The sequence below is a fragment of the Delphinus delphis genome, chromosome 8, assembly GCF_949987515.2.
Source record: "Delphinus delphis chromosome 8, mDelDel1.2, whole genome shotgun sequence".
Taxonomy (NCBI): Eukaryota; Metazoa; Chordata; class Mammalia; order Artiodactyla; family Delphinidae; genus Delphinus; species Delphinus delphis.
The window spans coordinates 63,740,033-63,809,149 of NC_082690.1; the positions used below are offsets into that span (position 1 = coordinate 63,740,033).

The 69,117-nt window shown below is 53.4% G+C and overlaps 1 protein-coding gene across 3 annotated transcripts; it reads right to left on the minus strand.

Moving 5' to 3' along the window:
* Positions 1 to 17,546: 17,546 nt before the first annotated feature.
* On the minus strand, positions 17,547 to 57,765 carry LMO1 (LIM domain only 1). Of its 3 annotated transcripts, none has more exons than XM_060017305.1 (5): positions 57,571 to 57,763; positions 52,868 to 53,122; positions 22,627 to 22,840; positions 19,712 to 19,837; positions 17,547 to 17,918 (listed from the first exon to the last, which is right to left on the minus strand). In XM_060017305.1, exons 2-5 carry the CDS (start codon positions 52,890 to 52,892, stop codon positions 17,813 to 17,815), a joined length of 471 nt encoding a protein of 156 aa, XP_059873288.1. In that variant the 5' UTR covers positions 52,893 to 53,122; positions 57,571 to 57,763; the 3' UTR covers positions 17,547 to 17,812. The 3 variants fall into 3 exon arrangements, with proteins under 3 accessions (XP_059873288.1, XP_059873289.1, XP_059873290.1); XM_060017306.1 differs by lacking the exon at positions 57,571 to 57,763 and adding an exon at positions 55,372 to 55,502; XM_060017307.1 differs by lacking the exon at positions 52,868 to 53,122 and having other exon boundaries at positions 57,571 to 57,765.
* Positions 57,766 to 69,117: the final 11,352 nt, after the last annotated feature.

The following is a 69,117-nucleotide window of genomic DNA, read 5'->3' on the forward strand; positions in this document are numbered from 1 at the left end:
GCTCTTGCACCAGCTTGTGCAGGGCAGCACCCCCCGACCTGGGATCACACGTTCACTCCCCAAAGGGGATGAGGCCAAGACTCCACACCACCTTTGGCCTCCAATCCCAAGATCCGACGACATGGGTGGAACCTGAGTTGCCCAAAAGAGCAGACTTGCTCTGTGAGGGATCAAGGGGCACCGTGAGGGCAAAGGTCATGTGTGTGCACGTATGTTCAGAGAAGGGAGGGACTGTTTTTGGTGTTTTGGGCAGCTTCAGAAGCTAACTGCTCACTTGGTAGGTTAGGGCCTGGGTTAATCCATGGGTTCTCAAGTTAGTGGTTTGCTTACTTAACAGAAAGTTATTTTTCTTATTAGGGTTTGTTCACACATCAAACTGGCAGCCATTTAACCTAGCAGAGTGATGGACGACGGGTACTTGCCTTTGATATTCTTCGACAGCCTTTCGATGCCACCAAGAGCCGCAGAGAAGTCGCCGACGAAGGGATCATTCGGTTGAAAACTTGAGTATCAGCTGCGCTCCTTCCCTTGCTGCGTGCCGGTGACTCCCACGCAGACGGAGCACGTCCGAGCCTCCCCAAGGCCCGGGGTGGCTCTAGAAATGCCTGTTGGCCCTCCCACACAGAGGTCAAGGCCCAGAAGGCCCCGGGTTCTCAAGGCGGAAATGACCTGGGAGGAGCAGCCCTTGAGCCCTCGCTGCTGAGCCTCATTTAAGGCAGAGAGACGGCTCGGATTGGCTGCTTGCTGCTTCCCTCCCTCTCTCATCAGCCATTCGACCCCACCTGTGGCCTCAGTGGGGCCCACACTCTGGTCTCACTTCGCATCGCACCTGGTCCCTGCCTCAGGCCCCAGGGCTGATCCCTTCACTCTAACTTGTTATGAGGCTCGAGGCCCCACCGGGTCACCTGCTCATTGCTTAGAGCAGCTTTGCCCACCAGCCCTGCCCATGGCCCCTGTGGCCTGCAGATGCTCAGCCCTCCTTGCACCTGGCCCTGGCTGTGAATACCTATCACCAGGCTCCGCGATCTGCAGCTCACTTCTGCTCTGTGTGGGATCAGGCATTGAGCCGGAGCTGGGTTATGCCTGGTGATTGGCTCTCCCTGTGGCCTCCTGGTTCCTATTGCTTGACTAATTCTCACTCAGCCCCAGAGAGAAGATGGGGTGTGATCAGGGTGAGGTCTCTCCCAAACTCCTCATCCTAGGAGGGCTGCAAGTCCAGGTCTCCCTAAAGCCCTTCTACCCCTGTGACTCAGACTCCTTCACACGTAGAGACGTGAGCAAGCTGTCCCTTGTGTATTGTAACTCTGGACACGTGGGTCTGGTCTGGGAGAAGGCAGGGCAGCCTACACGTGAGGGCAGGCTGGAGAGGGTGCAGTGATAGAGGATGGGGTGAAGAGAGAAGATGGGGCAGGATGGGAATGTAGGACACAGAGGCAACTGCCCACTCAGAGAGCGGCCAAGGCCCGACTCTGTGTTGTGAACCCTGGGAAGAGAATTGACAAGCTCCTTTTCCATCCTTTTCTTCTCTTTCTCTACTTCCTTCTCTTCCTTTCCCCATCCCACGGCCCCTCCCGTTAAGGAGATGTGCTGAGACAGCTTCGCTATGGGTCTCATGGTGTCTGGGGACTAGCCCGGGGACCCATTCTCCTATGTGGAACATCATTTCTGTAGAGAGTGCGTTCTGAATACCTAATGGCTCCCAAGTGGGTTCCTGGAGCCCAAATCCTGTATAGCCAGAGCTTGCCTACACTGTTGCAGCTTTGTTCCACACTAGACATACGCAGCCTTGTTCCACACTGGACAAGAACCCCACCCTGCCCCCTGGAGGGCCGTGACCATGGCAGCCTGTTTCCCTGCCTCTCTACTGGCCAGCCCTAGTGTTCCCAGAGTACCTTGTACCTACCAGTGCTCAAGGCACACACTTCAGTGGGAATTTGTGTATTTAATTCTCCCCCACTGCAGGTGATTCTAAGACAGCTAGCGGCGGGAACTCTGATCTTGTTAACTGCTTCTCAAACTTTAACAAGTATCAGAGACATCTAGAGAGCTGATTAAAGCCTAGATTCCCGGGCCCCATCCCCTGATATTCAGATTCAGGAGATCTGAGGCGGCACCAGGAATCTGTGTTTCTAACAAGCTCCTGGATGGTGGACGCTGCAGGTACATGGACCACACTTAAGAGTCGCAAGGGTCTCATCCAACCTCTGGCCAGCAAAACAGGGCAGGGGATGCTGGCCAGCCATTCAAATACCCGTCTGAGGGTTCGAGTTCCCATTTGAGGAGGGCAACAAAACTCAAGCCAGACCCAATTGGGCCACGTGTTAAGCCACTGGCCTGGCCCAGATGGCCGGGGCATCGAGTGTCAGCCGCTGCCATTGGCTGGTTCCTCATTGACGGGTTGTCATTGACGGCAGAAACTTGGCCAATGGCAATCAATCAGGGCTCCCCCCTTGCCCCCCGCACTGCCTTAAATACCAGCAGAGCAAACAGCCTCAGACAAAGCTGCGCCGTATATCAATTACCAAGAGGCTGCGCGCTCCTCTGGGCGGAGGGAGCCGGAGCAAGCGGCCAGGGCTGCTGCCCCAGCTGATAAGGGCCCGCATTGTTCAGGGACAGCTGGCGGCTCGATAAGGGCCTGCTCGTCGGAGATAATGGCAGTGGGCAGGCGCCTCGCGGCAGTTTAGAATTTCTTGGGTCTCCAAGAAAGGTTCTATTAAGCCCACTGACCCCAATTGAATATTAATTAGCTAATTAACGGATTTATTGTTCCACGCCATTTCTGGAGAGGCCATTTTTTTCGAGTGCCATTATTTTTGTAAATGATTTTTCACATTGTGCATAATTGAATCTTCGCAGCTGCCAGCATCTTCTGCATGATTTGGCAAAAAAAAGGAAGCAGAAGCACTTAGGGTCCCCCCCACCCACCTCCCGCCTCTCTCTCTCTCTGAACAAATGTTTTCAGCCCCTCCTGCTAATGCTGCAGAGAGGGGGAAGGGGAGGGGCTGCTGGTTCTGTTTCACAGGTTTGTTTTTTAAGCTGAACTGCAACGTCCGCACTCCTTTCCTCCCTTTTATAGGCAGCTGAGGGCCGAGGTACTCTGTGCGGTCCCGCACCAGGCCTTTGTCTAGCTGTCTTCAGACTGGCCAGACTTTGCTTTTTGCAGCCCAGACTCCTTAAAGCATTGCGCTTTGTATTAGGGGTAGGTAGAGGGGACAAGATCCAAGCTTGTCCCACCCAGAACTCCCAGCAGGGAGGCCAGCTCTGACGAGCAGAGCAGCATCCCTTGTGGGCTCTACCTCGGCTCCCACCTGCCCTTCCCTAGCTGGAGCCTACCTGGGTCTGGTTGCTCTGAGGGAACAGAACCCCATCCCAGCATCTCTCTGCTGTTCTTTAATAAGCCTTCTCCAAATTCCACGCCAGGGCTGTGTGACTCCCTGGAGCCGGCATCTGCCCATAAGTTGACTCAGGCGGTCCCACAGGCCAATGGCTGATTGAATCAAACCCATTCCTCAGCAGAGGGTCTGGAATGGGGGGCGGGGTATGTGTGCTGGAGTGGGGCTTACATGGAGGGCTCAGCAATATCGTCAGGCAGCACTGCGGAGCCCCGCTGGACATCTCAGCCCCCTTCAGAATCATTAATGAAGCCGGGGGCAGACAGAGGCTCCAGGAATATTAGTCAGGGTCCCCCCGTGGGTGGGTCTAAGGAAGGCTTATACCCAGGATCTGCCCCTGGCCACCAGGGGCTGCAGAGTTTTATTGGGATTTTTTATTAAGCCACCTCTTCCTGCCCTCGTCCCTGTCCCTATCCTGCTGCTTGTGTTCAGAAAGGGGGATTCTGAGGGCTTTCTGAGCAGAGAGATGAGTCAGGAAGAAGGTCTTGCATCCGCCTGTGCAGACACTGGCTGGGATCATGCCATCTGCCCATTTCCTTTCCTCTGGGCTGGAATAAAGTCACAGCAGACAGCCTGACAGATGTCATGGGCATCCCCACCAAGTGCAAAAGTTGTGGAAGGGACCCCAAAAGTCTGTCCAAGAACTGGAGGTGGCTCGTAGAGTTGGGGAGGGGGGTCATTCAGTCTCTGTTTGAAGACCTCCAGGGAAGGGAAGCTTTAATAATAAGAGTCATCCTTGGGCTTCCCTGGTGGCGCAGTGGTTGAGGGTCCACCTGCTGATGCCTGGGACACGGGTTCGTGCCCCGGTCCGGAAAGATCCCACATGCTGTGGAGCGTCTGGGCCCGTGAGCCATGGCTGCTGAGCCTGCGCGTCCAGAGCCTGTGCTCCGCAATGGGAGAGGCCACAGCAGTGAGAGGCCTGCGTACCGCAAAAAAAAAAAAGAAAAAAGAGTCATCCTTGTATGGAGTCTGCATGCTCCTCTAACACCCCACCCCGAATCTCCCTGTCCGCATGACAACCATTCAGCTAATAACAGCAATAATCATAATCATATCTAATGTTAATTGAGGAACTACTATGTGCCACACACAGTACTAGGGGCCTATTATGCACCACCTCATTTAGTCTTCCTAATATCCCTGTGAGGTAAGTGAGATTTTGAGGCACAGACATGTGACGTAACCTAGGCAAGGTCACTGATGAAAGTAACATCACCAGACACCAAACCCCACTTTGCCAGACACCACTTTTGACAACTCTACTCTCCAGACAGGAACACCATGGCCCGGAGGCTGTTCTTCTGTAGTTAACAAGCTCAGTTGCTGGGAATTCTCAGGCGGTCCAGTGGTTAGGACTCTGTGCTTCCACCGCAGGGGCTCAGGTTCGATACCTGGTCGTGGAACTGAGATCCTGCAAGCCGCTTGGTGCGGCAAACAAACAAACAAACAAACCCACAAAAACAAAACAAACAAACAAACAAACTCCTCATCTAGCAAGGTCTCCCTTCTCCCTGCCGTCCTGGACCTCCTTTCCGATGTCCAAAGCACACAGGTGGTCTGGCCAGGAGACGGCAGTGTGAACCCATCACCTTCCACATTTTAGACACTATATTGTGTTAATGCAGCCTAGCTGGCAATAGGTTCTTAGCAAGGGGTCCCACTTCTCCCAACACCTCCTATCCTCCAAGGTTCAGATTCATTGTTTTGAAAAGGAGCCACAAAGAATAAAGACACCAGAGATAGGGTGGGACCCAAGTATGTACTTCCAGCAGCTTAATGAAGCCGTCAGGGACAAAGGGGTTTCGATTCCTCCATTCTGCCTTCCTGCGTGTCAGCTTCATTCTAAGGCTGGTTTCCTTTGCGGTCATAAGATGCTTCCAGTGGCAAACAGAGCTTCCTCAAGACAACTTGTATACCTACTCACTCTGGGCCAATAATAGGGGCCAGGTGTACTCTTTTGATTAAGACTGATCATCTGTGGGATGGAGGTTGGGAGTCAACCAAATGTCCACCATATAGGGTGTCTCAGGGAGCTGCTCCCTAGTCCCTGTGGGAGAGAAAAAGATGTTCAAGCTTTGACTCTACTTCAGTCTCTCAACCAGACATACACTGCTTCTTCCTGGATTTACCTAAGAGAAACTCACCACTGCAACAAAGCTGATTCTCACCAGAGGAATGCATATTCCTCCTAATAACCTGATTTTTATTTCTCTCCAATAATTATGACCTGGAATTATTGTACTAAGGAAGTCTTTGACTCATTTCTGATCCTGCTTTCACAGGCTCCTCCATTCACAGAAAATGCTCTCCCCTGAGTCATTTGGGATATTGGCACCATTCTCAATTCCTTTCTCTGTAAGCCCCAAATGTCTTCCCTGGTAACAGGGGGTTGTACTGAGGAGGTGGCCACAGTCCATCTCAACTCATAAAAAATTGTTTACCCAATATGAACACCGTTCCTTTGGCTATTTTATTCTCTGTGCTTGCAGAAGCCCTAGGAGCAGAACATGGGTAAAAGTCTTTGGGAGGAGATATGGGAGGATGGGTTTTCTGAAAAGGGAAAAAAGCAGACCTGAGAGGCTATGGCAGGTAGAGCATTTCACCTCTGCATCCCCAGGAGGGTTCTAGTATATGGTTTTTGAATGGGTATAAAAATTAAAAATCCCAGCAGGGGCCCATGAGGAGCAAGTTATGCAAAACTCACTTCTCACCTGGGCAATTGGAAGTGCAGGTGTCCCCACCCCTGGTGTCTGCTCCCTCTGTTTCACCCTTTACATCACCCCAGAGTGATCTTTCAAAGAGTACAAATCTGATCATGTCCTTGTTCCATTTACAAAGCTGTGACATTTCCCTGTTGCTTCGAGGATAAAGGGCCATCTCTCCTGCCTGACACGAGGGCCCCTGCAAGCAGCCTGGCCACTCTCCCCTGGGGCCTCTGTGTTCTGTGTTGCAGGCACACCGAGCTCCTGGACACCCTCCACCCAAGCCCACTCTCTCCCACTTCTGGGCCTTTACCCACTGCCTGCTATGCTCATCCTCCCTTGTTTGATGGTTCAAGTGTCCTTTCCTCAGAAACTCTCCTGTTTGCCAGGCTGAGTTAGTCACCTTCTCTCCCTTCTTTCTGAAGCTCTATCATGACACCAACAACTCTGAGTTATGACTTTGTCACTGGCTGGCTCCCGACGCCCTTCCTTTCTGTGAGAGTTCCTGAGGGCAGGGACTTTGCTCCATTTCTTTTGTATCTCTCTTGCCTTAGCCTATATTAGATGCTCAACATGCCTTGGATAGATAGAAAAGTGGATGGAAGGAGGAATGGAAAGAGGGAGGGATGGATGGAGGAGTTAAACTAACCTCACTCTTTTCTGCCTATGTCACTAGACAGCTATCGGGGATGATTTGCGATGTCTGTACTTCAGATAAATTCTTTCACAACCTCATCCGTGCCTGTGATGGAAAATTGTGTGACATGGTACTACTCAGCTCTTTGAAGAACTGCCCCCAAAGAGGACCAAACAATGGGAGCCTGATAGGAGGTGCCTGGTGACCGGCCACAGAACTCTGTCCTAGGCCATGTCATGCCCAATTTTTAGCCAAGAGATAGATCATCTCTGCTTGCACTTAGCATTATTACCCCTCGGGAGAGGCAGTGTTTAAAAATATCACCCCACGGTGCTGAACTCTGCCACCTGTTGAACACTTCTGGTCTATCAGACCTCAGAGTCCTCCCCAGTCAAGGGCACCCCCTGCCCCGGATCATGTGCCTTGTTCCACAAGCCAGAGACCATCCAGTATCTCTGTGAACTGCTCTCTACTTCTAGCCTACTTCCCTATGCGCCATGTGTCCTGCCCAGGAACCTATCATGGCTCTCTATTGCCTTGTACATAAAGGCTTAAACTCTTCTTAATTTCTTGTCTCCCATGTCAACTCCAAACACATTCTACCTCCCCATGTCCCGTCTTCTGTCTCAACCAGTCAACTTCCCCCTGTACCTGTAAGGGCTTCCCTAATATTTCTAGCTATTCTTTCTGTAAGAAGCAACTCTGGATCCACCTCCTCTCAGATATTTTTTTACCACACCTCCTCTTCAGAGCTCTCACAACATGATACTCATTCATTCATCCTCACTGTGGATGGCTTATATTGATGACGCATGCCTGAGGAACCACAGAGCAGGCGTCCTGCCCCAAGATACAGAAGAGCTGACTTCTATTCCCTCCTCTGCACCACTTGGCCACATTACAATGTCTTTTATTTCCTCACCTGTAAAATGGGCATATGAACCTGTGCTCTCCCAGGGAGGTTGTGAGACAAATACAGCAATGGAGGGGACATGGCTTTAATAAGCAGAGACATTTCCATTATGGGGAGTTGTCATTTGCGCTGTTGGGTGGATAAGTTCCCAGAGGGTACAGGTCTGTGACCTCAGGAATGTAGACGGTCCACAGGGAACAAGGGGCTCTTGATATCCTGCCTCTAAAGTCTCTTCAGGCCTAAGGGCATTATTTTGCTGGACAAAGGGGATACGGATGAGCAGCGGGGGTAGGTAGAAATGTGAGCATTCCTTTAGGGAATAAAGGCAAGCAGAAGTGTAACGGGGATCCACTCATCACCCAGGCGGGGTCAGGAGCCCGGAATTTACATGTACTGCGGGACTCTGGGATCTGCGCCCCTTCCTCTGTGTGGAGCTTTTAGCCTTGCCTGTTTTCCTGCAAAAATCAGAAGGTGAAGCTTGAAGGTGTACAGGACTGGTAGAGCAGAGGATGGGGGGTTAGGAATACGATGCTTCACTCTTCAAAGTGCTGCTGGTGGTGAGGGTCACAAGAGAAAAGCCAGTCTGACCCCTGCTTGGCCTGAGGTAGGGCTTGCACTGTGGAGGCTTGGGGGTCCCCAGCAGGACAGGCCATGCCACTTTTCTTCTTATATTCCCACTCTAACAGGTTATGGGCTAAACACTGGTGGACATCTACTGCTGGTGGGGCTGGGAAGACAGCATGCAGTAACAGCCTACCACCACATGTCCTTTGACAGGGGACTCAAGGGCTCCCAGAATGTAGGAGGGGAGGGACCTCTAGGATTACGTAGCAAATCCCCCAGTGAACACAGGGGAGCAGAGCCAGATGGAGTTGGGAGCCCAAGTTAGAGGCCCTAAATTAAGGAAACATGTTAGGGCATCACCCTATATGCTTAAAATAAATACAATATCTAAAGTGCAAAAGAAAATTGTAGTTTTGAAATGAAACAAACTTACACATATGACAAAATGAAGACTGCCCCTTGGGAATTCTCTGGCGGTCCAGTGGTTAGGACTCTGTGCTTTGACTGCAGGGGGGCCGGGTTTAATCCCTGGTCGGGGAACTAATCCCGCAAGCCACGTAGTATGGCCAAAAAAAAAAAAAAAAAAAAAAAGATTGCCCTTTTTTAGTTTGGTTTTTCCACCTTGCATGTCCCAGACAGGAGGCAGAGGGGAAGAAGACAGGTCACAATGACGGGCGCTGTTGGCATCATTTCCTGGAGGTAGAGGCGCCTAAACAGGGGCCTCCCTTAGAATCCAGCTGCTTCTGGAGGCAGTGAGCTCCTGTCTTCCAGGCGAAGCCCACATCGTAATACTTGGAGGTGCTTTCCACCACGCTTTCCGCTCTGCGGCTGATTGAGGACCAAAGAGCTCGGCCTCAAAAAGTTCAGGACCATGGAGAGCTCCAGGGAGCTCCACAGCCCTAATCCCATTCTCCCTTCTACAGGGCCTGTTCAAGTCTCGCCTTTAAGCAGGGAAATTTTGAAGCTCCGGAGGGGACGATGCCCACAGTTCAGCACTGGTTTTCCCTTTACCCCTTCTCCTCAACACTCTCTCTTCATCCAACCCTACCAGTTCGGGCCCATCCTGCCCAGTCTCCTCCAAGCTCAGCCTTCCTGAACTCACCGGGGCATGTGCCTGGAGGGAGAGGATCCTCTGATGATGCTTCCTGATGCTTCCACTGCCCAACAGCCGGGAGGCTTCTGTAAAAAGCCACAGCCTGAGGCTGGGTGGGAGGACAAGGTACAGGATCCCTCTGCAGATGGGAAGTGGTAGTAATTAGCCTTAACAGGGAGGGAAGGGCAGCCCGCTTCATTACAGGGAAATGAGATTTTTAAATCCCATTTTAAGGGCCGGCCACATCAGCTCTAAAATGGCCTGTGGTGAGGTCTCAGAGCAGTTAGTAATTAGCTCTCTTGTTTCTAATGAAAGCAGAGGGGCGGGAGGAGGGGTCACTTAATGAACACAGGGATTAGCTTCCAAACAGGCCCTAAATAAGAAGACAGGTGCAGGGGAGGGCATGAAGGCCAGGCCAGGCCAGCTGGGCCCCAGGCTGAGGGGCAGCCAGCCTGTGGGAACTTGGAGAAGGGGGTCCAGGGTCTCCTGAGCCTCACGGAGCCAGTGTCAACTCCAGCCCTACTTCATGCCAAGTCCCCCTCAGTTCTTCACTGTGAGAGGGTAGGCGTGGATGGTCGCCTGGCGTCCCCAGCCTAGAAGCAAGTGGCTCTGGTGTTAGCTGGGTTCTGGAAATCCATGGCCCTGCATGAAAGGCCAGGATGAAGCAGGAGGGGGTGTCCACAGGAGCCAGACAAAACAACCCTTCCTCCGGGGGGCACCTGATGGGGTGCACTGTTGGCAGCCGCAGGAGTCCCCAGCCTCAGCTCTGTGATGCACAGCTAAGAGAAACCCACCTACCTTGGTCCCTCTCTGGGCCAGGACAGTCCATTAGAAACCCTGAGGCTGAGCCTCAACCTGGACCTCCGCCCCTCAGAAGAGACCAGCCAGGCTGAGGGCGGTGAGGTCTGGAGAAGAGAAAAAGGAGGATTGGTCACGCTAGTCCCATTGTCCCGTGGCCCTCTGTGCATTGCCAATTCTTGCTTTTACAGCAAATCTTCTTTTTCCCTGGAAAACTGGTCCTGCAGAGTCTGCAGAGAAACCTACTTTCTTGATGCCTCCTCTGTGGAGGGTAGTAATTCCAGGTGTTCAGAACAAGCAGGCTAGAATCCCCCAGAAGCCATGGGTCCAGTCGACACGTCCCAAGTTAGTGGTATTATGGGGCAGGGAGACCTGTGATGGCAGCCAAGATCCCAAGCCCAGTTTCTTGGTATTTTAAGGAAAACTATTTCTTGTTAACCTGGAAAACAAAGGAAGAGAAGCAGCGAGCAGGCGTCAGGGCTGAGTGATGCTTTCTCTCCTCCATGCACTGGGTGCCCAAGTAGGATCCTTGGCTGGAACGCAGGTCTCAGGATACAGGAGACAGAGCCCTGGGCCAGGCTGAGGGCCAGGAGGTCAGACTTCCAGACCAGGCTGCCTACAGTGTGCCCTAGCCGTTGCTTCCTCTCTGGTCCTCAATTCCCCCAAAGTGAGCCCTTTGATTAAGATGGTCCATAAGAATGGGCTAGAAAAGGTCATTCCTTCCCACTCTGTCTAAAGTAGGCCGCCCTCTAGCTCTTCAGAACTATATTTAGCTTGTTATTGATCTATTTGTTTATCATCTGTCTCCCCCACTAGGCTGGCTGTAAACTACACACAGAGAAGGACCCTGTCTGCCTTCTCCACTGGCATTTCCATTCCTCTGCACCCAGCACCATGCCTGGCATGTAGCAGACACTTGATTCATGTCTGCTCACTGGCTGGCAGGCTGGTTCCCTGACTGAATGAATGATGATGCACTGGGGACTGCCTCCCTGAGAAACCTCCAGCTCAGGGATTGGATGACTGAGAAACCTCCAGCTCAGGGATTGGATGACTGAGAAACCTCCAGCTCAGGGATTGGATGACTGAGAAAACTCCAGCCCAGCGATTGGATGACTGAGAAAACTCCAGCCCAGCGATTGGATGACTGAGAAACCTCCAGCCCAGCGATTGGATGACTGAGAAACCTCCAGCCCGGGGACTGGATGAGCTGCCTGGAGTCCCACCACCGCTCCAACCTTGCACTGCCTCTGACTCCATCATCTGGAATTGCTCATCCCACTCAGCACCCAGCTTAGGCCAGGGCCAGTGACAGGCTCAGTTAGGATGTGCAATAAGGGACAGAAGTGCCTAAGGGCCCTCCTTACCCAAGAAACAAGCTCTCAGTTGGGGGATGGTTTGTAGTGAGAAACAGTGGTGGGGCAGGGGGTCCAGGGGCTCTGTCATGGGTAAAAGCTACTGTGCACTCCTAGATCCTTCCACTGCACAGGGCTGCCTCTAGGTGTCCATTTCACATGAGAATTACCTGTATGGAATCTGGAGTTAGAACAGGTCTGAATTCAGATCGAGGTTCTATTACTAAGTAGAATGGCTCTTTGAGCCTCAGTTTCTTCAACGGTGAGATGGGGATGATGATAATAATAGCACCCATAGCAACGGGGGTGATAAAAATAGCACTTCCCTAATAGAGTTACAAGTGGCTCAAGTGGGTTAGGCATGTTTTTACTTATGAAAGCCCACGGAGTTTGTCCCACACTGGTCCCAGGGTGCAGTGCCCTTTCCAGAAAGCACACACCGATGCCCAGGAACAGCCTGTGGGGTGCAGTTAGAGGCTGCTGTGGGGAGCCCAGGCCTCCTGTGGGAGGGTCCCAGGCCTCAGAACAAGTGGACCTAGACCTGGCTGTATATAGTGAATGTTCCAGCAGTAACTACATGTTCTGTTGTTTACCATGAGCCAGTCGCAGTTGTGAGTATGTGCTGTCCATGTGACGACTCAGCTAATGTTCAAGGCAGCCCTGAGAAGCAGGTACCATCAACACGCCGCTTGTAAGGACAAGAAAACTCCTCATCTGTAAGATGGGAGTAGGTAAGCTGCCCAAGTCTGTACAGCTGCCACGCAGAGGAGCTATGATCAGAACCCACGTAATCTGGCCCCTGAGCCACATGCCACCACCATGCCACACTGCCCACCACCATGCCACACTGCCCACCACCATGCCACACTGCCCTTTGCCACCATGGTTGCCCTCACCCCACGCCTTCCCTGCAGTTAGAAGATTCTTCCCAGACTCTTTGCCCACTCTCTCTCCCTTCTCTCCTGCCCTCTGTCTCATCTCTCCCACGTCCCCTTTCTCCTCCCTTTCCTCCCTCTCTCCTTTCCTCCCTCCCTTCCCCGCCTCTCATTCCCTCCCTCACCTCTCCCTGCCTCTGTGTTCCTCTGTCTCAGGTAAGTGGTCCCTGATCTGTGCTGGCAGATGGGGAGGGAGGTGGGAGAAGGGGAACCTGGGTCATTTGGGGGAAGCCTTTGGCCCCCTGTGGGGAGAGCCCCCGTGGTCCCCAAGTGCAGCAGGAGACCAGGCAGAACGAGAGGTGTGGCCTGGGAACTGCCTCAGTCCCTTTAGTACCTCAGACTCGGGAAGACAACAGTGTACCTGCCGTCCAGAACTATAGGGAACTCTGGCCACCACAGGGCTTCCCACTGCTCACAGAGCAGACCCAGGAGGTGTGAGTCTGTAAGTCAAGCTGAGGGAAGAGCCCCTGGCCCAGCTCTCCTCTGGAATCTGGTTGTGCCTGCAAAGAAGGCAGGGGAATGGGGGGATGCAGACCTCCAACCTGGGTGCCACAGGCAGCCAAAGGGCACCTGAGCCCCCGAGGGACTCACGCTTTCCCTTCAAAGGCCATAATCTCTGCCAAACCCAGTGCCAGTGGGATAGACTTGGGACTGGGCTGCTTGTCTTGGGCTCCGAGCATGTGAGTTCAGAGAATCGGGGTCTAGGCAGCACCTACTGGAAGCCTTGGGTAGGTGTGCAGCCTGGGGTCTGGAGAGAGGGAGAAACCAGTGTTTTGGGGAACCCAGCAGCACAGAGGGTTTCCATCAATTCTCAGAAAGACGGATGCTGACCCAGAATAAAAACCATTTTGTAGAGTCCAGAATATTTGAATCCAGGTCTTTTTCCCCCCACTGGAAATAGGTTTTAAAAGCTAATTTCTCTCCCTCCTTTCTGAGGCCTGGCCCAGCTTCTCCCTCTTCCTGCTACAGCAGTTTCATAGTAAAGTGCCTCTCACCTCTGTCCTGCACCCCTGATGAATGCCTTGAGCAGCAATGGCGTTCCCCTTCCTAGGTGCGGCCCTGAGCCCCTAGCGAGGGTCATGAGGGTCTAACCCAGGTGGAAGGAGCCCCAGCAAGGGATGTCCCCTGATCCAAGAAGGGGGTGAAGGTGGTGAAAGGGAAAAACCACATGGTGGAAAGAAGTTTGATGTGAAACTTATCATGTGAGCATTGGACCCAGCCCCGAGGGGAGAGTGGGTGAGTGTGGCCTCACTGGAGCCTCAGGGCTCAACATGGCAGCAGAAACAGGGAGGTGTCGCTAGGTTGTGGGCAGACCCACTGGTTGAAGGGGCTATTGCTGGGTGACGGAAAATGGCCCCAACAGGAGGGAGCTCAGGAACAATCTACTCTGGAGGTACCAAGAGTCTGAAGAGATCTGGACACCCTTCAACCTCGTGTCTGGGGGTAGGAGGTTGCTACCTTTGCTGGGTTAAAGCAGTATGAGAGTCTTCCCCAGGGGCCAGGAGCAGAGATGAGGTTTGCTCATGAGGTGCTGATGAACCCGCACTCTTTTCTGGATTTTAGCTGTGTGTGTGCATGCGTGCACGCGCGCGCACACGTGTGTATGTGTGTGTGGGGGCGTGTGTGTGTGTGTGTGTGTTTGGGTCATCGGATCATTTTTTCATGATAAACCAATCTTGATCAAGTATTTTTCTGGACCAACTTACCTTCGTATCAGCTCATCTTTATTCATTCATTTTTAGCTAATTATAGTTTGGGAGGTAACATAGAGCTAAATATTGACTTGCAGACTGACAGAATTCTCTCGCTGGAACTTTCACCAAGAGTGATGCACAGTCACAGCTACAAAGCATCTTCCCTTCACCTACCCTCACCTGGTGGCAGCACCCGCAGATGGGTGGTGCTGGAGATCATTCAGTGCCAGGTTTAGTCTGGCCTTGACTATCTCTGACAGCTTTAAGGGCGAGAGCAGTTACCTCCATGTAGAGGTGAGATTTCCCAGGCAGGAATTTCACGTGGATTCCACCTGTGGCTCCTACATGTCTCATGATATGGGGCATGGTTTCTGGGACCAGGCCCAGGAGAAGAGGACCCATACGAGATTCCATGATGGGCCCTGCAGCAGTGTCAAGGTTAGAATCCCACTCCTTTCCAAACACAGACGATGTGGTCCAGCTTCAGACCAAGGAGCGGGGGCATAAGCAGGTGTCATGTTCCATGGGTCCCAGGCCCCTTGTTAGAGTATCTCTGACACCAGGGCACTAAGGAAAGCAGGTGGGGAGATGGGGTCCGGGGCCGGCTGGGGATGGAGGGGATTTGTGCATAGCTAGTGCAAGGCTTTCCACATCCCCACTACCCACAAGCCCCAGGCTGAGGCTCGAGCTGCTATAGCCTCTAATGGTTCACGTTCAATGCTCCCTGGCGTCCTCAACTTCAATCCTCTGTGGTGAGCTACGGTCTCAAGGAGAACCAGGTCAGGACCATTCATGCCCTACACTTAAACAAGTTTCTCATACACAGTGGCTGGGGAGGTCAGGCTTTTCCTGGGTTTCCTCTGGGGGTTGCAAATCCTCTCCTGGTGCATAATCCCCGGCCCCCAGTAGCCATTCCAGACCCAGCTTGGTTGCCCTGCTACAGAGAGAGATTGGTCTCCTCTCTGGCCTCTCCCCTCCCCGCTACCATTGGTTCTACACCTGCCGAGGCAACGCCTGTGTGGCCTCTTCCTGGGGGCAGCTGTGGACTGCTATGGGTCTTCCTGTGCAAAGGGTTTCCTACTCAGGACCTCACGATATCCAGGATGGTGACCCCAGCTCACGTAAGCACAGCACTTCACAGTGTAGATCTCAGCCTTGCGGCTGTCCCCAGCTCACGTAAGCACAGCACTTCACAGTGTAGATCTCAGCCTTGCGGCTGTCCCCAGCTCACGTAAGCACAGCATTTCACAGTGTAGATCTCAGCCTTGCGGCTGTCCCAGGACACAGATCATCCCCATTTCCTGGATAAGGATGGTGAGGCAGCAGTAAGTGGAGCCCTGATGCTGAACTTGGAACGTTCCATGTTAGGCTGAGGAAGCACCCTGTCCAGGTATGGGGCAAGCAGAGTGGGGCTGGGGTCATCTTAGAAGGCCAGCTCTGCTCCTGGGGGCTTTCAAAGCCCGGCTGCCTGACTTTGAGTCGATCTCATTGTGAGTGAATTAATTGTTGTGCAACCTACAGTGTGAGACAAGTTAATTACATAATTACTGCAAAATGACACGTTATTTCATGGCTGCAATATGGTAACACTGTTGGAAACAATTGTAATTGCCCAGAAACTGCATTCGAGTGGCTCCGTTATCTCTCGATAACCATGTAATTAACTTGTTACAACTTTATCTGCAGCAGACTCCGAAGTTAGGACTTGGGTCCTTGGGGTGTGCACAGCCAACCTAGACATAAGGGCCCAGGGAGGGTCTGGCATTGAGGGCTCTGCTACAGTCCAGGGAAATAATGTTCATGTTGAGCGAGAAAAAAAGCCCTCATTACAGCCTCCAGCCTCAAGCTCATGTGCTCAAACCCATTCACAATCTCACATGGTCACACACAGACGACAGCTCCCTGGTCTCACCTGACCCACTCAAATATACCCACCAGACTCACTCAAATATACCCACTTCAGCCTCTCTTTTCTCTCACGTACACGGATGCGGCTCCTTCATAGAAAGTGGAAGCCCCAAAGTAGAGAACTCCTACCCCAAGATCCTTGGCCCTAAAGATCCCTTCCCACGGACTGGGCCACTGGCCACAAAACCGTATCTTAGAGACGTAGCCTCCTCCAAGCGCCCATAAGAGCTCAGCCATCCTCCCGCTTCACTCAAGTGGAGGAGCAGGCCCGGGGGCAGGTGACGTGAGATGGCAGCGCATCCCCGCTTCGCCCAGGCAGCCAGTTCCCTGCCCAGGAGCAGGCAGAGGATGAGGCTGTAGGCTGACTCCATCTGGGCTCTGGTCTGTGGCCAGGATAAAAACCGTCCCTGGGGAAGGAGGAGTGAGTGGCCTGATGGTCAGGGGAGCCTGTCCATATAGCCTTCTCTGTTCAGGTTTTGGACCCAAGGAGCCTCTCTTTTTAATACTGTTCAGTGATACCTTTTCAGTTCCAGGCTACGTGCTCGGCACTACGGCTTCAGCCACGACCAAGACAGCATCCCTGCTGCCCGGGGTGAGCCTAGCTCAGCCGCTGGTTGTCTGGCTGCCTTCCAGCCTGAGTACCTGCCGGCGTTCTGTCTGTCCCTACCTATCTCTGCCTACACATCCATCTACTTGTGTGTCCATCTCTCCTGCTTGCCAGTACACGTATGTGTCTGACTGTGTGTCTGTTGACTTGTCTGACTCTGCAGTCGTCACAAATGGTCCCACGTCTGCTGGAGGGAACCAGCCTGTCCCAGGTCTCCCCATGGTGTGGTGTTCATCCTCACCTTGATGTGCTCTGTTTGTTTTCCTGGCTTTCCCCCTTCTCCTCAAGGGCACGGACTGTGTCCAGTCCATGATTCATCCTTGTGTCTGGTACTTGCAGCGCAGGGCTGAGACAGACAGATTTGCCGACGGAATGAACGAAAAACCTCCCGCCTGCGTGGGCTGAGTTAACAGGGAAACAGAACTGTCCTCACTCATCCAGGGGAGCAGGAAGGCAGGCCCCAGGTTGGGCCCAGGCTGTAAGGAAGAGACAGCAAATGCTGTCCGTCCCCATGAAGGTTAAGAGGGGTTTAAGAATGGTGCTCCCATAGCAGGGAGCTCAGGATTTGGGGTCCTACCATGGAGGCAGCCAGAGCTGGGTCCCTGTCTGGGCAGTCTGGGGGGTTTCAATGGTGGATGTAACACAGGAGCCCAGGGAAGGGAGGTTTTCATCTTGGGGGCCAGGATATATGCTCTGCCAGGGGAGGGGGAGGACACCCTAGCCCCACCTTCTGGCTCAGGGGGTGCTTGGGGTTGTCCCCTCCCCTCCAGCTTGTTCCCGCCAAAGCCCACCTGGAGCCACCCTGCCGGCGACGGCATACACGAGAGCCCCAGGCACCCCCCCCCCCCACCAAGGACCAAGGGGAGGGTCTTGTTTTACTCCCAAGCCAAGGGGAGGGGCCCCAGGTCTGTGTCAGTCACGTGATCAATGCAGAATAACCTCCCCGGAAACATTGATAAGTTTAATCCACGCCAGTAATAAAATCGCATTACATTTCTCATAAAATAAATGTTCCCATTTATATACAGAAGACAGACTGTACAGGCCCAGCCTGGCCCCAGGAGGGGTCACACACAGACGGGCGGCGCTGGAGGAAGGGCCCTTCCTCCCATCGAGGACAGAGGAGCTGTAATCGGCAGGAGAGCGGCTGGCCAGCCGGGCGGGTGGGCAGGCGGGCGGGCGGACGGACGGGCCGGGCGGCCAGGCGCCGGGCGTCACTGAACCTGGGGCTCAAAGGTGCCATTGAGCTGCCCCTCCTCATAGTCCATCTGACACAAGATCATGTTGTTCTTCAGGAAGAATTTGTCTCCCACACAAAATCTGGAAAATCCAAGCAGGAGAGAGAGGCCATGGAGGGGTCCCAGTGGACGGTGACGGCTCCAGACAGGACCCCGCCCGGCCCAGGAAGTGGACGTGTGGGAAGTGAGGTCCCGGGGAGCCTGCTCCTCGAGCTTTCCAGAGGGGATCCCTGAAAGTCTCTCGGCCAGGCCCTGCAGCCTGGGGCGTAAGACACACAGATAAGCCCGGGCCACAGCCCTTCCACATAGTCAGAGCTCCTGTGGAGGTGGGGGCGGGGCTGGGGTCGGAGGGCAGGTGTAGAAATAATGTACCTCAGTGCCAGAGAGGAAGAAAGGGCGGAGGAACAAAGAAATAGGAGACCAACGGAGGAGAGGGAAGGAGAGAGGCAGAGATGGAGCACGAGGAAGGGATAAAACGGCTGGCTTTTCCAACCCTCTGTTCCCCTCCCCAGCTTAAGGAAATGGCTCAGGGAAGGGCACTCTTCCTCTAAACAGGATCTGTGGGTTTCCGGGAACATCCTTCCAGGAGGAGGTGACACTGTCCCATCATCTTCCCTCGAACCCAAAGAAGGCCCTGCTTTGCCTCTCTGCCCCTCTCGGTCCTCCTCAAGCGCTGGAGGACTCAGCCCTTCCCACAAAGACGTGCCCAGGGTGTCTGAGGCCTGTAGTGGGACCCCAGGGTCACAGGCTCAGTCCCAGCAGATCCCACTTCAACCACCAGGTGGCGCTGCAACTTCACCGAGCCCTCCCGGCAGTAGGTCTGGGCAGAGTCCCAGCCAAACCAGCACTCCCTGCAGGTCCCTCTGGACCTCACTCTCTGGGAACACTTGTATGAACTCCTTCCTCACCTGGGGGCTCCTGAGAAAAGGGCCTGCCTTCTGGGGCCCGGCCCCCAGCCAGGGTTGAAGCGCTCTGGCTCCTTAGGGCCCTAGGGTCTCCCATGGGGCTCGGGGCACAAAGTAGGGGCCAAAAGACCAGAAACAAGGCTGGGCTGGAACCAGAATCACAGAAATGAGTGACCGTTCCCCAGGGGGATTTCACCCTCCAGGTCTGGGAACCCTTTTTCGCTGGAATGTCCATGCGTGCTCCTGCATGTAGCACACACACACGGCACAGGACATGCATACAGAACCCTTGTGCTCACACGTTTAAAACATGCATGCACAATACATGCATGGGACTCCTCTGGTGGCGCAGTGGTTAAGAATCCACCTGCCAATGCAGGGGACACGGGTTCGAGCCCTGGTCCGGGAAGATCCCATATGCCGCGGAGCAACTAAGCCTGTGTGCCACAACTACTGAGTCTGCACTCTAGAGCCCGCAAGCCACAACTACTGAGCCCACATGCCACAACCACTGAAGCCCATGTGCCTAGAGCCAGGGCTCTGCAACGAAAAGAAGCCACCACAATGAGAAGCCCGCGCACCGCAACGAAGAGCCCCCACTCGCCACAACTAGAGAAAGCCTGTGCGCAGCAATGAAGACCCAATGCAGCCAAAAATAAATAATAAATATATAAAAAAAATAAATGCATGGACACTACACACACTGCACACAGCTCATGCATGGCCCCGTCCATTACATTTGCACAGAGCTTGTACTCCACAAACATGTACATGCGGTATCGGAGGGCACACATTTGGCTACAGGGCTCAGGTGTACATAAAACACACGCATGAACATACATGCTCACAACAACATGCACACACAGAACCCGCATTTGCATGCATGCCTCCATGGCACTCCTGGTCTGTGGCAGCAGGTGTCGGCTGGGGTCTGCTGAGTGTGTTGGGTCTGTTACGGGCCAGCACTCACCTCTGGTTGCAGAGCTGGCAGGCGAAGCAGTCGAGGTGATATACATTGTCCCGGGCCCGCATCACCATCTCGAAGGCTGGAATCAGCTTGCTGCAGGCAGCGCAGTTTCCTGTGGTGCCGAAGAGCCTGCAGAGGGAAGGGTGCAAAGGGCTCAGGCACCTGTTGGGGTGGTGTGGGGGGCAGGGGAGTTGCCTCCATCCAGGGCCCCACCTGCCCTCCCCCTGGTTCAGCAGGTGGGCCTGGGCAAGAGGGAAGGAGCACAGGTGACAGTGTCTAGATTCTGCTAAGAGAGAAGGCTTCAGAGAAATTGGCGCATTCACCCAGGAAGGAGACTCTGGGGACCCAGGTGTTGGCTGACACTGCCCGTCCCCCGGCTTCACTGACAATGCCCCCTCCCAGGCTTCCACTGGGGTCCCTCAAGCACCTGAGGTCACTGGAAGAACACTGGGCTGGGCCCTGAGCAAGGACTCCAGACTCACACAAGCCTGAATTTAGAGACAGTCTGCTGATCATGGGCTGTGTGTCCTCAGGCAAGTTACCGAGTCTCTCTGAGCCTCATTTATTTCAACCGTAAAATGGGGACCATAATGCATTCTTCACAAGCTTGTTGTGAAAACCGTAACCTCTCAGTCACAGCCCCTTTAGTTAATGCCTATGTAGCGTTTGCTATGTGCCAGGCACTGTTCTAAGGACTCTCCAAAGATCAACTCATTTAATCTTGACAACAACCCTATGGGGTGGTCTTTCTGCTACCAACTCATGGTGTGACTTGCCTAACTCCCTTTTTTTTTTTTTTTTTTTTTTTTGCGGTACGCGGGCCTCTCACTGTCGTGGCCTCTCCCGTTGTGGAGCACAGGCTCCGGACGCGCAGGCTCAGCAGCCATGGCTCACGGGCCCAGCCGCTCCGCGGCATGTGGGATCCTCCCGGACTGGGGCACGAACCCGTGTCCCCTGCATCGGCAGGCGGACTCTCAACCACTGTGCCACCAGGGAAGCCCTAACTCCCTTTTCTTGAACCTCAGTTTATCCTTCTTTAAAATGGGAAGGCTGGACTAGATGATCCTGTTCAAAGGTGCTTCTAAAACAGGACTGATGCCAAAAGGAAGTCCCAAGGCCAACTGGCACGACGCCTCTTTGGGGCAGGCACCCCTCCTCTTAGCTGCTGGTTGCAAAGCTCTAAGGACGGGGAACTCACTCCTTCCCCATGTAGGCCAGTCCTTGGCTGAATGTTCCAGGGGTCTGAGCCAGCCAGGCCTCTGCTCTGCAGACTGGCAGCGCAAGCCCCAAGTGAGGCAAGGGGGCTGAGAGGCGGGCGGGAGGCCCTCTAATCCCTGATTTGTCCAGCTCAAGCGCGGGCGCCTGCAGATGAGCTTGGCTCCATTATTCATCAGCCTGAGCTGCCTGGTGGCTCAGATTAAGGCAGACAAAGGCCGGGCCAACAGCATCTGCTTGCCAAGAGGGGCCTTTCTGGCCACCAGTCCAATGAGAAGTGACTGCAGAGAGGCAGGCTCTGGACAGCCATTCTCAGGGGCTGAGCAGCTCAAGGAAGCCCCGCACCCACGTCCACCCCGGCCCACTGGCCCACCAGGCCCCGAAGTCATTCCTGAGCCTCTGCCAGCGTCCGGGAGAATACCTTCAGGCTCCGGTAGCTGGCAAGGCCCAGGATGCTTGGGGGCGCATCAGCTCTGTAGATGAGCCCATCCTGTACTGTGGTCGTCCCTCTCCAGGTCCTGTGGACTCGTCAGATGGTCTGTCACCTCCCCTCAACCTGGTAGGTTCAGCCCCCAGGTGATGTCCTAAACCTCCAGACCCGGAGACCCCTTCCAGGTTGCCGAGGGGTGAGTCCCCAGAAGCATCCTTAACCCCTCCTCCTGGCCTCAGCATCTCTCCTCCAGCCCCAGTCAGGAGCACTGAGTCACACATCCTGGTTTATAGTACCACTTAAAAAAAAAAAATACTCCTGCAAAGGCAGAAGTTAAAAGAGAAGGTGCAGGCAGGTAAATCTTAGGCTCTTCGGGGAAATAGGGGAGCCTCTGCTGATGACCCCGCCCTCCCCCCCTACCCCCCCGACATGCCCAGTCCTGAGCAGAGGGAGCCCCAAGAAGCCTGGCCGTGACCTACTAATTAATGCGATGGGCCTTCCTTCCCCGCAAGGCCCTGCCGCCACCCAGCAGCCTGCATGGGAGCCAAATGCAGATGTTGGGTCTCAGCCAGGCCCCTGCTTTGTGGCCTCCTTCCAGCCTTGCTGATGTCATAGATGGCCTGAGGGAGGGTTAACTGGGGAGGAGGAGCCCCGGGGAACAGGATCCAGGTTGTGGAGGAGGGTGGGTCAGAGCTCTGAGGAATGCCAGGAGGGGAAGCGGTAGTCTTTTCACCATTCACAGAGGGGTAACCTGAGGTGGGGGAAGAGGTTCAGGACTAGTTCAAACCCAGGTCTTTAAGTTCCAGCATCAGCAGCTCTTCTAGGGTCTGGCTACCTACCAGGCTCCCCAGGCGTGGGGGTGTTTAATCCCAGGGCCCACCTGGAAGATGGGGAGCTGGGCCCTGGGGAGATTGAGAAGGAGACCGTCAGGCCAGAGGGGCCCAGGGAAGTCAGAGCTTCCCCACCTGCTCCTGGAAGCCCCTCCAGGGCGTCCCTTCCCAGATTTCAGGGACGGGGTGGGTCAAAAGCACCTGGCAAAGGCAGGGCCAGAGTCACACCGGTGCCCTCGGGAAGCTTCTCTTGGGTGCCCAATGGTAACAGATGTGCCCGCCCAGGACCTGTGCTGGGCACTGAGTCCAAGGGGCAGGGCAGGGGCGGGGATGAGTGCAGGCAGGATGCTGGGGCTAGAGCAGGGCAGAGCGGTGCCAGCCTTGGAGGATGGGGCTTTCTGAGCAGAAGGGCTGGGGGACGGATGGGGTGGGAGGCCGCCCACCTCAGGTAGTCGCGCCGGCACAGGATGAGGTTGGCCTTGGTGTAGAGCGTGGAGCCCACCTCGCCCAGGCGGCAGTCACAGCAGGCGCACTTGAGGCAGTCCTCGTGCCAGTACTTGTCCAGCGCCTTCAGCAGGTAGCGGTCTTTGATCTTGCGGTTGCAGCCTGCGCAGCCCTTCTGCTTCCCTTTGGGCTGGACGGAGAGCATCGGCATACCTGCGGATGGACAGACAGATGGACATGGTGGGCCCTGCGCCTCCCACCTCAGGGTACATCCCTCTGCTTCTCTCTGCTGCCCCCTTCCAGGAGCCCTCCCTGTCTCCCCAGCAGCTGCCTCCCCTGGGCCTGGGTCCCGCCCTGGGTGGCCTGCATGGCACGGCCTCCTCCCCTGCCCCGTGAAGGTCCTCCAGAAGCGGCGGGAGCCCCGCATCTGCTCTGCTGCAGGGCACACAGCTAGTCCTCAGGTCCGCCTCCTGAGTTGTTCCTCTCCTTCCAGCCACTGCCCCCTGTGCCGTGGGATCCACGGTAGGTCTCCTCATGCAGCCACCATCCATTGGCTCTTTCGGCAGCCCTGAGAATGGAATCTCGGGCTTGGGGTCCACTAGAACCCCCAGATCTTTTTGCCACCTCAAGACTTCCTCACACTGCTGTGTGCTTGACCATTTTAACCTAACACGTCAGGCTACAGCCTCTTGATTACGGAGGCGTCAGGAAGAAAGTGAGGGCTTCCCCGGTGGCGCAGTGGTTAAGAATCCGCCTGCCAATGCAGGGGACACGGGTTCAATACCTGGTCCGGGAAGATCCCACATGCCGCGGAGCAACTGAGCCCGTGCGCCACAACTGCTGAGCCTGCACTCTAGAGCCTGCGAGCCACAACTACTGAGCCCCCACGCCGCAACTACTGAGCCCCCACGCCGCAACTACTGAAGCCCGCGTGCCTAGAGCCGGTGCTCTACAACAAGAGAAGCCACCGTAATGAGAAGCCTATGCAGCGCAACGAAGAGTAGCCCCTGCTCGCTGCGACTAGAGAAAGCCCGCACGCAGCAACGAAGACCCAATGCAGCCAAAAATAAATAAAATTTAAAAAATAAAAAAAAAGAAGAAAGTGAGATGCCCCTGTGATACTCCCAGGGGGCAGCAGGAGCTCTGGAACTCCTGGTCAATGCTTGGGGAGGTAGCTGGGCCTGGCCTAGTTGACACTTTGCTCAGGAATGTTTCTAGCTAGATTCAAACTTCCTACCTGCCCTAGCCTGAGGAAGGGGAGCACCGGTGACCCAGCATCCTTGCTCATCCTACCAGGATAAGAATCTTGGAGACACTGGCCCTCTCCCAGGGCCCATATGAACTTCCCGACATACAAGGAAGTGGTAAGTACAAAAGACAGGAATCTCAGCATAGCCTTGACCGGAGGGAGGGGCAGACCTCCCACCAGGCAAGCATGTACACTCACGCATACCCCGTGCACACAGGCAAGGTGTGCAGGCGTGGGCATGTGTGTGCACAGAGGCACAGGCTCCTAGCCCCCGGCCCTGAGGCCATAGGGAGGGGCAGTTGAGAAGGAGGTGGGGACAGATGTTGTCTGGGAACCTGGACATCCATGTGGAGTCCTGAGGCTCGAGCGTGGTGAAGACTAGGCTTGGAGGGAAGTGCGGAGAGTCTCAGAGCCCAGCTGGATGGTGGGGTTGCCTTGCACTTGTCTAAGTCTAATTGACCCTCACAAGGGCTCAGATGGGTTGAGGGGTCATCGCTGGGGGGAACAGCCCACGCCCTCCTGCCTCCTCGTTTTCCAGGAAGCCCCCGAAGACTCCCTCTCCCTGGGCCCAAGGTCTCCACAGGACTCCTGCACTCTTCAGGGCTCTGGGTTCAGCTCCTGTTCCCTGGCATTCCTCCTCTCCCTCCCTCCCCCTCACTGCCCCCAGCCCGGAGTCAGAGCTGCTTCCTTTCCCTTCCCTCTTCTGGGTTGTGACCCTTCCTCAGGCTCCAGGAGAGAACCAGCTTCCAAAGAACCTCAGTCTCAGAATCCACAGAGGTCAGGTGAGAGGGGCCCCCAGAGTTCATACAGGCAAATGCTCTCATTCTACACATGGGGGAACTGAGGCCCAGACAGTCCAAAGAGCTAGTGTAAGCCACTGATCAAGCTGGCCTCTGGGGTTCTTCCTCCCTCCTATGCTCTGTCTCAGCCTCGCTGCCTCCTCAGACTTCTCTTGGAGAGGGGGCGGCCCCCCAGCACCCGGGAGCAGCAGGACAGGTGAGGGCAGGAAGGAGGCAGCGCATCCTCCCTCCTCCAGTGCCCGCGGGGCCCATCTGCTAGCTGGGGAGTTTGCTGCCTAATTTCCTTAATGCAGCTCTACAGGTTAATTGGTCTGAGAGAGTGAGGGGGCTCAGGCCCGCCTGTGTCTCCTCTGACAGGGGCCAGCCTGATCACAGAGCTCAGGGGAGCCCGGAGAGGCCGCTGGGGAGCAGGCCCACCCGAGAGCTAAGGGGGCCCTGAGACGCTCCTTCCTAGGCCTGGCCTACAGGGATCAAATGGGGGAGGGGTTCAAAGAGCTGGATATGGAAAGGTCTGGGGGCTCCCAGGGTAAAACTACTGTCCCTGGGGCCTGTGGAAGGCGCGCCCAGCCAGCATAGCTATGCATATACATTCCAGCTTGGAAAACCCCAGACCAAGCCTCTCTCTAGTCCCCTCACGGCTGATTTTCCCCTTGCTCCCCAGGGCTAGCAGCAGGCCTGGCTCCCTTCCCAGCAGCCCTGAGCCCTCCCAGGGCTCTATACTTGTGCTATCACTGGGAGGGGGGTGAGTGGCTGGAACATCATTACTCAGGGGATACATCTGGCCCACTAAGTTATGCCCCCAAATGAAGGGGGATCCCAGCACTAGGAGCGTCTGTCCTGCTCCATCTTCCGCCTGGCCTGGCTCCTAGAGAGGCTGAGCCTGCAGGGCTGTGGACCACATGGTAGCCGGTAATTCCATCACCAGTGGGACCGAGCACCTAGAGGATGCAGGGAGGATGCGGGGAGCAAAGCCACACGCTGTCCCAGGTCCCCCGCCTGGCATACAGCAAGTGCTCTGTAAGGCCTGAATACACTGCTTTAGGGTGCTGGACTCTGCTTCCTGGGTCCTGGGTTCTTTAAGAAGCCACATGGCTTCTGCCAGTGTCTGATGTCCACTGAGACACGGAACACCAGGCCCAGCCTGGCTGAGGAGGTCCCAGAGCATCTGGGGACCATGAGCTTTCTTCGCCTGGGAAGGCTGAGGTCCTGGGAGAAGTCTGACTCACCCCTCCCTTTTTTACCAAGCACCCACGCTGTTTGCCCTCATTGGGCTAGTCCAGGAGACTTGAAAACACTCCTGGAAAGGTGAAGGGCCTTTAAGGGGGGCATCTATAATCTCCTTCTCCCAAATAGAGCAAGATGTTCCCCAGAGGGTCTGGGTTCTCCCTTCCTGTCCTGCCTCCCCAGCTCCCACCCAGCCTGCCTGTCGGCCCTGCAGACACCTCTTCCCTCCCTCCTTCCCCTGCCGGGCTCTGGGAGCTGAGCCTCGGGCCATGCACTTTCCATTAAGGAGATAGCATCCCTTTGCTGAAGTCCATTTGGGATCCATTTTAGTGTTATCTAAAAATCAAATCTACATGGTAATCCTTTTAACGTACTCCCGACTTTAGAAAAAAACAGCTTCGCGCTCCTTCAGGAAAGGTTTTAAAGCATTACCCAGTAATTACTACTCACTCATGAAAACACTGACATTTTACAGTGGACGATGCTTGCCCCTGCCTGCGCGTCTGGGCTCACGCTCAGACGCAACACACGGGACCCAGCAAAATAAACCAGTTCACTCAGCCCATGTGTTCCCCCAAATCTCGGGGTGTGAGGGGGACGACATTTGCGAGGAGATGGGCCAGACTCCTACCCCGCCTCTCCCCTGGGCGGGCTGATGGTGGAAGGAGGCAGCCTCCCAGTCTGACTCATCCGGCTGCCAGACACTTACCCTCAGCTCTTTAATCTGGGGAAAAGCCAGACAGTCCCGGTGACCGGGAGGCACTGCCAGAGGTCATTCAGCTCTTCCCGCATCCTCGAGAGTGGTCTGCCAGGCCAGACCCAAGTCCTCAGCAACTCCTGCCCACCTATCCCAGGACAGCGTGTCCCTCAGATGGGACTTCTCTAAGGTGCCAAGGCCACCGGCTCCCGGTCCCACCCGTGCCTCCAGTTTGGACAGCACACTGAGCCCGGCTGTGCAGCACTTCCTCTGCTCACAGTGAGCTCCTCTGAGGCAGGTCCTCCTCCACAGAATGCCCACCCCATCCAGCCCCATGTCAGGTCGTGCCCTGTGGCTCTCCTGCTGGAAGCCACCGTGGCCACCACTGGGAACTCTACCTGGCACTCGAGGCCCCCTCCCACGTGCCAGCACCCCCTGCATGGCACTGCTGGCTCTGCTCCCTGTAGAATCCCAGGAATAATATCCCTTTCCCCCCTGCAAATGGATCTCATTTGCTTCTGCCCTAGAGCCTTCCCTCCGCCATTGCTCCAGGAAGAAATGCCTTGTCCTGCCTGTCCCACTCTTCCCCAAAGGTCAGAGTCAGCAGTGGAGTTGAGGCTAAGAGCACAGACTTTGAACTCAGAGAACCTACTTTCCAATCTGGGAACTGTCCCAAGTAGCTGGAGGGCTTGGCACAAACCCCTTTACCTTTCCAACTGTCATCTGTGAAATGGGGCCATACTAGTCTCCCTCCACCAGACCATAGTGAGGGTAGAATAAGGTTCTGCAGAGGAAGCCACAGCACAGGGTCTGGCGGCCAGCTGGGACCAACAAACAGGAACTGGTGTATTGTTAACATGCACCCTGGGATGCCTTTCCTGTTCTGACACTTGTTTTTTTGCTCTTTTAACTTTTTATCTTGACATTTCAAACTTCCAGATTTTGCAAGAATAGAAAGAATTCCTGTATACCCTTTACCCTGATTCTCTAAATATGAACATGTTGCCATACTTGCTTTATCCTTCTCTGTTTATCTATCCATCTACCTCCCTCCCTCCCTCCCTTCCTATAATTCTTTTCCTGACTCATCTGAGAGTTGGTTTCAGACATGAAGCCCCTATACCCATATCTACTTTGGTTTGATTTCCTGAGAGCAAGGACATTCTCTCACGGAACTCCAGTACAATGATCCAAACCAGGAAATTATCATTGATCTAATACTATTATCTATCCATTCAGATTTCATCAGTTCCCCCAATATCTTTTATAGCAAAATAAAAGTCTGGATCACGCATTTCGTTCAGCTGTCAAGTTCAGTCTACTTAAATCTGGAAGAATTCCTAAGCCTTTCTTTGTGTTTCAAGACACTAGCATTTTTGAAGAGTACGGGCCAGTTATTATGGAGTTTCCTTCAGTTTGGGTTTATCTGACACCTTTGACTATATGACCTTAACTCCTCTGTACCTCTCTGTTATAAAATGAATATGAGAAGAGCCCTCATAGAGTTTCCATGAGGGATCCAGGAGCTAATACGTGTGAAGTGCTCAGGACTAACCGAACCTGCCAGTCAAAAGTTAGCTCTGATTGGTGTCACCCCATTCAGCACATGGGGAAGGATGACCTTAGTCACAGCTCCATCTCAGGCTGCTACAACAGTGATGGGCACATTTGGAGGATATTACCCGATTTGAATGTGCAACCATGGTTCAAGTCACGCAGGCACTGGTTAGTGTCCAGCCTTACCCAAAGGATAGTCTAGTGGCCACTGCAAATGTGTGCAGGAGGTCAGCCCCATCTGTCCCACAGGCTGCTTCAGGGACAGTAAGAGGAGAAGGGGGCTGTGGCAGCTCAGGGGGCGACAGTTCAGGGCAGGTCCCTCTGTGTGCCCTGGGAGGCCTGGGGCACAGGCAGGTGTAGGCTTGGGATTTCTCATCATCTCCCCATACGCCTCAGTACAGTTCCAAATCCATGCCCACACAGCAAAACACAGCTGCCCAGCACAGTGCTGGGGCTTCCTTTTCTCACACTGGGGGACAGGCAGGGAGCCTGGGCTGGACTCTTCTGGGGGCTAACGGCATTCTGCAGGGAGATATCACTGACTGAACACTGAGCAGTGCTCAGCTCACAACTGCTTTATGAGACGGGTACCACGCAGGCCCCATTCCTGTCTACTGTTGACACGTTTTCCCCCCTGAGCCTGTCCTAGGCTCCGCTGCTGGTGTGGGGCACCTGCACTCCTGCAGGCAGATAGAGCAGGGGCTCCATGGATCAGCTCCTGTCCGGCCTCCTGTGTGGAGCCCTGTTCTTGATCCTGGATAAATCACTGTGGCTCTCAAGGCCTGTCTGTCTCCCCAGCTGCACAGTGGGAATGATTCTAGCTTGTACTTCTAAGGATGTCCTCAGGCGTATGTAGGATAAGACCTTGCATTAAATGCACCTCTTTCATCACAGAAACCAGCAAATACCCTTCCAGATGAAACCTATTCCCATTTTAACAATGGGAAAACTAAGGCACAAGAAAGGTTGTGACTTGTCATGGGTCACACAGAATGAGACAGAGCTGGGATTTGAACCCTGGCAGCTTGTCTTCAGGGTCCGAGTACTGGACTAAACTGCTCTGATGCCAGGTGGTGCGCTGCTTACCTTGAGATGCTAGTAGACCGGGGAGGAAGACATCACAGAGATTAGGAGACACAGAAGGTATGCACATGTAGGTCACACGTGCAAACATACACAGCTGCACACACACTTTCACACATACGTGTCATCACACACATGCATACAAGGTCCACGAGAGGCGGGACTGCGTCTGCTTATTCTCCCCAGAACAGCTTTATTCCAGGCTCCAGCACAGCGCCAGCATACGGTAGGTGCTCAGTAAGTTGCATGAAAAGACACACCCCTGCATCCAAGGACACGCATGCGTGGGTGTCACGTAAAAATACACACACATACGCCTGAGCCGTCACATGCACACTTACGGCCTTTTAAAAAACTACCCTTCCAAAAAGTGGATCGTAGCTATAAATCAAGCTCTGATTTGAACAAAACCCACGAATGAGAAGACTGGTGCTCTGTTTTTAATTCCACTTGCCCCAGGAAATGGAGGAGCGCAAGCCCTGAGGTTTCGCCCACGTGGACCCAGGCAAAGCAGGGGAAATTATCCAGAAGTGATGAGTCCCACAATCGTCACACCCATGTCAGCTGCTGGAGGGGTAGGGTCTGGGTCCCTGCCACCTGCAAGGTGCTTGTACCCAGCGGGGGGCCCACACCCGGGCCTGGAACTGCAGAGTAGGATCCCAAACAGAGCCAGCCAGCGGCCCCTCCTCGGCGTCAATCCTGTTTAATAAGGAAATTTGAAAGTGTAATCTAATTTTGCAGAATCTCTTTAAATCTCGTTTTCTCAGAAGTAACTTCATTTCACACGGACACATCCAGCCTCGTGCGAAGGCCTCCATTTCACACCAGTTTTATCTCCACAATTTCTCGTCTCACTGCACTCCTATCCCAGGGCCTTGCCACGCACCAGGCGAGGCCTGAACTAATGGCATTTCCTACTCATTTGGAATCAAAAGCCAACGAGAACAACTGTTGAAGCGCACGGCTACAGCCACCTAGAGCACGCTCATTACCGCCTCTGTGCACAGCCCCTCGCTGGTAGCTGCTCATTGGATTTGATGAGGGAGGGAAGTGGGGTTCCTGTGGCCTCCAACTCCCCTAGGGGTTCGGGGGCTTGGCTCCCGGGATGGCGGTCAGCACGGCGGGGGGACGGGCCCCTTTGACTCTAGCAGTGCCCCTCAAGGGGCTCCGAGAGAAGAGGCAGGCGGGTACACACTGACGGTGGTCCCTGCAGACAAGATGGCCTCAGCTGGAATTCTGACTCCATCACTCCCCAGCTCTGCCTCAATATACTCACCTGCTAACTGAGAACAGACTACTTTAAAGGATTATTTGGAGGACTGAATTAGATAATGGATATGAAATACTTATAACGATGTTGGACACAGTAGCTTAAAAACGATCAACTAAGAAAATTTATGCACATCTGATGACCCCCCCCAATTCTCTTCCTAGGTACGCGCCCAACAGAAATGAGAGCTTACATCCACCAAAAGAGATGTACGACGATGTTTGTAGCAGTTTTCTTCATAATAGCCCCAAACTGAAAACGACACAGATGTCCATCAACAGTAAAGTGGATAATAAACTATGCTATGGTCATGCAATAGAATAGTACACAGCAATGATAAAGGATGAATCGCCAGTACACACCACAATGTGCATTAATCAGACAGTATAATGCGGAACAAGAGAAGCCAGACACAGAAAGGTAGATACTGTATCATTCTACTTATATGTAATTCCCAAACAGAAAATGGATCCATGGTGATCAACATCAGAATAATGGGGTGTATCATCACCTGGCAGGAGGTGTGGGGAAGCCTGCTGAGGTCCTGGATATGTCCTTTATCTTGATCTGGGTGGTGTTTAAATGGGTGCATACGTAACAGAAAACGTCACTGAACTGAACATTTGAGACTTGTGCCTTTTACTGCATATATATGATACCTCAGCAACACCAAAAACCTAAGAAGGAGACCCTCAGTCTCCGTCAAGACTTTATATGCCTCTTCATAAAACCCACCATTTACCCGCTGTTCACTACATCTGTTGTCTCAGTGAATCCTCATTTTAACCCTGAGGCACTAAATGATTACCGCACTCGGCAGAGGCCCAGAGAGGTTCAGGCCATTACCCGAGGTCACACAGCTGACAGGTGGCAGGGGGAGGATTGGAGCCCTGGCCTGCCAGAATCCAGAGTTCCGTTTCTCACCCAGAACACACCCCGTGACCTCCCTGAACAGCCCAGGTGAAGAAGGTTTGCTGGGGCAGCATCGGTGCAGCCTGGACACAGGTGATGCTAGGGCGGCACTCAGGGGGGCAAGCTTAGAGCAGGGCCCGGACTAAGACCAGGAGGAATGACAGGCAGTGCACTGTCTCCAGGCTCTGGTGGGTCACAGGCTACTGCTTCTCACCTGTTGTTCCTTCAGAAGCTCCTGCTGCTGTGGGATCTTGAAAGGGCTTCTGGCAGGGCCAGAAAAGGGGACACAGACCAGAATCTAAGGACAAAGACAGCACAGGGGCTGGGAGGGGAGCAGGAAGGCCATGCAGAGGCAGAGCAGAGATGTTTGCATCGCAGCCTTGACAGAGATGAAGAAGCCTCACTGGGGAGAGCTGGGCTGTGAGGGGAGAGCTGGTGGCTCCAGACCCAGAGCCACAAGAGTCGGGGAGCCTCAGTCAACGGCCAGGGGCTCTGTGTGAATGAGGGGAGGGGGAGGGTGTGGGGGGAGCTGGAGGTAAGAAATTGAAAGGGGGTCCAGCAAACGCTTGCGGTCTCTGAAGTGCCAAGTTCCTCCTGGTCTCCGCAGATCACCACAGTAGAGGCCGACGGAAAGCACTGTCCAGTCCCATCCCCAGACAACTGCGGCGTTTGACCACATGACAACACCTCGCACCGAATGCCTACTAACGGGCCAAATGCTTTATACTCGCTAAGGCTCTCTCTCATCATGACCCTGAGGTCAGGGAAATCACACAACCGGCCCAGGGGCATCCTGTGAGTGGCCAAGCAGGGCTTTGGACCCAGGCCGCTGGCCAGGAAATGCCCCACCCCCTTCCTGCTCTCTCTAGAGGCAGCATCGTGTCATTTTTTTCCCTAAGCAATGGGGTAAGTGAACTTCTTCTTGGACCCAAACTGGGCCCTGCCAAAAGAAGGCAGCTCTGAAACACACCTTACAGGGACAAATCGGGGAAGGATGGGCCTCTGGTCCCCAGTATCCCCCCAGAGGACCCATTTCCTATGCAGCAGTCCGAAGCAGCAGGCATTTCTGCGGCAGGTTCTAGCAGAGACAAACATCCTGAGGAATGGTGGGTCCAGATGCCTAAGCCCGCGGGGACCTTCCAGTGTGGAGAGATGGAGGGGCTGAGGAGTTTCCACACGTACCTCAGGGGTCTTCCTTGCTGAGGGAAGCCGAACCCAGCACAGCCTGCTGTTGGGCAACGGCTTTAGGGGACCCAGTCGATAACTTGAAGGGGACCTGGACAATGTACCGAGAGACACGGGAGCAGCTGCAAACAGAATCTGAGGGGCGCTTTGAAACATCAGAAGCTGCATGTGCTCTTTGGAGTTTGTCACAGGGAATGATGCCTACGTTAAGTGCATAGTTATCTGCGACGTGTGCTCCTCCGGCACGGGTGTAGGCCTTCTCTTCTCATCCTCAGGTTGTCTCTGTAAAGCCCCAGACACATCTAGAAAGCAACAGATCCAAAATAGGCCTCTAGATCTCCTCCCCCGAAACCTGTACCCTTACCCAGGCTTCCCCTCACAGTCCTGACACCATCATCCAGCCGGGTGCTCAGGCCAGAAACTCAGAGTCATCTTCAGATCTTCCATCATCCTCATCCCCTCTTCCCTGCTTGGTCCCCACCCCGTGCCACCTGCTTCTCTCCATTTCCAGAGCCACCACTATCTCTCACTGCACTATCAGCTAAGCACCCCACCAGCTCCTTGTTTAGGATCTACAATCCAGCTTCAAATAGCAGCTGGAGAAATCTTTCAAAACAAAGTAGGTCAGGTCACTGCTCAGCTTGAAACCCTTCCTTATCTTCCAGTGGGCTGGGAATACCATCCACACTCTTCATGAAGCCCAGGGTATCCTTATGTGGTCTGGCCTCTGCCCCTCCACCTGCAATGTGCTTCAGCCACACTCCAGACCTCCCTTCTGCCTCAGGGCCTTTGCACCTGCTGTTCCCCTCTTCCCAGAACACCCTTCCTTGTCTCTTCATGTGCCTGGCTCCTTCTCATTTGGGGGCTTCAGCTTAAATACCATCTCAGAGAGGCCAGCCTTGATCTCTTTATTTCCTTATTTAAACGACTCCCTGGTCATTTCCTTCTCAGTTTTTTACCACAATCTGTAACTGTTTTACTTTTTTGTGATTTTACCTAAGAAAATGTTTAAGAATTTTATTATAAGAATGTAAGCCCCATGAAGGCCTATTTTGGGGGCTCTGTCTTGTTCACCACTGTGTCCCCAGGGTTGAACCCCATAGCGGTCACTTTTTAACCAGTTTTTTAATCAGTTCAGTTAATGAATGAAGAGACTGAACGGAATCCATCCAGATATTACTGGCAAGAGTCTGCTGGGCAGAGTGGGCTGACGCAGACGGGCAGGCTCCCCAGAGATGGGACCCTTAATCTGGCTTGGTGCTGCCCTGTACCACACACCTGTAGCCACGCAGCTCTAAGAAACAAAGGCAGATTCAACTGTGGCAGTGCCTAGGTCCCGCCTGCCACTATCTGGAATCTGAATAGGCCCACCCCAGGGCTCCAGCTGAGAAATGACTGCTCCTGTGCAGATATAAACCCTCTACTCCTTAGATAAATGGGCAGGAATCCTGTCCTTCAGCCCTGCAGACCCATGAGGAAGGAAGCCCCCCCTCAGTGCCTCTCGTCATGTGTAAATACTACATCCCAACTCTCGGGTTGCAGTGGAGTCCTGGAGCTCAGGCATCTGTGTAACCTTGGCAGTTCAGGCTTTCCCTTTGTACCTGTGGCCAGGGCACCGCTCCTCCCTGGCACAGACCTAGCCCCTGCCACTCTCCACTTGAGGGTCCTTCTGGCTTAACGATGTAACCCACTCCCCGCCTAGTCTGAGCCTCTGAGGACCAGTAGGAGGAAAAAGCCCCTGAAGTTTGCTACAGAAAATCCCCAGGTCCCAAGTCTTTCTCTATCTGTAGCCTCCTCCAAGCCCCATCCCATCCTGGGCTGCTGGAGCTGGCCCCCAGAGCCCTAGGCAGGATGCCGCTTGGAGCTGCACAGCTACGGGAACTAGCGGGAAGCGTCTGGAAGCTGCATTCCCCAGACAGCAACTCAACTGCTCCCTGGGCACCCGGAAAGCCCACGTCACCCATCTAATGAAACATGGCTCCCAAGGGGCCTGCCGTCTCCACAGAGGAGGAGGGCACCGACTCTCAGACGAGTCTCAATTTCACAGCAACAGAGACGCGAGCACCAATGCGCTGAACCAGAAAACGAGAGTCTGGCAGGAGCTGCAGACACACCATGAGCGCCAGGGGATCGGAGATTAGGGCCCTTCAAAATCAATTTTGAATTCAAACTTTTAAATGTGTTCGCTAGACACAAGGAGGGGACCCTCCAGGCAGGCTTGGTCTAGCCAGCTGCTGGGTCCTGCCTGCTTCTCAAAGCAGCCAGGGCCCATCTGCTAGCCACTGGGCTGCGTGAGGGAGGGGAGGATGAGGGAGCTGGGAGAAAGACCCCGGGAGCCGCAGGGACAGGAGCGCCTCTGGCTCTTGTGGACCCAGCATGACCTTGGGGTACTTGCCTGAGGTGCCGTCCTGGGGCTTCCTGTTGAGGCCTCGGGGGCTGCTCCCCCTTGCTTTGCAGACCCGGATGAAAAGAGCCGAAGGCAAGGCCCACGTGAGCTAGATCCCCATGCACCCCCAACCTGGCTGAGGAGGCTCATGGGCCCCCAGTGGATGAAGCTGTTAAGAACATGAGCTTTGGAGTCAGACAGGCAGGGGTTTGTATCCCAGAGCAGCCATGGGCTCCTAGGGAGAAGGTATTGGTTCAGAAGTGAATTTCCCTTCGAGAAACCTGGTGGGAGAAAGCCTGCTGGGAGGGTCTTGGAGTGCAGGCCCTGGGAAGTGAGAGTGGTCTGAAGCCCCCAGTGCCAAGGGAGAGAAAGCAATCACAGGGTAGCCAGGCTGCTGGGAAGGCTGCTGTGGCCACAGGCTGCATGACCTGAGGCAGGGTATCTGTAGCCAGGGAGCTGCCATGCTGCCTGTCATCTGTCAGACCATGCCTGGCATACGCAGCGCCACCCTGGCCCTGCCCTGTGAGGTGGACGGGGACACACGGGGCAGCGGGCCTCAGCGGGAAGCTGAGCAGAACAGACTGCTCCAGCCAAACCTAGGAGGAGGGCCCAGGGCCCGCAGGAGGAGGGCCCTGGGGCGCCTGCAGGTAGAGGATGCTCCCAGCAGCCGCTGTTCCTGCCAGGGTTCCTGCTCAGCCACGCTGGTTCCCCTAAGCGCACAATCAGCCTACCGCTGACGCCTTCCCACCTCCGGGTGGGGAAGCTGGTCCACAACAAGCCTGTAGGACCTCAATGACTCCCAGCCCCTGCCCCTCAGTTCTCCAGACCCGAGGCTAAACCCCCAACTGTAAGCCACACGCCTGAGACAGAAACACGATCGACTGTGAACCACTCTTCCTCTGAGAGGCACCAGGAAGGTAGCCAAGGCCTTGGGCCTGCAGAGACCTCAAGGGGCCGCTTCTGGAATGAGCAGCCCTGGGAAAGAGCTGGGGTCACCAGACCACTTATGGGCGAGGAAGCAGGGACTCCTGAACCCCTCCCACCCCCTGGCTTGGGAGTGGGCTGCCAGCTCTGTAAGGAAATTACAACATGGGCCTGGGTAATGCTCTTTTAGTTACAGCGTAAACTGCGGCAATAAAGCGTACCTGGGGAATGTTTAGAGGAAGCACTAATGATTTCTTCCCCAGTGGTTAATAAATTCACTTCCAGATCAATTTGTTCGCGATAGAGCCCGGAGAGCGGAACCTGCGTGGCGGGCACAGCCAACTGTGTCTTTTTCAGTATAAATGATTTATTACGATGATTAGCGGCACATAAACAATTTAAAATACAACGCTAATTAGTTTGGGGAAGAAAGGAGGGGAAAAGCCACCCTGCCTCTCTCCCCATTATGTTCTACTTCCCTAAGTGTGTACTTTTTAATTAAATCCAAATGTCACAATAAATTTAAAGTGTTTTCTTACCATTTGGGTTAACTTAGGCAGTCAGGCAAGCCCCCCTCTCAGGCAGCTGTGGGCTAGGCTGGGGGTGAGGACTGCTGGTACCCGCAGGGCCTGTCTACAAACTCTCCTGGAGACGGGAGGTTTTTGTGAGACCCCTGGAAACCCCTCCTGGTTTCTGGCAGCCCCGGGCTGGAGAACACTGGCACAGCCCACTTTCTCTCACCTTCCCTCCCTAACACCGGCTCTGACCAGCCCAGAATCCAGCCGCTTCTCCTCAAAGGTCCCGCGGCACTCTGCACCCTCTTCCAGCCCTCCTCGGGTGTTCTATAACCTAACACCTTCTCCCTGCCCAGCATCGTGCTTGGCATTTCCTATACAACATCTTACCATGTTCCCCTTCCAGTGCTTTGAGTAATAATTACTGTTTCAATTTTGTGGATGGGGCGAAATTGAGGCTCAGAGAGGTGGAGCAATTTATCCAAAGTCACACAGGCAAAAGGGGACTTTTGCAAAGTCCTGATTCCTAGAGCACCATTCTGCCTCAGAGCCCACACCTTGCCACGTCTGGGCCCTGACTTCCCAGCACCCAGGATGGAGAATAGAATGTGATGGTTGCTCAGACAGGGATCTCCCTTGCATAATGCCCTGCTTTGCCCAGAGACACAGGTGAGACAGGAGTTCAGGCCAGGGACCTGAACTCTGATGAGTCTGGGTTCAAGTTCAGGTTCTGCCATTAACCCACAATGTAAACTCAGTCAAGTTCTTTAGCCTCTCTGAGCTTCAGCTTCCCCATCAGCAAAACTCGAGTAATAATACCCAAGTTGTGGGGCCAAAGAAGCAAAGCAGCTAAAACAAGCGGAAGGCTTTGCCATCCTTGACACGCTATGTAAGTAGTAATTACTAACAAAAGCCCTTGAGGCAAGCAGGGATCCGTAAGAATCCCATTTCACTGATCAGAAAACTGAAGCCAGCAGGGGAAAGGACTTACCCAAGGTTCCACTGACCCCTAGGAGCCCGGGGGACCAGGCTGCAGGCAACCTCCTTTCCCAAAGCTCAGACAGCCAAGGATGGTGTCTCTCCTACACACTCTTGTACTGTTTATTTAAAGTGAAAAACAAATATCCCTAAACATAGAATTACCATATGACTCAGCAATTCCACTCCTAAATATATACCCAAGAAAAATGAAAACATATGTCCACACAAAAACTTGTATGTGAATGTTCACAGCAGCATTATTCACAATAGCTAAAAAGGAGAAACAACTCAAATGCCCATAAACTGATCAATGAATAAAATGTAGTATACACATATAATGGACTATTATTGGGAAATGAAAAGAAATGAAGTACTGAGACACGCTACGACGTGGGTGAACCTTGGAAACACTATGCTAGGGAAAAAGTCAGCCACAAAGACCACATCTTGTATGATTCCATTTATACGACATATCCAGAGAGACAGAAAGTAAATTAGTGGTTGCCAGGGAGGAGGGGAATGGGGAGTGACTGCTAATGAACATGGAGTCTCTTTTTAGGGTGATGAAAATGTTCTTGAATTAGATAATGGTGATGGTCACACAACTCTAAATATACTAAAAACCACTGAAATGCACATTTTTAAAAGGTTAATTTGGTGGCATGCAAATTATTTTCAATAAAGTTGTTATAAAGAAAGGCAAAACAAACAAACAACAAAACAAGTATTCCTTTGAGAACAGGAGAAACCAGTTCATAAAAAATTAAGTCCTGGGGTCAGGAGAGGGGTCCTGGGAGGTCCAGCAGCCAGCCCTCAAAGAGGCCGGGCCCTGGTCACCCTACCTCGCCCCAGCTACTTCATAGGGAAGGGCTCCAGAGCACCCCCTTGCTTCCCTCCCCAGTCCCTCCCAACCAGAAATCTGACTGTGCCCACTCTTCCAGCCCTGTTCCTAGGCAACTCAGACCCTATTGGATCCATCACTCTTCTCTGACCCATTTGCTTCCACTACTACACTCGTGTTTTGTCTTCCTAGATCTCTGTTGAAATTTCTGCATCCTCCGAGGCCTATGCCTCACCTGCAAACTGGGCACACTCTTGGGGAGGGTCCCTGTTTTAGACCCCAAGCTTGTCCTACATTGGGTACCACAAGTTACGGTACATGCAGTATGAATAGGGTCAGAGTGAGGTCCTCCAGGCCCCCAGCCGAGGTTCAGTAAAGAGTGCTATCCTCTCCCAGGGCCTGAGAGCCCCGCCCAAGACAGGGTGTGCAAGCTCAGATGCAGGCCACGTAGGCCAGGAAGGAAGGCAACAGGGCTGCCTTTGGGTCAAATGAAAACTGCTGGAGGGAGGGAGTTCAGTGCCCAGGCTAGGGCAGCACCCACTGTGGCTAATCTGAGAGGGTGACTCAAGATGAAGCATGTGGCCGGCAGAGGGAGTCAGGCCTACGCTGTGGCAGGGTGCACCCAGCCGCCTGTGAATCTGGGGTCTGGACGGATGCTATTGGGGTTTCTCTCCTCTTGAGGGAAAGAATCCAAAGCCTTCACCCTGGAAGGGAAGGCAGAGCACCTGGGAATGTGGGCCGTGGGGAGAAGAGTGTGGCCAGTGTGGAATGGGCTGGGTGGCTCTCTAGGCCCTGGGCAGCCAGGCAGGAGCAGTGCTGTACAAAGATGCTCCAAGGGACAGTTCACTGCAGAGGCAGGGCCTTAGACTCAGCTCCCCGCGGAAGTGCTCTTAGACACAGGTTCCGCTCTTGTCGGGCCAGTCCTACTCACATATATAATCAGGGGGAGGACTGTATTAGACACAGATAAGGGTAGAGAGACTTAGCTCTTTCCCAGAATCAGGAGCTTTCGTGGAAGCCCGTCTGAGAAAGGAAACCGGCCCGGAGGTGGGAAGGCCACGAAACATTTCACAGACAGATCACATGAGATCACAGGAGTTCGGAAGTGGGTAGCTGGGCAGGTCTGGACTTGCCGTTTCCCTGCCCTGGTGTGCTCCCGCCTGCCTCAGGCCTACAGGCTTTGGCTCACTCCTTTGGAGTCTGGAAAGCCAGGATCTTGGTCCAGTCGCAGGGCAGCCACAGAAGAGGACGTGTAGGGGCCGCGGAAGCCTCCGGCCAAAGCTGGGCAGGGCCAGCAGGGGCCTCCGGGACAAGAGTGGGTGAGGACAGGCTTGCAGTCAGAGTCCGCCTTCCCTGGGGCTCAACTCCAGAAACTCAGGCCCTGCTGCTGGTAGCTGAGACTCTCTAGCCAAGATCTTGACCACCAGGAGACCTCAGAGGAGCCCGCCACATTCCCAAGGCCACAGCTCTAGTCATGCCCTCCACCATTTCTTTCCCGGACTTCAACTGCCTCCTCTCTGACCATCTGGACCACCATCTGCATCCCCCCGCTGCTGCCCCAGGCCCAGACTGCAAGCTTGGAAGGAAGGAAACTGCTGGAAGGAAGGTGCGGGGGGCAGTCTGAGGCTGGAGGTCACACTACAGTGGTCACACTATAAAGCTCCAAAGGAAGAACACTTCCCTTCTACATCATGGCTGTTTTTTATTTTTATTTTCTGCCCCTAGTTTTATCCCCTCCAATTATTCTCCACAGAGTAGATGGAGTATAATAATATATTTGGTCTTTGTTCCAGGTTCCTTGGCACAGAGCTCCTAAAATCCTCGGAATTTTCTGAGTGATAGGAGTATCTTCTGTTATTCATAAGGAGTCCCTTTTGAGCACCTCTGAGTTTACGTTAATGAGGTGATTTAGGGTGAGGGCCCTAGGTAGCCTCAGGATGGGGCTGGTCACCAGAAAGACCAAACGATTAGAGGGTTAGAACTTTCTGCCTCACCCGCTCACTTCCAGGAAAGGCTGGGGAGTGGCCAGTGAAGAAGTTCTATACAAGATCTGATAAGGTCTGGGTTGGTGAACATGTCCACATGTACCCCAACTCCACAGGGACAGACGCTGCTGCCGTGCTCGGGACCCTTCCAGACCTCACCCTAGGTACCTCTTCCTCTACCTGTTCATCTCTATCCTTTATCATTTCCTTAGAGTAAACTGGTAAAAGTAAGGCAATGTTTCCCTGAGCTTTGTGAGCCATTCTCGGAAACTATCTCACCTGAGGAGAGGGTGAACCCCGATTTACCGTGTGTTGGTCAGAAGTACAGGTGACAACCTGGACTTGCGAAAGGCCTCTGAAGTGGAAGCAGTCTGGTGGGACTGAGCCCTTAACCTGTCATCTCTAGGTAGACAGGGTCAGAACTGAGTTAAATTTGTAGGACACACGGTAGGTGACCATTGAGAATTGGAGAATAGCTTGGTGGTGTTGAAAAACATTCCAGAGTAGCCCAAATGATCTTGATAAAATGGAAATGTGCCCTCTCTCTGGGTTAAAGGAACTCTTATGATTCTCTCTGCTCTCCTCCCACCCTCCTTCACCTGTTAACTCATTCACTCACAGGTCACTCAACAAATATTTACTAAACATCTACTAAGGGCTAGCCCCTAACACCTATATGTTAATAAGAATTGTATCAACATTGATGATTTTTGATCAAGAAAGTAGTTCTTAGGGAGCTTCATTAAGTCAGTTCCATGCCTTGATCAACTTTCTATTCACTAGAGTTAAACCATTTCTTCCTCTTTCTCCATTGTCATTTTATTGAAATTATTTTCATTGGGATAAATTATTTTTAAGTGACTATTTGGTTTATGATCAACTTTGGGCTCAAATCAAATCTTACAAATGAGAACTTCCACTGTTGCCGAGACTTCTTTTGTAGTAATTATTTCTACCAGAAAATATTTCCTGAGCCAACTCCGGCAGATAAATTTTATCAGGAAGATTTGATTCCTCTGTCAATTTTTAGTCAATAACATATTTTGCCAGGTGCAGTCTTAGCTGCTGCCAGTTTTGCTCTGCGTTCATGATTTCAACCAACTTCCGTTTTTTCCTGGATCATTTTGTTCCTTTGCATTTTCAGTAATACTAGTGAGATGTTATTTTCGTTATATAAGGCGTATTTTAGCACCGCTCTGATAAAGCATTCTGAGGATCAAAGAGTAGCGTGAACACATCCTCGGGGCAAAAAGGCAGGTCAAAACATCACACTCTGCACTTGGGCTGAGTACCGGGTCAGGACCTGGTGCCCGAGGTAGCCCTGCCCACTGCCCTCTGCTCCTCCGGAGCCCTAGCCCCTGCCAAGATGCCTGGCGGTCGGGAAACAGCTTCTGGCTGGGGTGAGAGCAGCCACCTGCAAGAGACAGCCTCTGACTGACAGGCAAAGAGATGGGGTTCAGCCCTGATGTCCCACCCCAGGTTGGATGCAGCCTCTGCTGGGCCCCAGGCTTTTCTACTCAGAAAGTATCTCAGCTGAGATTTCAGCTGAGTATCTCAACGTCAGCTGAGAGAGGAAATAGATGCTTCTTGGTGTCTCCGTCCCCCCACCCCCCACCCAGCGATAAAAGGAGATCATTGACCAGGGTCCTCTCAGGTCTGAGGCTGTGACTCGTTCACTGGCCTCCAGGCTTTGGGCCTACCCCGAGGGTCCCCTCTGTCTCCTAGCTGAGGCTCTGCCTGGGAGCAGCCAGGGATGGGGCCGTCCACCTGGATTCAAACATGGCAAGATCAAGTATAGAGGGCTGGAGGCCACAAATGCTCTCACCTGGGATCTCTACTCCTCCTGACCCCAGGAGACCAAAGAAAGACACAGAAACGTCAACGGGGTGGGTTCTGTCTCCTGGCCTTGGCCTCACCCCACCCGTTCCCCACCCGTGGTCATGTCTCCATGCACGGTACCACGAGGCATCAAGCGGCCAGTGGCCCTTGAAACATCAGTGGGAAAGCGTAAACCCAGAGAGGAAAGGAGGCCTGCCCGGGGACGTGCTGGGACATTCCCAAGGAACGGGAGCTGGTGGCAGAGCCAGGATGAGGATGCATGAGTTCTGGTCCCAGCCCAGAGGAGAGCTTCCTTCAGCCCTGTTCCCATGTGAGGAACTGCTGAAGTGGCCTCTGCCCAGGCCACCTCAAAGACGCCATCTCCACCCGGCCCGGCAACAGCCAGCGAGGGGTTGAGGCTCCCAGTCCAACAGCTGTGGGGAGGCTGGCTCAGGAAGGAAGCACCCTCACCTCCTCTGAGTCAGAAGAGAGGCCCTGGAGTCATGGATGGCCGCTTTGCAAGCTTGCCCTCTCTGGGCATAGCCTCCTCCTCTGCAAGATGGGGCTAGTGTTTGATCTCCAGCCTCCCAAAGGTGCTGTGAAGATGAAACGAAAGGCTTTGAGACATCTGTGGCCTTCCCTGGGGTGAGGTGATGTAGGAAACAGAGGTACCAGGCCTCCCGATACCTTGGGCACCTTGGGGCCTAAGATGCTGTTCCAGAGGCTGACCTCTCACAGTAGGCCAGTTCCTAAAATGGCCCTAATGATCCTCTGTTACACAGGGTCTTCATACCCTGTGTAGCCCCCTGCCCCACTTCCTTGAGTATGAGCTGGGCCTAGAGACTTGCTCCCAAGGAAGAAAATACAGCAAAACTGATGGAATGTCACATCTGTGATTACATTTGTCACATCTTATAAAAGACTGTGACTTCCTGCTTGCTAGCAGACACTCTCTCTTGATGGCTTTAGGAAGCAAGCTGTCCTAATGAGGAAGCCCACGAGGTATGGAACCGAGGGCGGCCTCTGATCAGCCGTCAGTGAGGAACGGAGGCCCTCAGTCCAGCAGCCCATGAGGAACGGAATCCCACCAACAACCACATGAGTGAGCGTGAAAGCTCACTCCCCCGGATGAACCTTCAGATGAGACCACAGCCCCGGCCAGCGCGTTGATCATCGTCTGTGAGAGACCCTGAGCAGAGGACCCAGCTGAGCTGTACCTGGACTCCTGACCCACAGATGCTGTGAGATTAAAAAATGGGTGTTGCTTTAAGCTGCTAAATTGTGAAATAATTTGTTACACAGCAAGAGATAACTAATACACCACCACACTGGCATACACACACAGGACAGTAGGGGCCTTTCTTCAGGCCAGAGAGACAGAGCTTGTGGACAGATCTCTGCCCTACAACCCCTGCTGCTGTGAGCTTCCTTCTGGAGCCCCATCCTTGCTGTGTAGTGTTGTAAGGAGAGGACAGAGGACAGCAGGCTCCCTGCTCTCCACTGGGCAGACCAGGAAAGTGGGTGGAGCTGACCCACTTCCTCGCGGAGCCATCACCCTGGGTCCTCTCCAAAGAACAGTCCTGCCAGAGCTCTGAACCCCAGGCATGTCTGGAGCAGAGTAAACGTTCCAAAGCACACCCACATCCGCTTTCTCCCTTGCTCCTCCTAAAACCCTAGGAAGGGTAGGGAGACCGCACCAACCATCTCTAAGACCAACAAGAGATGTGCTGGGTGAAGGCGCAACAGACCTAAAAGCTGTTCGTGATCATACCCATTTTACCAGTAAGAATTCCTATTCAGTTTACTACCTAGAATTAGTCAGTGGCCGAGGCAGGATTTGAACCCAGGCTGTCTGACTCAAAGCCCGAGCCAGTTCCACTTGTTTTACAAATGGGAAAACTGAGAAACAGAGAGTTCAAGAATTCATGACGGCACCCACAGGCAGCCCCCCCAACCCCAGCCCCAAATCCTTCCTGGACAATCTGTCACCAAGGGATCAGGAATTGGAGTTTTTAAAGATTCAGGGGAGAGGAAAGACAGGATGGAGCGGGTGCTCGTGGGAGCCATCGGAGCTCAGACCAGAGCTGTTCCCACTTACCCGAGAAGAACCGGCCTCCCTCCCCTTCTCTATCAAGTCATTGTGCCAACCAGCAAAGTTGAATTATTAAAACTCCCTTCTGGGGTACCACATGGATTTTTCTCCACTGAGACTCAGAGCAGAGGGGTGGCCGCTCCTACCACACAATATTAAAATGTCAGGGAGTTTAAGGCTTGCGTTGGTTGAGTCATAAGTTATCAGCACCCAGTGAGGGCCGACAGAATGCCTCCCTTAAATTATTAAGCGGAAAGCGTCAGACTGTAATATTTTGCTAAACCGAAGTACAGACACAAAGATGTCATTTCAATATTTGAAACCAGCAAGTTTAATTTAAAATAAGAGCAAACCAATAAGCTCAGAACATAGCGGCGTATGAGAGGAAAATTATACTGAGAGAGGAAAAAAAGTGGAAGGACTTAAGAAATTTATAAAAGTAATCTCCAAGTGGAAATTAGAAATCAAGGCCTAGAAACAGAATAACACAAAAGAAATATTACTGTCCACTTTCTAAATCAATATAACACTGCTCCACGCTGGAATTACCATGGTAACTCAAGTAAAAAGAATCAAGCAATTCTTATTATTTCAAAATAAAATCACAGCCTGAAGCCTGGGTTTTATTACAACCACTGATAGATCGCTGGCTTGTATTTATCTGAAATATTGCTTTTCAATCAGCTGGTTTATGAATGTACATGGGCCTCTCACCAGCCCACCTACTGCCCTGCTTTGAGGCAAGGGGCTAACCAGTGAATTGATTCTCGCCTGGCTGCATCTGCATGTATGTCCAGGTTTCAATCAGCTCTGGGAACCACGGAGCTTCACGCCCCTTCTAACCGATGGGTGGCTTTGCAGGACAGAGGAAAAGCCAGAGAAGGCAGCGGGGACTGACCTCACCGTGGTCCCCCTCCAGGCTCACCCATGGAGGAATGGGCCAGGGCTCTGATGTCAGCCCCCAACAAGTGCGCCAACAGCAAGCCTGCCAGCCACAACGGGGGAGCTGGGAGCCGGCAGAGCACAGAGGAGAGCAGATGGCCTGGGTTCCCAGCCCAGCCCTGGACTTGCGAGTTGTGAGACCTGCACACAGCACCACATCTCTACCTCTTCCCCTATCCACTCCCTTTGCAATGTGACTTTTCACCTCCTTCCTTCAAGGACAGAATCTGTTTCCCCATCCCTTGAACTTGGGCTGGGCTTGTGATTTATTTTGGCCAACAGAATGTAAAATGACAACATCCCAGAGCCAAGCCTAGGTCTCAAGAAGACATGCGTCCATTCTCTCTCCTGGACCTGCCTCCAGCCTGAGAACAATCTGGAAGAGCCTGCTGGATGATGAGGGACATAGTCTCGTTACCCCCAGCATCCAGTTTGATCAGCCATCTCCCAGGTATGAGTGAGTCTAGCCGAGACCCGAAAAACCGCTTAGCCAAGCCCAGCCTGCATCACTGACCCACAGGTTCGAAAGCTAAATAGATGCTTGTTGTTTTGAGCCTCTGAGTTTTGGGGTGGTTGGTTATGTAGCAATAACTAACTGATACACATGCATAGTACAATGCTCACTTTTAACTAAGGGTTCACTGAAACAAGAACTGTTGTGTAAAGACTTAGAGGCCGAAGCCAAAGAGACCATCCTGTAGCTGTGTAGAGAGCACTGTCACTTCACATAGGCATGAGGCCTCCAGGCCTATCAAGTGTGTACATGGACATTAGGTGTCAGTTAGGTGTTGCTCCCATTGTAGAGATGTGAAAACTGAGGCTCAGGAAGTTGTCTGAAGTCACACAGCAGTCAGCTGGGACTAGAAGCCAGGTCTCCTGACTCATGCTAGCAGGCTACACCTGAAGACAGTAGGCCATTCAAGTAAGCCCACTTAGGAAGGGGCAGGAGGCAGAGCTAGGGGCCCAATCTGACCCAGTAGGCCTGCAGTCTGGGGCATCTGCCTCGGCTACCTGGACCAGCCTGCTTACTCTTCTCTACCATCTGCTTTTAATTTGCCCCCAGTTATGTCAGCCACTGTAGGCTCCTGCCTTAGCCAGAACACAAAATAAACATACTCCAACCACTGAGAGATGAGCTTGTTACTAGCTTGGGTGGATGTTACTCTGAGCAGGACCTGGAATGGTCTGTAAGAGGCTTTGACCTACAGGAGTCTGTAGGCTCCTACGAGGCCAGCCAAAGGGGAGAGGATGTGGCAAGGGGACAACGTGAGCAAGGGTATAGAGGCAAATGCCAGGTCTGCATGGGACACAAAACCAGAGCAGACATATTAGACCTGCTCAGCTCAGTGTGGCAGCAGGTCTCAGGCAGAATGCCAGCATAGCAGAGGCTGGGTCCTCTGAAAGGAGGTAGATGGGATGGGAGAAGGGTGGTGGCAGAACAGAAAGAGCTGGGTCCAGCGTCCCAGATGAATGCAATCCAGTGGTGTGCCGACAGATAGCTCACAACTGATTCTCTGGGGAAAAAACCCTTGATGTGTAGCGTTTGCCAGTTTCCGTGGTGTTCATACTTCCACCATGGCTGATGTCAAGCTACCCATGTGATATCACTGAACTCAGAGCTGGGAAGAGATGTGCAAAATCAGCTCTTGCAAGCCAGTGCAAGTTGACTCCCCTGGTGTAGTCCTATCTTGAGTACAGACCTACCAGGAAAACTCACTCTAGCAGCACCACGAAAAGTTCAGCCTGAGGGGGGAAGGATGCCCTGTGTGCCTCAGTGTCTTTCAACTCCAGGTAGGGCAGGCAGGCAGCAAGGGCTACAGGCCACATGCACCTCTGGGGCTTCTCCAGTCCGTGAAGGCTCAGGCCACGTTAGCAACCATCAACGCCCGCCAGGAGGATCTACATCTGAGGACGGAACCGTGAGCCCTGAGCTGTCAGTAGGGCCGGGAGTAGGATGCCCAGACACATGGCCTTGGTCCAACTGACATTTCTCCTCATCGGAGATTTCTACCATTCAGCCTTATCATGTTTTGGGTACAGGCAGAGGGCACGGAAGCCGGGCATGGAACACTGAAAGATGCAGAAGCTCTGGGCTCTAACTCCCTACATAACCCTGGGCAACTCTCTTGCCCACTTTGAGCCCCAACCATGCCATATAAATGGAAGGGCTTGCAGAGAGCGATTTTAGAGCCTTCTTCCCATGGTGCTACCCTCCTTGGAAATCTGGACAGTGGTGAGTAGTGAGTCTACCCTGCTTCCTGGACAGTGGCCACTGATGGCCATTAGGGATAAACTAGAAGAAGGAAGGTTAGGACCCAGTGCCTGGCAGTGAGCAAGGCACTGAACTGGGCACAGGACTATTTCAGATCATACTGTGGCTGTGTAGAGAGCACTGTCACTTCACACATGCACGAGGCTTCCTGGTTTATCGAGGGTGTACGTGGACATTATCTCATTTAATCCTAATAGCAATCGTGCCGGTTAGATGTGGTCGTTCTCACTGTAGAGATGAGAAGGCATAGAGGCAAAGCAATCTCAACATTGGGTGGGCACAGGACACAGAACTACAGTGGATGTGCTGGACCCGCACAGTTTAGCACTACAGTAGCTAAACCAGTCCCAGTCCCATGGTACTTGCCACACTGGGGTACCCAGGTGCTTTTTTCTACTTTGTCCCCTAACTCCTTCCAAACTTCCTAATGTGTCTGATCGGGGCTCCTGGGAGGCCCTCTGGCCCCTGGAGATGGACCCCAACTACAGCTTTGGTCTCCTGGCTACATGCGGGCAGCTCTGCCCTGTGTCGATGCAGCTCTGGAGGGGGCCTGCATCTGCTGAGAACCCCAACCTGGCTTGGGTCACTCCCCCATCAGCCTCTCGATCTCTGTCTTCTGCTCAGAAGGCCCAGCCAGGACTACTTCCCAGGTCCAGCAGCCTTGCCTGCCCCAGCAGCGCAGCTGCACTGAGGCTAAACCTTGTGTCTCCTTCGGCCACAGGAGGTCGGCCGCCAATGCTTGCTGGCAATCGTCCATCTGTTCCAAGGGGGAGAGACCGAAATAGACCTCCCCTTGGTCCTACTCTCAGATAGGGCCTGCTGAGTGGTTCCTTAAATGGAAGTGGGTGGGGCAGCCGCCCCATCTGACTCTGGGACCGGGAGTGGGGTAGGAAATCAATTCTCAGGAGGGATGAGAGGCAGGCCCCGGCTCTAGGAAAATGAACATTTCCATGTGCTAAAAGCATCATTGTGGGACGAGAGAGAGAGAGAGAGAGAGAGAGAGTGAGTTCCTATGGCCACAGAGGCCAAGTGAGTGGCCAGGCCAGCACTGAGCCCCGGCACGCAAAGGGTGAAGCTTTTAGGCGAGCAGCGGCCAGTGATCTCAGCTTCCCCCAGTCCTAATGCTCCCAAAAGGCTCTCTCCCACTCCCTGTAATTGGGCATCAGTAGTTAATGCAGTATTGACTGCATTACACGCTCCCGTGCCTCCCCTTGCTAATGCCAATTGCATCACCTTGTACAGTCACTGGCTTGCTTAGCCAATAGCCGTTAAAAGCAATCCAAATCATGAATCATATGGGAAACTTTTAGCAAGACACTGCCATCCGAGGAGACAATTTACAGTTGAGTTAATCTGGGTACATTAGCGAGACACGGATTCTGGACGACAGACCAATTTATGTTGTTTCCCTGTCCTCCCCCCACCCCCGACCCTTAGTGCTCTGCGTGGGCAGATGAATGGAAGAGCAGGGAACAGACAGAAGCACCTGCTTTTTTACCCCAGGCTCTGGGAGCGGGTTGGGGAGACCCATCTTCACAGGCTCCCTGCCTGGCTGAGTTGAGGCAGGAAGGGGACACGGCTGTACGTGCTGCTCAGGTTCTGTGATGCCTTGCTTCCCTGTAGTGAGGAGGCGGCTGCAGCCCGGGCTGGCCTGGTAGGTGCAGATGGAGACCTTCCTCTTCTAGGCATACAGTGGGTGCCAGGCCTGGTCCCTACCCTGCCAACCTCACAAGGCCTTTACCAGCCCTCAGCAGGCAGCAGTGCCCACTGGGCTCTGCCGTCCTGCTGATGGGCTGGGATCTGTAGTGTGGAACAGCATCAGGGCCCACTCCCTGCCTTTCCCCCAGGGCTGTGGAGGGGTCCTGGCCACAGGAGAGGCCGCCAGTACCCTCTGTGGCCCAGAGCATGACGGGATATTCTGGGAGGTCCCGCTGGTCAGTACCCAAGCACAGCTGAGAGCCTGCCCTCGCGGATCAACTGAGTCAGCTGTGGACGCTGCACTCACAGTAGTCGCTAACAACTGAAGGTGCACTGTCTGGTCCTCCTCAGCCCAGCTCCAATACCTTTAGGTGTTTTTAACTTATTAAAAATGCCCTAGGAATTAGGTCTGATGTTTAGTTCCACAGCCTGCCTGCTGCTTCCTGTGGTCACCCCAGCCCTCCTGCTGGGCCTCTGCAGAGGCAGCTTACACCCAGACCTACCCTTCTGCAGCACGCATCTAGGGACACCCCTTGGGGGTGCCCTTGGCATCCTCCCCTGTCCCTCACAACCCAAGGCTCTCACAGTTCTTGGGGCTGCTCAGACCCTCTGCTGCCTGCCCCTGCTCAAGGGCCTTTTCTCCTACAGCGTGAGGGCTAATTTGACTCTCAGGACTCAGGGCTGTAACTCCCCTTGCTCCCCTGGGGCTGCAAACCTCCCCGGAGAGCCCACAGCCTGGTGCCAGCCCAAGAGCAGGTGCCAGGGGAAGAAGGGCTGTTTCTCCATGAAAGTTGGAGCTGGGCTTCCGTTGCTGACAGGCAGGCCCGACGGCATGTAGAAAGGCAGGACCCTGAGTTCCAGTAAAGTGGAGCTGCCTAGGCCAAGAGCAAGCATCCGAATGAAAGCAATTAATCTTAAAACCTGAAGTTTAACCGTTTGCAAAACAGATCTCTCCTCTCTGTGGTGGCCCTTCGCTGCTCGACCTAATGGATTACTTTATTAATAATGCACTGTGCTTAAAAGCAAAAAAAAAAAAAAAAAAAATTTTTTTCTGACAATTCAATACTTCAGAAAGTCTCTTAAACCCGTTGCTACGGCAAAGCGATTGATATTTTATTATCTTTCAGAAGTGCAACATGAAAGCCCTGCAGCCCAGCAGAGCAGGAGCTTTGGTCCTCAGCAGCTGGCGGACCTGACTTCAACCAGAGGAGCCCCGGCCTCTTCCGACAAGATGCTGTCAGGTGGAGAAAAGGCATTGGGGGTGGTTAATAGGAGCCTGAGTTCACGCTGCAGCCAGACAAAGGGTGCAGTCCGCAGCCCTGAGGAACACACCCCTTGGGGGCCCTGGGGACCAGTGCTGACTCCCAGCCCAGACGGCCACCTGCTGGGACGGCGTAAGTGCAAGGAAGGATTTAGGCAGGAGGTGTGGGGGGAGGGTGAGTATATCCAGAGCCTTTCTCCCTCCCCCCAACTGAAGGTACCACCTTCAAGGTTTCCTGGAACCAGGAGATGCTAGACTCACTCCAGTGGGGAGTGGAGGGTGGATTTTATGAGCAGAAAGGTTGCTTTTGGAAGACAGCTCTAGGCTGAGCAGGACAAGGAGCAAATGGCTCCTCAGGGCCTAAGCCAGCCTTCTTCCTTGTGCTGTGATGTGTCCCAGAGCTCAGTGGCAGCAACAGTACAGAGCACCATATGGTTTAGACTGGACAGGGTGGGGGACTTGTGGGGCAGCGCGAGCTCTCCTCCACAGGTCTGGTGAAGACTAGGGAAAATACATATGCCCAGGGTGTAGGCAGGAGATGGGCTAAAATGATCTCCAGAGAGCCATTCCCATTCAGGGCTCATCTGGAAACCTTTAGTCTCACAAAGCCCGGGGCACTCTGGGTGCCTGCACAGAGTGCAAGACCCGAGGTGGTGGTGGTGGCGTCGTCTTATTGGCGGGAGACCAGTCTCCCTGCCTGAGGCCGCCCATGTATAGGGCCTGGGTCTTCTGGGTTTCTGGCTTGGGCCTGGGGAGCCAAGCATGCTAAACAATCTCTGCTAAAGACATACCCTGATTTCCACATGCTCCCCAGGGTGGGAGTTCCTCCAAACACCACGGAAGGACCCTCTGCCCTGGCTCCTCATTCTACCAAGAGGGAAAGTGAAGAGATGGGCATGACTGGTCCGAGATTACACAGGGAGTTAGTGGAGAAAGGAGCTAAATCAAGGTCTCCTCCCTCCTTATCTGGCCTGACCCCAGACCCCTTCTTCTCTCTTTCAATCTGTACACAACTGCACCAGCCCAGCCCTCTGATGGCCCACATGGGGCTCCAGGGGAGGGGTCCATGAAGAGAGAAAAGCATAAGGAGATGAATGTCACACCCCAGCCAGACCCTGGACAATGGATTCTTTTGGCCAGAGCATTTAGTTCCCCCTCCCTCTCTTTCCACACTCACACTGAGAAATGGCCTTGAGGGCCACAGAGCTCCCGCACATGCCACCCCCAGGCCAGATATTTTAAATGTCCCTCCCTGCTGGAGGTCTCAGAAGGTGGGAGGGGAGGCTAGGGGCATCAGCACATGATGGCAGCAAAGTGAACATCCTGTGTGACCTTAAGTCACTTAACTTCAGATTTTCGCCAAGTGACCACGTCAGTAACACCACTGACCTGGAGAGCAAGAGGGCACAGACCTCTACTACTCACTAGCGGAGGTCAGAAGATGTCACTCTAAGAGGATTTCCGCTGACTCACGGAAAACCCACCTTCTCAGTTCCTTACCAGTAGAACCCAGGTGATGGCGTGGATGCTAACAATTACATTCACATCTCCCTCCCGACAACACTAACAAACTTAACAAACCAGGTAACCCTCCCCTACAGGGCAGGAGGGCCTGGGACAGCCAGGGGATGGCCACTCTTGACCCTGAGGGCTGCCCTTGGGTCACAGGGCACTCCTGGTTTTACCCTCAAGGGGACTGGGTTCTCCAACCTCTCCTGCACATACCAGGACAATTACTGCAGGGCACTCCCAGTCAGGAAGGCTTTGGGGTGTGTGGGACCACCATGGGTCCCTCTGTTCTGACCTCTCGGGCGCAGCGAGGCTCTTGACCAGGGCACGTCCATGCCGCTCCTGCACTCGTGCTACTGGCCAGGAGCGGGACACTTTCTTCCTCTGGGCCAAACTCCTGCCTCCGATTTCAAGAGACAGTGAGAATCACACTGGGAGACAGTGAGAATCACTGGAGGCAACCCTTTTTCTCACCAAGCTTTCGGGCAGCTGTCTCCCCGAGGGTCCGGCCGGCCTTTCCCCTCGCCTGCCGGGCACCCGGCGGCCACCGTCTTTCCGCGCGCCCGCTCGCCGCAAGCTCTGGAGTCCGATTTCCCGAAGCCACTGATTTGCTCGGCGCTCAGCGCCTCTCGGGTTACGCGGGCGGCGCGAGGCTGATGGCTGCGGTGAGAGGAGCAGCCGCAAAGACGAAAACGCTCTACGTGAAACCACTGCTGCGCCGAGATCGGAGGGCAGCCGGAGCCTCCACGCGGCCCCGCAGAGCATCGCACGGCCGGCGCACAGCTCGCCCTCCCGCGGTTCGGTCCGGCCTGTCCCGGCCCCGGGGCCGCGCAGCCCGGGGCTCCCTCATCTCCCCACGCCAGTCCCACTCGGTCCTCCCCCCGCCCCAGGCTCCAGCCCCAGCGCCCTGCGGACCGCCCGCCCAGCAAGCCCGGCACAGCCCGGTGTGTGGGCGCCGGTGTCCTGGCGTGTGTGTTCCCGCGCGCCGCGGCGGAGGGCGCGGGTGTGCGGGGAGTCGGGACCCCCGCCCGCCACCTACCGTCCTCCTTGTCCAGCACCATCATCTCGGGCGCTCCGTGTCCAGCCGCAGCTCGGCCGGGAGAAGGGCGCCGGCTCCGGGCGCGCTTCGGCGGGGCGGCCGGTCCTCGGGCAGCGAGCGGGCTCTAATTACCCGCTTGCCCGGCTCTTAACCTAGATTGCACTCAGCTAGAATTACATTCAGGAGTGAAGCACTTCGCAGATACAAAAGCAGTCTCACCTACTTTTGTGCCTCAGAATTGCAAGGAACTATGAACTGCAATTTAGAGAGAGAGAAGGAGAGGGAGAGAGAAGGGGGAAGAGAGGATCAGAGCCGTTTCTTTGATTCTCACCTTCTAAATGGCTCAATTTGCCCAGTATAATCTGTCTTAATGTAATTGCATTTGATAGCTCATAACCCTGGCTCTGGCAACGACACAGCTTTCAGCCTCATAAAGTGTTTTCCCCTCGGATTTAATCTGAATCTCAATCTAAAATTATATTCAAAGAGATGGGGGAATCTCGGCGGCCGTCTCCCGCTGCCTTTCTCCCTCAACGTATGAGGTTTGCACTCCTGCTACTGAATAAATGCACACATTTCCCGAGGCCCCCCTCCCTCCCGGGTTAATGGGGAGTGGAGACGCGCGTCTGCCCGGCTCCGCAGCGCCGCCTGGAGGCCTGTCGGCCCCAACTCGGCGTGCGGCTCTGCTCAGGACCCAGGGTCCTCATTCCCAGTAACTGCCTGGTGGACCACACCTGTCTGTCACTCCCAGCCCCTCAGCCTTGATTTTGCCCCCCTCCCACGGGGCAATGTTTCTCTGACCTCGTGCCCTCCCTTCCTACTTCCTCTTCCCCAGGTTTCTGGGTGCTTCCTGGATTGTTTGGTAAAATTAACCCTCTGCAGGGCACAAATTTTCCCACTGTGTGTCTTACAGCACCACCTTTACCCCAGAAGCCCCTCCCAAGAGCATCCTGATTCCATAGAGAATGGGATCCTGTCTCAAATTCTCTCTGAGCAAGCACAGCATGGCCTTAAAGGTTTTTTTTTCATTCCACAACTATTTATTGAGCATATACTATGCACCAAGCACTATTTTAAGGCCCTGGGGATATAGCAGTGAAAACAAAGATTCCTGCTATTGCAGAGTTGACAATTCTTGCTCTGTAACTCAGGAGGCAGGAAGGGAGACAGTGTTCATCTCCTCTCCCTCTGAACCCTGCTTCTCTCCCAGAGCCCTGGGTCTGGTGCCCAGGCTGCCTACTCCAGGAAGGCCTCTCTTCAATATCAAGAGCATTATTTCCTTGACAGTACAGAGTTCCAGGATGGCATGAAAATCTTAATGGCTTTTCTCCACACAGATGTGTCAGAGGCTCATCCCCACAGTCTCTTCTGAGGACTAGACCCAGGCAAGGAGAAGGAAGCTGGAGTCCCTGGAGGGGCAAAGGGCCACCAGTTGAGACTTCATCCCATCTCTGCCTATTACCAACACTGGACCTTAGCAAGTCATTTTCTCTCCCCAGGCCTCAGTTTCCCTGTTTGTGAAGTGGGAGACCTGCTCTGCTATCTCCAAGGTTGCTGCGGGGATCAGAGGAGATAATGCATGTGAATGTGCTTTGTGAACTGTGGCACCCCAGACAACGGAAGGGGACGTAGTGGGTACAAAGGAGACTTGGAGGCCAGGTCATGCCCCTTAAGCCCTGGGAGGCCCCAGTGCAGGGTGCTTGACTGGGGAGGGGGAGGGGGGAGTGGTGCTGCAGTCTATGGTCCTCTATCGTAGGCAGCAAAGTCAAGCTTTGAGAAAACAGAAGAGAGGCTGCTTCTAATGAGCTGCTTCCTCCGCAGCTCAGAGAGTTTCGCTTTCCCCTTCATCTTGAATACTTAATCCTAATAGTCCTTGAGTATATTTGATGTTAAATATATCATTTTGCTCAGACTCACCATCCCTCAGGACTGCGAGCTTGATCTCTCCCCTGTCACTGCAGCTGAACTGCACCCTGAGGGTCTGAGGGAGGCTTTGGCACTGCTGCCGCGGGCACATTTAGTGGCAGCCCCTCACCCCAGCCTGAGTGAGGGGGCCAGACAGTGTAGCAAGCACAGGGCCTGACAGGCTGGCAAGGGGTAGCTTCTTGCTGTAGACACCTCTGTGCTACCTGGAGGTATTCACTCCACAAGGGCTGCAGCCCTACTCCTGACCTCCAGGGCTGCTTCTCCTGACTTTCAGGGTCTGGCCCTGACCCACACACCTGGGCTCCATCAGCTGGGGCCACTTGCTCACTCTTTCATCCACGTGTTGTGCTCAGGACTCTGTCCCAACCCAGCTCTCCCCAGCCCCCAGGGTGCCCAGTTAGCAGCCACCCAGCCAGCCTCCCTCTAGGGAGTCAGAGGCCTTGCATGCCACCCCAGGGACTGGTGCAGTCTTGGGGTACTGAGCAGGGGATCGGTGCTGTGTGTGAAGGGCTGGCTGCTGTGCCCACAGGCAGCTCTCTCTGCAGCCCCAGTGGTGAGCACTGAGTCCCCACACTCACCTGGAGAAGGGCCTCTGCAGAGGCCTTCTGCTTCACAGAGCTACCCGGCAAGCCTTGGACAGTCTGGGTGACTTGAGCTCCCAGCCAGGAAGAGGCCTGCTGGGTTTACAAACCCAGACACGAGCCTGGCTCATCCAGCGGCCTCCCTCTCAGCTTATGGGTAACTGCTGTGCAGGCAGGTAACTCCCACGCCCATGCTCACTCCTACGCCTCCAGGTCCAGGGACACGCCCACAACACCAGGGTGCAGTCCTCGGATCCCCTGGGGCTGGGGGAGGTTGTCTGCACCTGACACATTCCACAGGTGATGAGCATATACTCTCACTTCCATACTGCCAAGAGTGCTCCAAAATGCCCTTGAAATGCCTCTGGGGACGGCAGGGGGAGGCCATTTGATCAGTCCCCTAGGTTACGGTGAGGGAAGAGGGGGTGCTCCTGGCTGCTTTACAAAGTTTTGGGCAGGTCCTAGCAGTTTGTCTTGTACCTGGCAGTAAAGTCCTGAGGAAGGATTCCTGCATCGGGGTTGGGGGTTGGGGGGGAGGTTGGAGACTTGGTGCCCGAGGGCCCAGGCAGACCAGATATTCCAGAACCCTTCAGTAGAGCCTGTCAGATGTGCCTCAGCCTGAGGGCCCTGCTCCCAACACAGTGCAGCTGTCTCTAAGATGGGGTTACAAGCTGGCCTCACAGGTGACACTCAAAGGGGTATTTGGAGTGACAAAGGCCATTTCCCTGTGGCCGCCACAGTTGACTGGACAGGGTGAATCTACAGACTTTGCAGAACAATCAGGATACCTGCTGGCCAAGTTCAGATGCCCTGCCCTGCCCTGCCCCCGACTCACACAAAAGCAGCCCATGCACAGAGCTTTGCAACCAGCTAGAGTGGAGAAGTACGCGGTTGGCAAACTTTTCCTCTTTGGGTTTCTGGAGGCCCTGGACAGGCCTTCTAGGAAGCTGCAGTTATAACTTATTAGGCTTTGTGGGTGCCTAGGCAGAATCTGCACTCCAGAAAACAAGTCTCCCCACTCACTTGATGAAGTCCAATCCACCCCTGCACAACAGCCCAGAGAAGGCTGTCGATATAGGCTGTCGACCAAATGTCCTAGTTTGCCCTGGGGCTGAGGGGTTTCCAGGATCCAGGACTGTCAGTGTTAAAACAGGGACGGTCCTGGGCAAACCAGGACAGTTAATCACCCTAGTGGGATGTGGTAGGGTGGGACAAGGGACTAGTGGGGCCGGAGAGAAAGGCCAGGCAGCCAGACCCTTCCCTGCAGACCAGCAGCTGCCTCCCACCCCCAAATTTCCCAGCCTCCTGCCTCAGGGCTCCATCTCCTGGGCACCAAATAACTGCCCTAGCAACTGGCAGTGCTCCTTGGGCCAGCAGCACTGTGAGCCCTCCTGAGAGACTGGCAGTTAGAATGGGAAGGGTGCGAGCTGGATCCAGGGGTGGTCCAGATTTTGGGAGAGCCAAGCTTCCTTATGCAACTGGGGCGGGGGGCGGTTAAGAAAGGAACAGTAGATCACTAATACAAATTACAACAGAAGGACTCTGAAGCTTATAATTCATTAGCTTCAAGGTGAATCCGGCCCTGATATCTTGGATATATGGCCCATCCACGGGCCCTAGCCAGCGGAGCACCTCCCAACACGCTGGACTGGGGGAGCTGATGGTGAGCGTCCTCCCCAGCCCTGCCAGGGATGAAGCAATGTCACCCATCCCGCAGCTATGAAGTTCCAGACCGGAAGGGACCCCAGGACAGTGCCGGGTTCTCTGGGCATCCCCCTGGGGGAGCCGTTCTGCAGTCGGTGCAGAAGGGGGAGGGCGTGCAGATACCCAAGTGGGAGGCGGGGAGACTGGGTCCAGCGGGCACTGCGGGGAAGCCCGCGGCGCGGATCGGAGAGGCGCTCCTGTGTCTGCGAGGCGACAAGAGCCAGTGAGAAAGTTCCCGGCCCGAGCGTGCGGGGCTGGCGGGCTCGGGGTGGCCCGTGTGACTTCCTAATCCCCCTGAGAAGCCTCGGGGGCTGAGCCCAGCACCCCGACACACACCCGCGCGCACCTCCACCGCCCGGCTTCCAGGAAGCAGCCCAGCGGCCCGAGGCAGCCGGGAGCCGGGGGCGCTGCCGCCGCCGCCGCGCGGGGTGGCCTCGGCCGGGCCCGCGCCGCCGCCCCCACCCTGCGGCCCGCGGGTCCCCGGGCACCTACCGTCCTCCTGGTCCAACACCATGGTTCCCCCCCCGGGCCGAGGACGCGGAGGGGCGGGCGGCTCGGACTCCGCCGCCGCCCGCCTGCGCTGCTCCAGTCGGCCCCGCGCGGGCTCCGCGCCCGGCTAGCGCTGCCGCGGACGGGGGCGGGCGGACGGGGGCGGACGGACGGGCGCCGGGAGCTGAGCCCAGCGGACAGGGAGCTCGCGCGGGCGGGCGCAACCCGGGGGCGGGGCGGGGCGGGGCGGGGCTGGGGCGCATCAGCCGGGCCGGGATCGCCGAGCCGATCCGGCAGCCGCTGCCCGAGCCGGGCCGCCGCCGCCGCCGCCGCCGCGCGCCCTTCACTGCGCGCTGGCAGCGCTCGCGCAGCCGAGTGAAGCCTGCGTTTCCCAGGGCCCCTCAGATTCCCCTGTTAATTAAATCAATTCATTATGCTCAGATCTGATTAGCGGCCCTTCCCCCCTTTGAATCAATTATTCAATACACAAACATAATTGCTTGGGCCAGAGGTGCACGCCATTAGCTTATTTAACTCCAAGGACAGTAATTACCCGCAGGGCACGGGAACTTTTCTCATTAATTCTGACAAAACACAAAAGCACAGCCAGAGTGTGTGCGTGTGAGGACTCTGTGTGTGTGTGTGTGTGTGTGTGTGTGTGTGTGTGTGTGTGTGTGATCACATGCCGGAGTGTGGGCTGTGTGGGGTGGTGAGCCACTGTGTGAGCTTCAGCTGGGACTTGGGGGTGGCGGAATGTGTGTGATTTCGGGTGGGAGTGTGTGGGGTGTCGTTTTGAGTCTGTGACCCTGTCCTCGTGAGTGTGGGACTCTAAGTGTGCGACTGTCAGTGCATCGGGCTGGGTGTGGCTCTGAGTCTGGGGACTGAGGGCGAGGGTCCGAGCCCCAACGCAGGAATGTATGAGATTGTGCGAGTGCTTCTGTGTGTGGCTGTGAATGTGACTCCCTGGCTACTGTGGTAGGCACCCATCCCCTTTCTTTTTCGCCTAATTGCCTGGCCATTGCCCACTGCACGCTCAGACCCACAAGGGCAAGTGCAGACCACACAAGAGAAACCGCAAGAATCAGGAGGCGGTGCCCAGGTTGGGGCAGTGTCCCCCTCCCCCCATCACCGGTTTGTGCACCGACTGGACTATGCTCCCCTCCCCCCAGTTATAAACCTCAGGTTCCCATCATCCCCTTCCCTCGCCCTCTCACTGCACATCCCTATACTTCCCCCATTCTCCAGCGTTTATTCCAAAGCCCTCCTGAGTCCCAGCTCGCCCCCTTCCATTTCCACAAGTGCTTGATATCTAGGCACACTCCCCCACTCAATTCCACAAACCTTACTTCTTTGCCTCCTGTCTGTAAGGTTGAACGGAGGGTGTGCCTATGGTCGATCAACTTCTCCACATTTTACCTCCCAGGAAATCTCTATTGAGAGAGAGCCAGTGAGAGAGCCCACAGAGGCAGGGACACAGAGGGTAATTGATTCCCCCAAATTAGGTTTCTGCTTTCTAAAGACCGGTATTGTTCCTGTTCTCAATGTGCACAGAGGTATTGAAGATTTCCTTTTTGTTTCCTCAGGCAATGAATGAGCTTAATCCATTTGGCTTTATAAATCAGGAAACTAATATTCGCTCCTTCCATAGCCGCTTTTTTAAAAATTTAATTGGTGGGGGAGGCACAGCTTGTCACCCTTATGCTGTCCCCAAGCCCCCACTTATCAAAACACATTCTGATCGAGGGGTGGAGAGAGGGCTGGGGGGAAGGGAGGGCTCATCCTGATTCCTTCTGCCCTCCTCCATCCTTGCCCATGGACCCACATAGTTCATATTGGGAAAAGTTTGTGAAATGACTGAATTAATCATATTCAGTTCAGTAAAGAAAAGCAGACTGTTCAGAGGTGCTCTTCAGGATATTCTCCCACATCTGCTGCTCTCGGTCTCCCATGAGCACTGAACATGGCCTTGCCATGACTGGGTCTGGCAAATCCTCATCCTCACCATCCAGCACAAGCTGCTAGAGTCATCTTCCTGGTGCCAAGCCCTGAGCCTGCTACTCTCCTGCTCAAGGTACCAAAATGTTCATTGCAGCTCTATTTACAATAGCCCAGAGATGGAAGCAACCTAAGTGTCCATCATCGGATGAATGGATAAAGAAGATGCGGCACATATATACAATGGAATATTACTCAGCCATAAAAAGGAACGAAATTGAGCTATTTGTAATGAGGTGGATAGATCCAGAGTCTGTCATACAGAGTGACGTAAGTCAGAAAGAGAAAGACAAATACCGTATGCTAACACATATATACGGAATTTAAGAAAAAAAAGTCATGAAGGACCTAGGGGTAAGACAGGAATAAAGACACAGACTTACTAGAGAATGGACTTGAGGATATGGGGAGGGGGAAGGGTAAGCTGTGACAAAGCGAGAGAGAGGCACGGACATATATACACTACCAAACGTAAGGTAGATAGCTAGTGGGAAGCAGCCGCATGGCACAGGGAGATCAGCTCGGTGCTTTGTGACCGCCTGGAGGGGTGGGAGGGAGGGAGATGCAAGAGGGAAGAGATATGGGAACATATGTATATGTATAACTGATTCACTTTGTTATAAAGCAGAAACAAAAAATAAAATTAAAAAAAAAAAGAAGCTTCCATGGCTCCCCTTTGTCCATAAAACAAAGCCCTAACTACTTATCCTATCATTTCAGGCCCTTCGGGAGATCTGGGGAAGCCTTTGTAACCACCACTGCCCTTCACTTCACTTCAATTGCTATCTATTGATCTCCAGCAACAATCCCACACTCCAGCCCCTCTGGACTGCTTTACTGTAACTGAACACACCCTGCAGGTTCTTGCTCTAGTGATTCTTCTCATGGCATCCCTCTGCTTAGAAAGCCCTTGCCCACCTCTCAAAGCCCTCTAAGGAAACCTCTCCCCTACGTTTCTCTAAGTGGGTGTCTCTATGTGAAGTCTGGATGACTGAGTGGTATGTGGATTATTCCATTGAGCCCTGGAGTATAAGGTCAGCCCTTGAGGGCAGAGTTTCAGCTCTCCTCTGGAGTGGAACGACAGATATCATATGAAGAGTCTACACTGGGTCACTGGAGAAAATGCGATCTGCAGAAGCAGGGGAAGGATTCAGATATAAGAATGGAGGCTCAGAAGGAGGGAACCTTGGGTACCGTCTTTCCTCCCTCCCCAGGATCTCAGATGGCATGGGACCAGAACCCAGTTGCACGCTTCCTCTGGATCTAATATTTGGATCTCCATGCTTCTCTGTGTTGCTGGGCATGGCCACTGCCTGGATTGGTGCCGGCTGTTCCTGGCACTAGGGCATCTGGCCAACAGGACAAGAGGGGGCTGAAATTCTGCCCTCTCTCTGCTCTCCAAGCCATGTGCTTGACATGGGCTGTACCCACCAAAAGAGGGTACTTTTTGCCAGTTTGCACAGAAGCACTATGTGGACTCGCGTGGCCCCGGAATTGAGTGATCTGCTTGGCCAGATCTGACACTCAAGGAGGCCGGCCTGAAGGGTTGAGCACCCAGCCTCCTCTGCCCCCACCCTCACTCACACCAAGGGCCTGTGTGAGCTCTTAGAAGACCAGCCTCCTGGTTTTCATAGAGGAAGAGAAAATTCAGAGAGTTTAACCATAATGGGTGGTCAGGGATACTGAAACAGATGCCCAGCCCATCTTTGAATTTATATGGGCCCCAAGCACTGGTGAAGGACACTGAACTCAGTCCATCCCTGAGATTCAGACATGGACAGACCTACTGTAAGGATCAAGGTCCCCAGCAGAAACCACGCTGGAGGAGAGACAGTGAGCTTCCTGAAAGGAGATCCTCATGGGCACCTAGACTGAGTAGAAAGGCCTGGAGTTTGGAGGGGCAACAATTCCAGGTATGGCGCAAAACTAGGCCTGACCCACTTCCACCCGGCACTCCCATAGGAAGTGGGCAGTGGTGCAGATGAGGAAGCATATCACTAACGGCTTTACTATTGAAGCCTCCTCTGAAAGAGCTGGTCACTAGGAACAAAAGGTAACTGTAGAGAGGGACAAGAGCAACTGGGTCAGCAGCTCGGTGGCATTGGTGGCAGCACATGCATGCAATGGACGACAAGATGGCAAGAGTATTGGGAAGCAGCTCTCTCGTTATATGGGAGGCATCTGTATCCCTAGCCCATCAATCCTACCTCCCAACCCTGGGACTGTTAGAGAGAAAATGGCTTTATCCAGAACTCCAAATCTGATAGTGTCCAGAGGGCACTTGGATAACACATGTAAGCATTCCTAGAAGGCCTTACACCTTTTTGGAGAGGAGGATCCAGAAGAAGAGAATCAGAGCATGAGAATTTCGGGCTAATTGTTGTGAATGTGTAAGATCTGGTACCCGGCATATGTATGGGCTCCATATTCCAACCTGCTTTAGCTATGTGACTGGCATGAAGGGAGAGGCTGTGGGAGCAGGAATGGGCCGGAACAGCCCCGACTGCCAGCTTTGCCTGATGGCAGTGCAGATCAGCAGGACACGAAAGGGCATCATTAACACCAGGCCAACCAAAGGCTTTGTTCCCACGGCCCCTCGCTGCCCGGAAGGTCTCCTGAAGCCACACATGCTCGCCCATGCTCCTGAACTTCTGTTTCATTTCTCTTCTTGTCTCCCCAACTGTCTGATTCATCCCCCTGCTCCTCTGAAGTCTCAGCAGATGATGTCACCTCCTATCTTATGAGATGAGAGGTGTTAGACAGAAAGGCCCACCTCCCCTTGCCGAACACCTTCCCCTGGGGTGCTGTCCACAGCTGTTGGGGTGTGTAGCCCTTACTCGGGATTTCTCCTTTGAGTTCTACTCCAGTATTTCCAAATGCCCCCTTGATATTTCCACTTGGCTGTTTCAAAGGTATCTTAAAATTTAAAATCCAAATTGAGCTCATGATTTCTTCCCAAATCTTTCTTCATCTTGTTCCAGTAAACCTGCCACTCAGTTCTTAATACCAGAAATCTGGAAGTAAAGCAGAATTTCAACCAAGCCAGCAAAAGTAACCAAAAAGAAGTTTGTGTGTGTGTGTGTGTGTGTGTGTGTGTAAGAAACAGCAAATATATGGAATAAGATGGAATAAGTATAGTATATCGGTATATTACACTAAATGTGAAGAGACTGGATTTCCCTATCAAAAAACAGTTTGTCTAAGTTAAAACATAAAATATAGCCAAATGCTGTTTACAAGAAATATTCCCAAAACAAGGAATTCCTCTATGAAAACCAGACCCATTAATTCCACTTCTAGGTATATAGACAAGAGAACTGAAAACATGGCCACACAAAAATTTGTACAGTGATGTTTATAGCAGCATTATTTATAATAGCCAAAAGGTGGGAAAAAACCAAATGTCCATCAACTGACAAATGGACATGACTGGGCCATAAAAAGGAATGAAGTACTGATACACGCCACAAAATGGATGAGCCTTTAAAACGTTATGCTGTGTGAAAGAAGGCAGTCACAAAAGTCTACATGTTATATGAGTCCATTCATTCAAAATGTCAAGCGTAGGCAAGTCAGTAGAGACAGAAAGCAGATGAGTGGGGTTAATAGTGGGATGACAGCTAAAAGGCACAGGGTTTCTTTTTGAGGTAATGAAAGGTTCTAAAGTTGACTGTGGTGATTCACGCATCTATAAATACACTAACATGCATTACATTGTACACTTTAAATGGATAAATTGTATGGTATGTAAATTATATCTCAATAAAGCTATTTTTTAAAATGGTGCTACCATAATTGGTTATCCATCTGGAAGAAACAAATGGGATCCCTACCCACTCCCATAAAGATTATGTTCCAAATGGGTTAGAGATTTTAATACAAAAATGAAACAATGAAAATATTAGAAGAAATTTAAAGGAAAAATGGAATAGATTTGGATAATGAAAACATGAGTAAATTTGGTGAGGGATATCTGCAAGAGTAGCAAAAGAAAGGATAGACATTATACTAAGTTAATTTTTAAAACTTTGATGGCGGGCTTCCTTGGTGGCGCAGTGGTTGAGAGTCCGCCTGCCGATGCAGGGGACGCGGGTTCGTGCCCCGGTCCGGGAAGATCCCACATGCCGCCGAGCGGCTGGGCCCGTGAGCCATGGCTGCTGGGCTTGTGCGTCCGGAGCCTGTGCTCCGCAAAGGGAGAGGCCACAACAGTGAGAAAAAAAAACTTTGATGGCAAAAGATACCATAAACAAAGAAAAACAACAAATGATTTACCAGAAAAATATATGCAAAATATAAAACAATAAAAGGGAAAATGTTGTATATACAAAGAGTTTCTATAAATTGTAAAGAAAAAGACAAATGCCCAAAAGAAAAATGGAAATAGGGTATGAACAGGCTGTTGCAGGAGGAGGAAATCTAAATGGCCAATAAAATGCCTACCCTCATTATTGTTTAGGAAAATGCAAATTAAAGCAAAATAAGTTTTCATTACTTTAATTCATCAGATTGGAAAAAAAATTAAGAGTAAATTTAAGGTCTGTTAGAAATGTGAGAAAATGGGCGCTCTCATTTGTTGCTGAGCAAGTAATCGGGCACTATCTGATACAATTTGGGGCAAGTAACCTGGTGCTATTGATTAAAATTAGAAATGCACATACCTTTTTTTTTTTAACATCTTCATTGGAGTACAACTGCTTTACAATGGTGCGTTAATTTCTGCTTTACAACAAAGTGAATCAGTTATACATATACATATGTTCCCATATCTCTTCCCTCTTGCGTCTCCCTCCCTCCCACCCTCCCTATCCCACCCGCACATACCTTTTGACCCAGAAATTCTCCTTCTGGGAATATATCTTATGGAGGAAAATCACCCGTATTTAAGGGTAGCCTTATAATTTCAGCATTGTTTGTGGTGGCAGGAAACTGGAAACTATCTGATATCAATGTCACTCAATGATCAAATAAACTGTCGTACAGCCCAGCTGAAGAACATCATGCAGCTGTTAAAACGGGAGTTAGACCTACAGCTATGGAATTGCGAAGGGTGTCTGTGATGTACTGTTAAGCGAGAAAAGTAGGTTGCAGAGTAAGTAGCAAGTAATATCCCATTTAAAAGAAAACCTCTCTCTGCTTAGATGAACACAAAGGCAAGATGTGCAAGGCTGCTCCTGTTCAGGCTGTCAGCAGGGTGGCCTTAGCAGGTGAGAGTGGAAGGCGGGAGTTAAGGGCAAAGTAGCAACTTTCTTCATTGTGTACCTTTAGAATCTTTTCATTACTTATAATAAGTAAGTAACTTGTAATTTTAAAAAATTTAGAAATAAATTGGAGTCATTTTTGACACTCCCTCCAATCACACAGTCACCACGACTGCGCCAGTCTGAGGGACCGTTATCTTTTGCATGCTGCTGCAAGAGCTTCCTGCTAGCCTCCCTCCATCCACCCTGAGGCCCGCTAATACAGCCTCCATACCCCGTATGCAGCCAGGAGATGTCTTCAAAATGCAGATCAGATTTGGTCAACCCACCGTCAGAGCTGTAATGGCTCCCGGTTGCTCTCTGCAGAAAGCCCCCATCCCCAGCCTGTCCCTTGGCTCTGCACAAGTAGGGTCTCCTGAAGCATCTCCCATCACGGGCACCCACCACTTGCTCCCACCTGCAGTCGTTGCCCTTGTCATTGTCTGAACCACTGCTTGCCTCAGGGCCTGCAGACTCGCTGTTTCGTCTACATGGAACGTTCTTCATTTGGACCACCTCTTGCTCACCCCGTGGGTCTGGGATTTAATGTCACTCTCTTCGTCAGGGTGGCCTCTCCCCTCCAGACTAGGTTAGATCTCCCTCTTACAGTCTGGCGGGGCCCTCTGCTTTTCCTCCATAGTTCTTATCACAACGATCTAGTTAATTACATAGTTATTTGTATACTTATTTGTGTGACAGGGATCAAAGAAAAACTGTTAAGTTGTAAGTGTTTGCATCTTCTCTTCCAACCCCCTGCTTTGGGGGAGAAATGGGTCAGACAAGAAGGCCCAGGGGTCTAACCCAACTCTGAGATTCTGAACTTGTCCTTGCCCTTCTCACAGCCACCACCTTAACCACAGTTGGGAGAATTTGTCTCCTCACATATTTCCCTCCACTCTTGTATTTATCTAGTCATCTAGCTTGTTCTGAGAACTGGTGATGACAGGGCCCTCTGTGGTGCTGGTGAGCTTGCAGGCTTCCCCGGCAGTTCGAGAGCGGCACACTCAGTCTCCAAATGGCTTTCTTCTGCACCTCCCACCCATCGGAGACCCTCACCACGGGGGCGTCCTGGAGCCCCACTGTGCCCTCTGAGGCCACAGCCACCCCAGCAACCAAGCTCCAGCCTGATCGGCAGCTTCAGAATCCCAATCCCATGGGCTTCCCTGCTGGTGCAATGGTTGAGAATCCGCCTGCCAATGCAGGGGACACGGGTTCGAGCCCTGGTCCGGGAAGATCCCACATGCCGCGGAGCAACTAAGCCTGTGCGCCACAAGTAATGAGCCTGCACTCTAGATCCTGCGAGCCACAACTACAGAGCCCGAGTGCCACAACTACTGAAGCCCACACGCCTAGAGCCTGTGCTCTGCAACAAGAGAAGCCACCGCAATGAGAAGCCCACGCACCGCAACGATGAGCAGCCCCCGCTTGCCGCAACTAGAGAAAGCCCGCGCACAGCAATGAAGACCCAACACAGCCAAAAATAAATAAACTATTAAAAAGAAAAAAGAAAAAAGAATCCCAATCCCAATCAGAATCCCGAATAATCATCCTGCGTGATTAGGGTCCTCTGTTCCCTTTCCCGTCCTCCTAATCACCTGTCCACGGAGGACTGAACACCTGGAGTGATCCTGGGCTGGATCTCTGAAGCCGGGCATCCCCACGTACTTGTGGGGCTGGGGCTGGTCCCAGAGCTTCATGGACTCCTGCCGACCGGCCCGTGGGCTGAGCACTGTGACTCAGTCCCAGAGAACAGACAGTGTCCTGACAAGCTTACCAGAGTGAACACGCCCACATGCAGGTGGTCCCCTTGGAGCTACAGCCGCATGTCCCAACAGCACACGCGTCCCAGAAGCCGTCCTCCCGATGCTGCAGGCAGGGGCCAAGGTACGTGAGGCTGATGGGGAAGCACTCCTGGTCTACTTCCTCCAGCCTCTATCTAGTGGGGTCCTTCTGTCCTACCCCTGCTCCCAAATCGAAGAGGCCCAAGGGGTTCTTTGTCACGCCCAGCCTGTCTGAGAGGCCCCACCAGTTCCCAAATGATACAAGTTTGGAGAAAAATCCATCACCCTGGAAGCACATAGTCCTCTATGGCTGCTGCTACCCAGGACCTGCCTGGGTTTCTCCAAGCCAGGCATTGAGCCCTCACACTTGGGCCCCTTCTGTGGTCAGTCGTAGAAATATCTGAGTCCTGTCAGGGCTGGAGGTCACAGTCAGCCACTACTCAGGGCCTGCACTAAATATGCCCCAGCCCAGCAGACTGAGTCACCCACAGCCTGGAGACCGGCTGCTAATTCAGACCCTCAAAGAGCCTGTGGTGCTGCCCTGAGGCCTCTCAGACTTGGTGGTAACGGCTCAGGCCTGGATCCTGATTCAGGTTCGAACACTACTTAATGCAGATCTCAGGCAACTTCCCCTTCCTGAGCATGGCCGACTGCTGCTGGTGTCCCCAGCCTCCATTCTCCCCTCCCTCCAGGGCAGCTGCCCAACTGGAGGCTATCTTTCCCAGCTTCCCTTGCAAATAGGTATAGACAACTTACTATTCTCATCTGTAGGCAGGAGAGATATGAGCTACTTTTCCCTCTCCTGTGTACAAGGACGTTGCTTATCCAGGGCTTCCTGTCTTCCCCGCTTCCCATAAGCTAGAATACAGACATTCCAATACCCAGATTGGACTATGCAGGTGACAACACCGGAAAGGATGCAGGGAAACAAAGTGGAAGGAAGCTGGGTCCCTGAGTGACCTTGTAGAGCAGCCCTGACAACCTGAGCTTCTTACCTCGTGTTATGAGAGAGAGAAATAAAGTTCCATCTTATTCAAGCCATCGCAGTTTGGGGTCTATCACAGCAGCTTCGCCTTTCCCCTAATGCATGCATGCATTGAGCCTGATTCCCCAGCAATAAAATGGTTTCTTCAAGTTCCAAGTTTCCAATTCCAGGCTTTGCTTTGCCAGGACTTGGGTTTCTAGGAAGCTGCCCAGAATGCTCCCTTGGCCTGAGCAGACCCTTGCTATATGCCCTGCTTCATCCTTCCTTCAAGAAGTTCCCTGATGGTCACATAGGGCCTGACCCTGGGACAGACGGGGGAAAGGATATGCAGAAGTTTATCTTTTTAGCTGAGGGCACAGCTGGAACAGGAGCCAAGGCCAGCGGGATTAGTCTCTGTTTTAGGCTGCCTAGATCCCTGGTTTGAGCCTAGTTAGGTGTTCATCCTGACCCTACCCTTGGCTATTTTAGCCCAACTGCTCCAGCTGTGGGGCCTCTTGCAGTCCCCACCCCTCACTCACCTTTTCTGCTGATTCTAAGCCAGATTCTCTGAACCTGAAGATGTGACCCAGGTCTGTGGACACAAAAAGATCAGGGGGCTGCCTTTCCTAAAACTCCACTACGTAGGACCCAGGTGGGTCCCTGGCTAAGGTGGCACCCTCCTACTTCATGCCTTGCCCGAGGGCCCCAGCAAGTTGGCTCAACAACTCTCAGAGCAACGTGATCACACACAAACCTGTGCCCCAGAGGGGAGCCGCCTAGGCTGGTCAGACCTAACCTGACCTTGAGCATTTGTCTGGGGGTGATCCTAACAGGAGTTCAGGAGCTGGAAGCTACTGATCTAGACTGAACGGCCTAAGATAAGCCCAGATCTGCTAAGGCCAGCAGAACCATGCCGAGGAGTGGAGGTGGGCCTGATGCTCCTGCTTTGTAAGTCTGGACCGAAAGCCTCTCAGCCTTCCTCATGCTCCCCTTGTCTACAGCCAACTGTGTCCTGTGCCTCCTATGTTCAGGCCCCTCGCTGGGTACCAGGGTTCACAGTCACTGTAGTAGACAACTATGAGGTGTCTGCTTAGCATAACCTCCCATTACTTGCCCCCATCCATCATCCCATTCGTACGTCTCCTGTGAAAGATATTCAGCTCTTAACATAATCCTACCCCCATGGCCTGATGGACCCTGGAGTAGGCACCTGATCCAAGCTAGACTGATGGGTCCCCCCTGCTAGGAGTTTTGGACTTGGGACCAAGAGAGTTGAGTTAGTCCCTCTCTGGTGGCTGAAACTGTAAGATGTAAAATTCAAGACTCATATTCTCTGCCACATAGATAGAGCTGCTCTGTGGAGAGACAAAGACTAAGCCAGCATGAAGAGACAAGCAGAGACAGTGACAGACACAGGCCTGATAGTGTTCTGCTTCCGAATTCTATTTTTCCCTAGACCCAGCTCCATTCCTGCCCGTCCCTTGCATTAGATGTTCTAAGAGTAAGTTGGATTTCCATCACGCTCAACCAGAGGAAACTCATCTAACACACTCTTGGTTGCAGAAGGCATAAT

Excerpts from the sequence above, each read along its gene's own strand:
- LMO1 (XM_060017305.1), bottom strand. The coding sequence starts at position 52,892 with ATGATGGTGCTGGACAAGGAGGACG. Across the intron at positions 22,841-52,867 it reads GGTGCTGGACAAGGAGGACG|GTATGCCGATGCTCTCCGTC; the intron begins GTAGGTGGCGGG and ends GTCCATCCGCAG. Across the intron at positions 17,919-19,711 it reads TGCCAGCTCTGCAACCAGAG|ATTTTGTGTGGGAGACAAAT; the intron begins GTGAGTGCTGGC and ends TGGATTTTCCAG.